This window comes from Aphelocoma coerulescens, chromosome 3, assembly GCF_041296385.1.
Source record: "Aphelocoma coerulescens isolate FSJ_1873_10779 chromosome 3, UR_Acoe_1.0, whole genome shotgun sequence".
Lineage (NCBI taxonomy): Eukaryota > Metazoa > Chordata > Aves > Passeriformes > Corvidae > Aphelocoma > Aphelocoma coerulescens.
The window spans coordinates 117,733,352-117,805,440 of record NC_091016.1 but is presented as its reverse complement, the minus strand read 5'-3'; positions in this window follow the sequence as shown (position 1 = coordinate 117,805,440).

Sequence of the window (72,089 nt, the reverse complement as noted above, 5' to 3'; positions counted from 1 at the left end):
CTAGCCAGTTGATAGGTTCTGTCAGGTCATAGAGGAGCTGTAAGCACCTCTTTGCAAGAACATCACTTCCAGGACTATGCTTGCTAACACATGACAGTCTCTTAAATCCACTAGAAAGAGGATTGGTGTGAGCTGAGGAAACAGAATGAGAGTCCAGAGGCAGTAAATGATTGTGAAGTTAGGAAAGGAGATAAAACAGGGAAGAAACTTGAAAGTAGAGGAGCAAGATGCACAGGAAATTTGTGGTAAATATTTGCTGAATCAGTTAGACAAAAATTTCTCAGGTAATGGACTATTGACAAACTCATCAACTCTTCATTGGTTTTTATTCGCTATTTTTGTGCTATGGTGACAAATATTTCCCTGTTCTTTGGCTGGATGCCTCATGGTTTTTTAAGCATGGATATAAAAAAGAATAAGTTTCAAACATCATCCTGTGCACTGGCAGGTTATAAGTTGCCTCCTGCTTTAGCAGCTAGATCAGTGGGAAAATCTATCTGAAGCTGCTTCTATTCCAGCAGGTGAACATGGGTCTTTTCCCTCACTGGATGGCCAGCTGGCTTGCTTTGGTAGAGTTTGTGTCATTACATCCTCTTAACCTCCAAAACAGGGTGGTGACATCCACCTTATCTGTTGGAAATGACACACTTCCAGTTTACATCTGGGAGTTTATTAGAGCTTGGTTGGTTGTCCATGAGCCACAATGTCCCAGGGACTGTTCTAGCAATTTAACAGTCTGAGAAACTCCAGGAGTGCTCCATGCCACTGATCAATTTACTAGCATAGATTTAGTTCAAGACTATTTTTCCTCTAGAGCAAATGAGGAATTCTCTGCTATGAAAGGCCTGGGAATTAAAACTCTACAGATGCCACATCATGCCATAATCCTGTGTTAATTTTTTCAAAAGAGAGTACTTTATGACTGTTCAGCTAGGACTTGGCATTTTCCAGTTTTCACAAGTAATCATGAAACATGGACATACCTGGAATTCTCAGCTGGGCTATATTAGCTCCTGTTTCATTTCTCAGATGCCAGAATTCTCTGAAAATTAAAAAAATTTGAGAAATTGTCTAACATTTGTATGTACAGCATGAGCTACCTGCAACTGGACTATTTACACTCATTGATTCTATAGAGCTGGAGCAATAATTTTGAGCAGTGAGCTGCTAACATGTCCAAACTGCTTCCCAAATCCCATTCAATGCATGAAATTCTACTGCAGAAATCCCCGCAAGGCACTTGCGTTCTGTCTGGAGCAGGTCACATCTTGAATAAAATTTTCTTTTCTCTACACCAGTTCTTTAGAATTTTTTGGTGTTCCTAATAGCAACAAGTGGAAAGAAAACCACATTTGTAGAACTTATTGGTGGTCATATTCAGAAAAACCCACTCAGATTTACAGCTTGGTCAAGAATGAGCCTAGCAAGTAGTAGAGAAAGAAAGACACCCTTGGAAGTATGGTGGATTTTGCTCCATTGTTTACTAAGATGGATACCTGGGAGTTATCTGTCTCCTATATAGAGCTTATTTTGGAACAGTAGAGCTCAAACCTCAAAATAAAAGGCAACTATGGAACACTTTGTGGTGGAATGGATGGGGTTTAAAATATATTTTTCTGTTCCATTTCAGTCAGTTCTACAGCTAATAACAGAGTGGCTGTCCTAATTTCTTGAACTTCAGCTTTCTTGAAGATTTAGCTGAAAACTGTGACACCTTTCCATATGCAATACAATTTAATTATAAATCATCTACCTATGGCTGGGTCAGCATTACAGTGGCCTCAGCTCTCATTACTGTATGACAGCAGATGTGAGATGCTGACATTAGAAAGAGACAACTATTTTAACCAAAAGTATTTTGTTACCTCCCTTGGATACCCTCCTTTCTCATTGCCAGCTCTATTATTTCTACTCTCTATTTTCCTGTGCTTAAATTTCCCTTTTGTGTGTTTTTAATCTTTCCTGTATTACCTTGTTTTCCATTTGGCGTAGGTATCCTCTGCTTATTTCTTTCACATTCTTTATATACCTCTGGAGAAATTACAATAGTGTAATTAATTAAAATAATTGCATTTTAAGTACATGAGAAACAAACCATATGATCCTTCTCGTTCTTGCCATACGTATTGGAACAACTTCCAGTCATGTGTTAGCAACCAGCCTCCTGCAAAAATTCTGCACAGAAATATGTACAGTGGCCTTTTAGACATTATTTCCTATATGTCTGTGTAGTTTTGAGCAAATTTATGTAAGGTTACACAGATAATTTGGTATGTATGACCTGCTCGTTGGCTTGTTTCTTCAACTCCCCATACAATGCACAGTACTGTGCAACAAAATTATATTTATATTCATTTTAGCCTCTTTTTGTTGAGGACTCCTGTCCAGCCATATGTCAGACTATTGAGACTGCAGCAAGCTGGTGAGAGAGGATTCAGACTCAGATGTTTGTGGATGCCAAAGCATTTAAAAATATTAACAGATGCATAGCCTAGTTTGTATGAGGACTGTGGAAAATGAATGAAGGAGAGAAAATACTTGTTTCTAGGACTCTCAAAAGAAGGTCAGTACAAACAGTTTGAAAGCTGCAGGACTGAGATTTCAGTGGTGTGCCAGTACAAAAAGGACAGAAATTGGAGGGAAGAGCTTACTGCCTTTTTTTTTTTACACTTTTGCCCCTCTTCTGTTTTCTGTTTCATCTTCCATTACCTGTTTCTGTCCCTTTATACCTTTCACTCCTTTGTACTCTCCTCATCCTGAAACACCCCAGTCAGAATATGGCTGATGTCAGCACATCATACTCTGCTCCCAGTTATGCTTTTACCTTCTACAAGGGAACTCATACAAATGAAGAAGAATGTCTGATACCTCAAAGTCTTGGAAGCTCACCTTTATGTAGAGAAAACAAAGAAGAGAGTACTTAGTTACTCTCTTTTGGGATGAGTAGCAGAATCCAGCTGCTGTTGGGCTCTGATGCTTCTGGAAGCAAGCTGTGTGCCAGAATGAAACCTGAGATTTGAGCCTGTAACTCACTTGTCTTATGCACAGTAATTAGTATTGATGGGGTACTTTAACACCCCATGCATCAGTCAATATAGGAACAGAAAAAGACAAAGACTTATTCAAATTTATTGGTGACAACAGTTGATACTAATAGCAGAGAAAGCAGAAGGAGGAAGACTCTTGTAGATTGGATCATGATTGATGAAAAAGAACTACTTGGGGAAAGGAAAGTGGAAGGCAACCTGGGAGACCAAAAGTGTTAAACACTAAATCCTTGATTCACAGAAGTACAAGCTGGGAGAGTGATAAAGTTTCCAAGAAAGAAGTCTTCAGCTGACTGTTCAGAATGGTCTGCTGGAAAACAAGTATAATAAAAGGTCATCTGGATATATTTTAATGAAATAATTATGCCACCACTAACAGCATCGCTGAAGGGTAAGGATAGTGACTTAGAAAAATTATATCCATATCCTTTAAAATATGAACATTTAGTAGTCATGATACACAAGAAAAATATACTCAGTTGTTAAGAACAAATGCAAAAGCAATGTAAGTAGGGACAAAATCAGAAAGATTAATAACAGGCAGGAAAAAATAACTAACTGAGAAAATAGCCAGGAAGAAATATTTATTTGTTGCAAATAAAATGGTCACGTAAAATAATTTGGTGGGGAAAACTTAACTTCCTACAGTAAAGCAACTATTACTCTGAGCACTGTAAATGGGAATATTGTGTCCAAGCTGTAATCTTCTCCTCAGGGCTGATAAGCTTCCGATGGGACACCACTCTTCAGGCAAGATGGGAATCTATTAAAGAATATCCAGAAGAAAGAAATGAAAATTTTAAAATAAGCCTCCAAGCTTGGAAAAATAGGTTTGCCTTATCTTGAAAAGACTGATAGGGGCTAAAGAGATGATCTGAAAACAGCCTTCCCACACATAAATGGTAGCTGTAAAGATGAAATTAAATAAACTGTTCTGTGCGTCCACAGTTCTTAGAATGAGAACTAATGGATGTAAATTGCAGAAACGGTCCTTAGGAGGAAATGTCTTATCTGCAACGGAGAACATTATCCAGGAAACTGGTGGACTGTCCACACCACTGGAGGATTTAGAATGATACATTCCTATTTTCAGACTCATGGTAACCAGTTTTTTTCTTGAGAAGCAAAGAACTGAAGAGTTAAGAAGCGGAAAATTGCAGGTGTTTAGGTAAAGCTTCTCTCAAGTGTGGCTTTCATATTCATGGAAATTCATTCACAGAAATGTTGGAGTAATTTGAAGCAGATGAATTTTGTACTAACTGCTGTAAAGATGCCAAAATTAAGAATCTTTTTTGATATTTACAGGTATTGTTTAGTGCTCTGGCATTCTGGTGCATAGTTATATCAGTACCTACAGTGTCTGTGCTTCCCTCCTTAGAAGGAGACTGTTCTACTGGATAGTTTATTTGTCTCAATGACTGTCATGACGATGCTAAAGAAAACACAATGTAATTGTGACTTGCAGACCTGTTGCCTTGGTATGGCTCATGTTCACACTGAGAAAAACCTCATCAGAAAAAGTAATGTGGCTATGCCCTATCTGTCTGTTAGGAGTCATTCCTGGCCTGTGCTATTCCCCAGACTATGGCTTGGAAAAGTCTGAGAGTGTTCAGTTGTCATGGGCAAAGCCATGGCAAAGTGTGAGATACCTGTCAAGTATCATGGAAGGAGAGGTTTAGAACCACATTGGACTCAAATTCTGAATATCCGTCAATTACTTGTATTGAAGTAGCCAAAAGAATTACTTGAGAAAGCAGTTTAAATTGGTATATCCATCAGGAATCAGGGCTTATCTGCTTCATTCAAATATTAAATTTTGAAGCAGTGAGTGCTGCTTCTCCCCAAAAATGCATGTGAACAGTCTGGGAAATAGAACAGAGCAGGGCTAATCCTGACAGGCAGTAGAAAACGATGATTGTGTTTTTTTGAGGGTAAAATGAGATTTTGCTGATTATTAAAGTGCTTTTCATATAGACTGAGGAACCAGAAGGTTGTATGAGACACTCAGATGTAATTTTAAAATACAATATATTTATAATGCTGCTCCTTGTAAAGGAACTGGTGAGGAAGGGAAGAGAACTATGTTTACTAAGTTGCAAAAGCTAGACAACTTAATTTTAAAGCCAGTCTCAGGGTTTTCATTGCTTGACTCATGATTTTAGAGAGCTTATGGTTGGAAACATTTCAAGATTTGTGAAACCCTTTCAGCTAAATATTATTATATCTTTAATATATAAAGCCAAATCCTTACCCAACAAACACGCTTCTTGCTGAATCTAACAGAAGCTCCTGGCTGCAATCCCCTCAGGAATTTGGCTCTGGCTTCTGATAGAAAATATGGACTTTGTCGTGATTCAGGAATCTTAAAATGTTATTACTTAGTAGGATGTCTGACTGGGACTGAACTACTTAATGTTTCTGTGATGACACTGATCTCATATAAGACACCTCACATGCATATTTTGATCTTACTGCTACATCTAGGGAAGTTAGGCAGAAATCTCTTTCCAAAAATACCAAGGGCTGTATGAAATGCATACACTGACTGAGCTCCCCCAGACCTCAGACTGCAGAATTGTGATAATATACAGATGTTCAGTGGAATTGGGCCCTATTGCCGGGGCTGAATTTTACATCCATATGTGTGTATACATATATATAAAAATACATGCTATCTTACTATATATGTGTAATTTTTATATATATAAACTATCTTAACATTCACCTAAAGAGGTCTTCACCCATTACAAAGTGCACAGCAGACTGCAGCCCACTTGCCACTGGCATTTGGATGCTATTTGGATGGTAGTGATGCTGATTTTCATGGTTATTAATATTCATAAAGTTACTAGTGGTCATATGAATTAATAGTTTCAGTAATCGTGACACTCCAACATCATCTATGCCAACAACTGAGTCAGGACTCTTCAAGTAGTACTGAAATGCTAAAATAAATGTAACTTTTGGAAAAATGAAGGCCTACAGAAATCAAACTGGTGTTTGATAGGTATAGCAAAGTCACATTCTGGATTGAAATTCCCATTTTTACTGATATAATATATTGCTCTAGAGATATGATTCATGTAGTGCCTCAAAAGTTTAATAGTGTCACTTCTGTAACTATAACCAGAGTTCACGTTTGAAAAGCAGAGTTGGCACTTTTACCACATACCTGCAAACATCATTAAACTTAATACAACCTCCACTAGATTTTTGTCCCCTACCTGACTGTTCCTTTCCTCTGGCTTCTAAAGGTACAGTATATAATCAGGTAGCTTGTTAAGGGGCTTAACAAGGTGAAAAATATCACTCCCCTTGTTTACAATGCCTTCACCATCCTGTAAAATAACAACACAGTCCCTGTCCTCATCTGCTGCACTGATTAGATCTATTAGAGCTTAGTTGAGGAAAATTCTGCTAAAAAAATGCTGTTCTGAATTCATTTTTCTGCCCCAAATTATTTTATTTTAATCAGAAGAGTTTGTGTTTCCACTATGGGTCTTTCCTGACTGTGTTTTCTAGTTAGCTGAGTATGATATATAATCACCTTCTCCAATTGGATTATGACCTGCCTTGTTCACGATAATTTACTTAATTGATTCATCCTCCTCGCTCGTTCTAATGATTTTTCACATGCTTCCTCTTCTGCACTGACAAACGATACAATGATAAAAGAGTGTGGTGAGCCCTATTTAAACACATCTCCAGAACCCCATGTCCTTTTTATCTTCAGATGCCCAATACCATTCTGGTGGTTGCACAGCCCTGACACTAAGTAATGTTTTTGAAGCAAATTCAGGCAAGTCTGACAACCACCATCTTATCTGACAAGAGTGGAGCAGACACTACTCAGCATTGTTTATACAGATAAATTAAACATGCTTGGGACTGTTCTTGGGTACAGAGGCCCAATGGGTTGAAATGCTGTTGAGCTTGGTCTCCCTTTGGAACAGAGGGTTTGCATCTGGCCTGCAGATCAGGAGGGGTTCCTCCCGTTTCTATCAGGCTCTGTTCTGGAGGATGTTTGCTGTCCTCAGCCAAAACCACCACGACACTGACCTGCCTGGTGATTTCACTGCCTGGTCTGTTGAATTTCAGTGTCTTGGGAGACTCCCTGGCACTTTCAGAGTATTAGGTCAGGCAGAGCCCAAGGATACTTCTCTCTGAGACCTACTCTAAACATAGCCACAAACGATTCTTGTGAGTCAAAACAATCCAATACAGCGGTTTTTGCTAAAACTCCATAAACATTCACAAATATTTGCCAACCAGGCCTCTGTAACCACAAGTTTTAATTAGGTTGCAGGTCCCTTGGTTGGGCATTATTGAATGATTCTGTCAGCAGTGCTGAACCATTAAGGTGACTTGAAAATAACAGGAAGGCTTTTGTTTATGCTGAAACACAAGCATCACTTTCCTGAGTATATTGTGCCTGAACCTTTTTGTATTTGTTTATTTGTGTTAAAATCACCAAAATGTTGAGCCAGTGTATTATTAGATCAGCAGATGAGAGAGGAGCCCTGATAAGAACACATTTTTGTGACGTGTATTAGAGAACAGTAATAGCAACACAGGTTTAATGACAGTGCGATAAATAAGATCGAGAGGAAAGTTGAGCACATACCGGGTGTTCATGCATAATAGAGTAGGATTGCATTGTCTGCTGTACTTTTTCTATGCCAGTAAATTGCCTTTGGATAAAAATACCATGCTTATCTACTCTAGAGAAATACTGATGGAAAAGTAATGCTAGTGGAAGGATGCTTGCATGTAAACAGCACCAGCTAGGCTTTTCCAAGTCTTTGCTGATCTTTCTGCTCATTATTATTAAAAGTAGCTGAGAAGCAAATGGTTGGGAAATGAAGGAAAAAGGAAACCAGATTTCTTCCTCACAATTCCCATTGGCCTATGAGTGAGGCTGCAGCATTTCAGGGCTGGGACAAGTTGGGAAAAACACTGATTCCTTTTCCATAATTTAAAGCTACTCCCTAATGAGGAAAAACTGGGGGAGGGATGCAGCATTTATCTTTGCTAGGCTGCATCCATTTGTCTAGCATAAAGATGCAGGCTGGAGCAGTGAATCTCGTTCCATGTTCGATGCAAAACTGGATCCAATCTCCCCAGTGTTCAGCTGGTAGATGTTACTGTGAAACACAGGTAACAGGAGATTAGGATTTGTGGACAGTGTGTTTAATATACAAATTGCCATGGAGTAATTTGCTTTCCAATCAGTGTTTATTGAAAAGATAAAGAAAGTTTAATTTGGATGAGAACCTTTACTTTTGTCTTCTATTCACCTCCAAAGTGTGTTGCAGAAAGGAGTTTGCTGGGAATAGAAGAACCTGAAAATTTGAATGGAAATAGAATACATTGGATAATGTCCATCCATGTTTCTTAGATTATGTGGCACTTCATTTCTTCATACACCCTGTCTGGTTTTAGTGTGGCATGGAAATGATACAAACTGGACCATGAATAAATATAAAAAAATGACATAGGGTTCATAACCATGAAAAGGGTAAGAGTCCACACGGTGTCCCAGTAGGACTGCTGGGTTCAAGAACTGTCACATAAAGCTTACTGAAAGGGGCTCATTGGTACAGCTGGCCCACATTCCTAGGTTTTGATTTAATGTACTCATACTTTCATGGGACTTTTATAGGTGCTTTTTCTTCTCTTCCATTTCCTTATCACCACAACTTTTATTAGTGTAACTTCTCAAGCACATTTCCATCAAAAGAAGAGCATTTCTAGGAGCGGGTAAGTTCTTCTGGGTGCAGTACCATCTATTGATCCTGATGGAGCTGTGAAGAAAAGAATGACTGTTCTTTTAGGATGCTGGAGAACTAGGGGAAAATACATCCTGCCTTTGTTTGCTTGGAAATCAAAATGCATTATTTGCTTGGAAAATCATAAATAATGCCATAGAATGGAAATAGCACTTTCTTATCCACATGGGCCTCTATGAGAGATAAATGCACTGAAGTCTTTAAATCACTCAGGCAAAGCATAAGGGTGCACAAGTTGTTTGTGTCTGAATGTTTGTCTACAAGTGAGGGAAGACCAGTGAAGGAAAGAGATGGTGTCAGGGAACGTCAGGGGCTCAGTGGGTGCCTAATTGTTTTGTTGTTGCTGTTGGACTTATGCTGTGGGACAATGCTTCAGCAAGTTGACACTTTTTATTTCTGCCTTCCCCCAGAGCCTTTCTTGTACAAGGTGGCTTACCTTTCCCTCCCTCTCTGACTACCTCTGGTGCTTGTTCCACAGCATGTGAATATCATCTGTATGCACTTAATGACCAGATGTTCTCTGTTGCACTTCTTCCAAAACTAGGCTGGAGAGTGAAAAAAAAAAGGACTCAAACTAAATCATCCAGGGATTACACTAACAGAAAATGATGCTCTTGGTATGGAAACTATTAAGGAAAACTTGATTTTGTCTTTATATACTAGGGTTCATTAACTTTCTCTCTGGTAGGGCTAATGACCTGAACAGAAGCTGTAGTTCATTAGTGATCTTTCTCTCTCTGCCTGGCAGTTGAACAGAAAAAAGAAAGAGCTGGAAGGAGACACAGAAACTTTAAGTGAGACAGAACAGCATCATGTGTTTTCAGGTCAGGAAGCAAATTATTTTTCTCTTCCTGTCCTTGTAACAGGAATGATTTGATACTAACAGATAAAATGATCCTTTATGCCAGAGTTGGTTTAGTCACCTAAAGAGGAGTTAATTTACCCTCTCTTTACCAATCTCTTGTTCTGGAGCTGCCAGGATCTGTTTCCATCTCTGGAGCTTGTATCACCTTAAGGTCTGTCCTGTCTTATGTGTGACAGCTCCAGGGGTCACTGGCAGCAAGGAGGAGATGCAGGGAGGTTCAGGAATACCCTGGCCTGATCTGCTCTGCTGTCATCCAGGCTCCTGCAGTGCCTTGGCACTTTGCACAGGTGCAGGATAAGGAAAGGGTGGACAGTACTTCTGCCTGTGTATCCAGCTCAGGTGTGGTGCTGATGCAAACCAAAGCAAGTTCAGGGAGCCATTAAATGTGTTTCTGTTTCCCTGTATGGAAAAATTTCCACTTTTTCAGTGTTCCTTGTGAAAGCCTTCTTTGTGGAGCTGTGATTGTCAAGGAAATCTGTTCTTCTTCAGCTTGCTGTTCTTACAGCCCAAGAAAAGTTGTTTTAATTGTATTGAATTGTTATTTCATTTGGAGGGGAGAGAGAGAGGAGTGGGATGAAGAAAAGAAAGAAACACTGCACCAACATTGCAATGTTACATAACTTACAAAATAATGTACTGAAATATTCAGCTACTCGTATTTTCAAGGCTGTTTATTTTTTCCTAAACATCATTGTTGTCATTTATTAATGTCACAATATAATTGATTATCTCTCATCACCTCTCATGTTTAAACTCAGCTTTCTGAGGAAAAGATGTGCAGTTTACTGTGACTTTAAAATGAACATTATGAAATGTAGCATGTGAATTCTAGGCAAGTAGCCAGTGAGTTACCTGTCACTGAAGGTAATTTTCTCTCTCCCTACCTTTTTTTTTAATATAGTGCTATACTAAAATATAGATATTAAATATTTTAAGGACATTGTTCTTACTTGTAATCAAATGAAGAGAAGCAGTATGTGAAATAACTAATATTTGCAGATAGTTATTGAAATAGTAGACCTGCAAATGCAAACTGTGTGCTTTGATTTGGGTAGCTAATGCTTTCAGAAAGCTTGAGGTGAACACAAGGAAATGAGTAAGTGGACCAAGAATCAGTGACAGACATTTTTCAACTTGAAAAGGGATCCTGAGTCATACCCAACAAAATTAGACATGGAAAAGACATGTGAGACAAAGAAGTCTGTTCCTTTTTTAGTGCAGGACTGTTCCCTGAATGATATTGCTTTGTCCAATCTAGTTTTAAGTATTGGAAGCAGTAGATCATCCCCGTGGGAGACTGTGACACACTCTAATAGTTCTCACTATCGAATTTTCTGTGATGTTTATCCTAATTTTCCCTTTGTTTAATTTCCTGCTGTTGTTTCTACTTATATCTATATTCTCAAGTCTTTCTTTCTTTATTTTTAATTAATTTTAACCCCACTCTGTCCATGTCCTTCCCCAAATGTGCCAAATAAAAGCTTTGGTATCATTTGTCTTACAAGCCTTTTGGGATTCAGAGTGCCCATGAGGTTGCCCACAAAGGAAGCATTATGGCACCTAAGCATGAGGTGATTTACTTCAGATTTCTAGATGAGTTAGGTCCCTGGCACCCATCTGTACCTGAGGTAGGGATTAGCCCTTGAAGGGCCATGCCCAAGTGATGAGGGATGAGTTATTCCTTATACCTAACCACAAGGAGAAACTATCCCCTAAGAGATGCTCAAGTTTATGCAGCTCATCTTGTCCCTGTTCTTATCCCTGACAATGCTATCATCTGCTGTTTATAATTTAGAGGTTATGCAGACCAGATGGAAAATAGGATTAAGAATCCTGGCAAAAGTCCTTGATGCACTTCAAATTATTTGTTGGTTTCTCATTATATTTCCTATCTAGAACATCAATCCCTGTTGTGGACTGCTCATTTTTTAGGTCACAGATTGAAGGAATGGCTCAAACACCTGCAAAAACTGCTGTTCCATGCACTGGATTTTTTAAAGGCAATGTTTGCAGTCTGGATGGCTGGACAAGGACCTTCCTGGAAATCAAAGACATGAGACACTGCCCTTTCTGTTAGGGTCTCATGGTGGTGGATAAGGGAAATGCAGGAAAATGTTTCCATGATAAACTTTTACAACTGGTCTTTAGTACTGAAGTATGATTTAGGTTGCAAAGGATCGCTATAAATCCTGTGGTGTCACCTACATGCTCAAATCAGGGCCAGCTTAGAGCACTTTTCTCAGGGCTCTGTCCATCTCAGTTTTGACTGCCTACAAAGATGAGGCTCTTGTAGCCTCTCTGGGGAACCAGTTCCAGCATTTGACTATCTCATGGTGAAAGAATTAATGTATAATCAGAATTTACTTTGCTGCAACTTGTGCCTTTGCATATCTTTGTTGTACTTCATGTTCTCCTGTTTATCCAGGTCTCATAAAAATAAAGCCCTTTTATGGTGTCACTTAAGGGGATTTTTATGTTCACTACATTGCTTTCTTAAATAGAATGTTGTCTTAATGTCATAGTTTAGCCCCAGACAGCAAACAAATACCACACAGTTGTTCTCTCACTCCCCCACCAGCGGGAGCAGGGAGAGAACTGAAAGGGTAAAAGCTGGAAAAACTCATGGGCTGATACAAAAACAGCTTAATAGGAAAAGCAAAGGCCATGCAAGCAAGTAAAATAAAACAAGGAATTAATTCCCCACTTCCCATGGGCAAGCAGGTATTCATCCATCCCTGGGAGAGCAGGGTCTCATCACATATAACAGTGACTTGGGAAGACAAATATCACTGCAAATGTCCCCCCATTGCTCCTTCTGTCCCCCACTTTATACACTGAGCATGATGTTATGGTGTGGAATATCCTTTTGGCCAGCTGGGAACAGCTGTCTTGGCTGTGTCTCACCCACAGTCTCCTCACCAGCGTGGCAGCACAAAAAGCAGAAAAGGCCTTAGCTCTGTGTATTCCCTGCTGTGCTGGTTTGGGCAAATTTGGAAATATATCCTCTGAGAGAAGGCAGGTTACAACCATCCCTCCCCCACCAGGTTTGGGATGCTCAGCAATGAGAAAAGAACATCTCTGTATTATCAACGCTGTGCTCAGCACAAATCCAAAACACAGCCCCATACCAGCCACTGTGAAGAAATTTAACTCAATGTCAACCAAAACCAGCACACTTAAGTCAGTGGCAATAGTGTCATAATCTTTTATGCAAGTGGAAATTTGGGAACCCTGGTGTTGAAGTTCTGAAGTCCTTATCACCCTGTTTCCCGTCTGTAGAAGGTGTAATGTGCTCTTCAAGTGCTGACCTGGCATACCCAGGTACGCCCTCCCACCCTCAACTTTGATTGCATTATTATAGAAATGCTTCAGGCACTGGGGCTTCCCCATGTGTGTATTAAAAATAGCAGTACTGGTCTTGTTTGTCACTGACCAAGGACCCACAAATGTACAAGGAGAAAAAAAGTCAGCAATGAGAAGGTGCAGAAATGCTTCTGCTTTGAAGGTGAATCTCGATGTGCAGCTTACTGGCAGCACAGCGATCCTTGCCATTGTCCACAGCTCCTTGAAGACCATCAATCTAAGAACAGGGTGTCCTACTTTCACTGACCTTTCTCCTGTATCGTGTGACCTGCACATACTGCCTATGTCTGAGTTGCTTCAAAGAGCTGTTGGACTGCAGCTCTCCTTCTGGTGCCTCAGAGCATCAAGTTCATTATAAACCTGAGCAGCAATTCCTGGTTCCAGGAGCTAGTTACACAAATGCCTTTCTTATTGGCGAAAGTGACACACATTCATAATTGAAAAGCAGAAATAGTTAGAATATTGTCCTGTGTCTCTGCTACTGCAGAATAATTCATAAATAATAATAATAGGGACTGGGCTGGAAGATGGAAGGTGAGCAGCAGTCTTTTGGAAATAGCTCTAATAAGAAGGATAAAAATGAAACGTTGTGGTGTTGTATGAAGTTATAATTGGCCGGTGCAATTACATTTTGTTTACCTTATGGTAACGGAATTTATTTTCACAGGTACACTTTGAGAATCATAAGTGTCAAATGTACTGCAGAAGAGACCCTGACTGCACTCATGTATTTCCCTTGGACCTCTGTGGGCTCTGGAAGAGTAGGATTACATGCAAATGACTCTTGACAGGTTATGTGGCATTGATTTGCAAAAGGGGCTGCTCTTTGATTTTCTGAGTATAATTACAGAATCTCACTGTTTTCTTTCTCTGTTATTGATGGCTGAAGGGCTTTCATAGCCATGAATTTCATCTCAGGAGAACTGTGATCTCTACCTTTCTAAATTGTGATGACATGCTGCCATTGTCATTTGTACTAACGGCTTATACAGGTGGCAAGGAATCACTGCATGAATAAGAAAAGAAATGCATCTTCATTTTATTAATGAAAGCAGAAAAGGAGTTCATCTGGCTCCAGATTTATAGCTCTGAAGACTTAGGAACTTCAGGGTTTTTTAACTCAAGTGGTGGAAATTAAAGCTACTTTATACCGTCCTAGCAAACATATTCCCCACAGGAAGGCTCATGTTAGTCTGTTGGTCATTAGCACAAACTAATAATAGTACAATGTAGACAATTATCCCTAGCACCTGGAGCTGTATTTGATCTGGAAAGGCTGAGTCCAAACTTGAAGGAAGTTAAGAACTGAGGTGTGAATGTAAATTTTTTATTGCATGCTCTCTGCAGTTTGAAAAGAATGTGTTTTTTTGTGGATGACAGAGAACAAATTTTTAGCTTGGGATTTTCAAAAATTTTCAGATAAGAGCTCTGTTTTCTTTCTAGCAGGATCTGAGCACCAATAACTCAGGTATTCCTGTTTTCCTCGGACTACTTCAGCCCAAAGACCTGCCAGACTTTGGGGAGGCTGAGTGAGTTGACACCTGAACTCCTTTCTCCACCAGGCACTGACAGGAGCTGACATGGAAAAGGTGACATGGGTACTTCAGGTTCTTGTTGCAACATCCTTCTGCAAGGCGAGAGGAAAGGCTCTTTGATAAAAGCTGCATCCCCTTTGGTAGGTGAGCACAGTGAATGTGGTAAGATAAATAAAAATAAATCAATGTACGTCAAGTCAGCACATTGCCACTGCTGGCCAAGCCCTCCTGCAGAGCTGCAGCAGCCCTTCTCCTGCTGGTTTGTCTTGTTTGCACACAGGTCACCTCACACTGTGATGTGGTACAAAGTCATCTGCGTGCCTGGGGTTGCAGTTGGCAAATCCAGCCTGGACCTGGCTGGAGGCCAGCATGGGACAGCTGAAGTCAGACATCTGCTTGGTTACATTTCAGGAGATGCTTGTGTTGATTTTGGGCTGACAAAAATTGCACGATCCCCTCTGCACCTCTTCCATTCTGATCCCTTGTGAGCTGAGCAAGAGGTTCCCAGACAGGCTTCAGAGTGAGAAAAAAATAGCAATGTTTTGAAGATCTCTTAAAGAGTTTTACTTTTTACATTCCTTGCAAGCTACTGCTGTGCTTATTTGCCTATCAATTCATTTTCTCCTTGCTGGTACATTTACTCTATATTTAGCACATTTTTAAGAGGACAACTAGATTGTACAGACAGAAAATCACACAGTAGGGTCTTATTTACTATACTCTAATAACTGTGTTCATAAATCCAACCTCTCTCCAGAAAACTCATATACCTGTCTTTTCTTTCTCCCCTTTGATTCCTGTCCTTGCCTCTCTCTCCTCTGACAGGAGGCAGTAGGAGCTGCACTCAGTACTTCTGAGTATTATGGTCCATTTACTTAAATGTGGATGCTGATGTTAAACTTAAGGCATCTAAGTTTGACTCTTTTGTCTTACTTACATTTTTGTGGTGGTCTGTTGTTTATACATTTATAGTGAAAGACATTTCTGGAATATTAAGATTTATGCCAGGCAGGAAAGCTGAGAGTGGATGTTTATCTGAAATGCAGTTTCCTCGGTATCTGGGTTTTGAAGGGGTCTTTAAATGTTAAAATGCACTTAGACTAGCAGGTGATGATGTATTGAAAGCCTTTGCTGGAAAAATATTTCGTAGGATATTTTTAAGGGCATACACTTAATTTTAACTTTTATAATTTATAGCACTGCAGTTTTATAATAATGGTAATAAAATCTACATTGTATAATTAAATATTAAATGCTACAATATAAAAATATGAAATTTATTATAATATTTATTAGATCTATTTAAAAAAAAGCACTACATGGATCACCTGACATAAAGTAAATTTAAAAATTGTGAAAATCAAACATTTTTGTTGGACTCAAACTTCTTGTAACTAGAGTAAATGGAGAGGCAGAGGGAACTCATAGAATGGTTTGAGTTGGAAGAGGTCTTAAAGTTCATCCAATTCCAACTCCCTGCCATGGACAGTGTCACCTTTCACTAGACCAGGTTGCTCAGAGCCCCATCCAACCTTGAACACTTCCAGGGATGGGGCAGCCAAAACTTCTCTGGGCAATGTGTTCCAGTGTCTCACTACCCTCACCATAAAGAATTTCTTCTAAACTAAATCCAGTCTAAACCTACCTTTATTTATTCAGTTTAAATCAATTTCTGCTATGTCCTGCCACTACAGGCCCTTGCAGAAAGTCCCTCTCCAGCTCCATTATAGCCCCTTTAGGTACAGAAAGGTGTTATAAGGTCTCTTGGAGCCTCGTCTTCTCCAGGTTGATCAAGCCAACTCTCTCAGCATGTCCTCATAGAAGAGGTGCTCCAGCCCTCTGAGCATCTTAGTGGCCTTCTGTAGGCTTGTTCAGCTCCAGATGGGCCAGACTGAAGGAACCTGAAACCAGGATTTCCTAATAAAGTTCTGTCACTGGTCTTGAATGAGAAGTCCTACACTGTTTTGTAAACCATATTGGTAGTCTGTGGGGCTGTAGGCCCACAGCTGCTCTAAAGCTTTCTATAATTTCTCTTGCATATGTAGTAAAAAGCTTGAACAATGACGGGTACCGTTATTCGTGGTAAATGTTGAATATCGCCTTATTTCTCAAGATTTTTGTGAAAATGTTCCTATGTATTGAAGATCAAACAGCCATGGCTCTGCTTTCTGCTTGAGTAGCTTCATCTTTGTGATCCTATTCATTAAAAAAACATGGGAAAAACAGAGTATATCAGCACGATGATGTGGGGAGAAGCTGGAGAAGGAGCTGGGAACTGCTCTGTACCATCCTTTGAGAAAGCCAAAGCCCGTTTGCCTTTGCCATGGAGTGCTAAATGTGTAGCTGCTTTGGGGTAACTATTACACGTGAGATGCAGCTATTCCTGAGATTCAAGAGGGATAAAATAACAAACCCATTAAACTAATTTGAAAATACCAGTCTAAAAAATTGCACATTGCTTCACTATTAACGCTACCAAGAGAGGTATTTCTCCTAGGTTTTTCCTGGAATAGCAATGGTTGTTAAGCAGTTACTGATTTTTGCATGCTGCAGTGAGAGAAAACCGTACCCTTTCAATAGTATTCTGTGTATGTAAATGTGCTCACTGCCATGTGAATGTTTTGATCATTTTATTAACCAAGCAATAAATGCACAAAAAAGAGGTGGGGAACTGAGGTTGCAGTTTTTTCTTATCAACCTCTAAGATAATCTGTTTCATAGGGATGTGTATAAAAAAGTAGGCATAACTTTCAGTATCTTTCAGGTCCATCATCACTATTTTCCTTTGGTGGTCTCACCACACTTAGGGAGATAGATGGGTATATCAGAAAATTATCTACACATAATTTGTCATATTTGTGCTCCAGTGACAACAGACTCTCTGCTTTGGAAGAGCCTGGGGTTAGCATGGTAAGGAAAAGAAATAACTCCTTACCCTGAGGGCTTAGTTCTTCCCATGCAGCACAGAGGGCAGATGAAAGCTGTGTGGGGAAACTAAACTGCTGAAGCATTTTGTGTTTAACGTGGCATGAGAATATGGATGAGATGAGTTGCTCTTCCCCACTGCCAACCCTTGAACTTAAGATTGAAAGAAATCCTGATGGGATTATTTCAAAAAGTTCCCTTGAAGAAAGTGGAGAGGTTACGGAAACAAAATCTATTATCCGTCATCCCATCATTAACAAAGTGGAAGGACTGCCAGAAGAATTGTTGGCCTAAACTTGAGATGTCAAAAAATAGGTAAGAAAAATAGACTGGGGAAATATTTCCTGGGAAGGGGAAGGGATTGGATGGTACTGCTATCCCTCTTCATCTCTCATTTTTAGGAGTCTATCATGTTATTTTGTAGAGTGAAGAGTGGTTGAAATGATTAATGGACCGCAGGGCTTGACGTGCGAGCAAGCAGCCAATGAGTGAATGTGTGCAGCAAGCTCAGTCACAGGAAGGGATTCCGGAGTGCTGCTGGCTGGGCAGGCAGGGGTGCTGCACCCTGCAATTTAAGGAGGTGTAATTAGTTGAAACAAAACAACAATTAGTCAAGAAAATCTTTCAACGCAGTGTTTTATTCTGCCTACCTGCGAGGTCTGCCAGGAGTGACACCTCACTCTGTGCCCCACAGCTGCAGTGCTGGCATCCATGGCTCATTCACTCTCTCCCAACCCATGCCATCCCTCACCAGAGTGTAGGGCATGTGCTCTGCTCCCCAGTCTGGCTCTGCAGCACCCCTTTACCCCAGAGCCATCATGGGCTGTCTCCCAATAACCCCCAGAAAAGCCGGAAGGTGCGCTGCATTCCTGTCCTAGGTTACGATGTAAGATGTAACCAAAAGTATGCATTCTATCACCAGCTGTTAAAACCAGGTGGGGCAGGGTTCTTTATCTCTTCCATGACACATCCCTGGTAACTCCCTCTTCTGCTAATGGGCCACCAACCCTCACTGCATGGCCCATAAAATTACATTATCCCATTGTGAGACGCTCTGCCCAAGGGGCGGAACCAAGCATTCCTACCTGGATATTATCTGAGGTTTGGAACACCACACTCAGCCCTTACCTACCGGTTCCCAGAGGACAAGAGCTACATAACCACCACTGGACCTTCAGAGGAGGACCAGACCCTTCTACAGGATCACTGCTTCAACAGAACCACATTTATCACCTCAAGAGGAGTGCAGCCACCCCTTAATCAGACTGCTGCCACCACCCTGCCCGGCAGGGTGTCAGGTCGTATCCTGACTCTGTCAGTGTTTTTGTACTATTGCATTTATTTTTAATTTTCCTATTAAATTTTAGTTCTGATTTCGAGTCTCTCGCTGGTTTGCTTTCAAACTAGTACAATCCCATACTGTGTTTAAATAACAAGGGACCATAGGTCAAAGGGGAAAAACATCCCAGATGAAAAGAATAGGCTGGATTAGACAGAGAAGGTGGATAATATGCATAATACCAATTTCAGAAAGGTCTCTGCAGGTATGAGGGCTCTGCTGACACCGCCCCTGGAGGAACCAGCTGGGGTAGAAGGACTTCTCGTTCATGACCATCCCCTTCTACCTGCCAAGGCAGACCAGCTGCCAATTCAGCTGCAGACTTGGAGCAGGAATCGAGGGCAGCAGATGTTGCAGCCTGCTGAAAGCTTGCTGGTGGCTGAATGTTTGAACTCCTAGAGAAGAGCTCTTGTGGAGAAGGCCACTGGCTGACTGCAGGATTGCAGCACACCATACTTTTGGATGATTTCAGTTTTACTCTGAAACTTCCTTATGGAGGAAAACATATCAGGATCTTCCTAGCACTCAGTACAACCACTCAATCAAAGTTGGTCCTGTCTCTCCACTGCCTTGCTGGAGTCTTGCTGAAATGCTGCAGTGTTGTTGGTAGTGCATCTGTCCTATGCCATTTTGGAAAAGTGATGGGACTTTTTAAATGTGTAGTTAGATTTGAGCCTATTTGATCCCAAAGCAAAGGAGAGAGGAAATGATATTGTGTGAGCATCTTCTGTCCAGGGAGAGTGGGGGAACACATTTTTTTAAAAAACAAAAGAGAACATTATCTGGCTTTTTCACCTATATCCTGACACAATCATGTTCCATAAACCCTTAGATATGAAATAGAACACGTGCAGTTTACTCTTGCTTTGGGCCCACATTCTGTCCAAATAAATCTCACAGAATGTGAAACCACAAAAGCAGCTCCACTGTGTCAGACCGGAGGCTCGGCTGTTCTGGTACTGCCCTTTAACACTGCCCCACTATGGCTTATGGAAAGGTTTCTTATCCACACAGGGGGTTTCCACAACGGCAGAATGCTGTGCTTCATTTTACCCTTTGCCTTAAGCTGCTAATTTTTAATAGTGTGTTTGTCATTTTGGCCACTGCTGAACATTGAGGTGAAGTTTTCAGAAAACAATCTAGTATGAGGCACTGCTGGTTATGTAGAGTTGTTCCTCACTGTGTTCATTGCTTGGCACTTGTTAACTCCTAATTTTGTGTGTGCTCCCTGTGGCTGGCTTTGGTTGATTGCAGGTTCTGTGAGATGGGCACGAAGCAGGGCACTGGACCTGCCTGTGATGCTGCATGATGGCAACTAAATTGGCTTTTTCTTTTACTGTATTTGCTGATGAGACTAATTAACTTCATAGAAAACATGATAAAATAATATATTAATGTCATTGCAAATCTGTTTTATTCTTCTTTCTAAAAGCTGTGATGTTCATCTCTGAGGTAAATTAATATGGTGTTTTATTCTGCATAGCAAAATATGTGATGGATATTGCAACTGTTGTGTAATATTAATATAAATAGGGTCAGCTGTGCATAGTCTGGTTGATGCTCCTATGTTACTTCTTTGTCTTTTTTATTTTACCTCTTTAGACCTCATAGTTATTCAGTGATTTTTTTTAATTAAATTATTTATTGTAGCCAGATGATTGATGTTGTTTCACTTTGGTTCTTTGCAGCTTCCCGATTCTTTAGCTGTCAAAATGACAAGTACTCAGTGATTAATTAAAACCTTGATTTTGCTCTGTTATTGTTCATCTTCAGTCAAATATAAATTCTTATGTATTCCAGAAAATAATAAATATTCCCCAAATGCAGGTTTCTAAAATTTAGATCAAGGAATACCTTCATTTATTTTTCATTATTAATTTTTTATTATATTTAATTTTTTATATATGCACACATGAATATATAAAAAAAAATATTGTGAAAGATTTTAAATTGAAAACTCTATATAAGAAACCTGCCAGCATGGCCTGATGTTGGATGGTAACCTCTGTAAACTTCCTCACAGAGCTCTCTTTTTCCTGAGAAAGGTGAGACAAATTAAGAGTGGCTCCTTGTCAGAACTGGCAAACCCCCTCTCTCTATCTGGTATTAATTGTAGTGCTTTTTTTTTGGTGTTGTGGATATATAGCATGGTTTCCTCTCAGCTATGTTGAACTGTTTGGTGTTAAAAGATACATCTGAATTATTTACATTAAGATCTCTTTATAGCTGAGAGAAAGAAATAAGCACTCTTGAAGATGCAATTTGTCTCATATTGAAGGAGGCATCTTGTTACAGTGCAGATACTGCAACACGCATATCAAATAATGAGGCCCGAAGAAAAGAAATACATATGGACTGATTCTTGCTAGATGTTTCAGAGATGTTTATTTCTCCAGCCGCATGGCTGGGCTCTGCCGAGGAACTGCTCAATCACGGGACCCGAGGGTCCTTGCCCACGCAGGGGAACACAAAACAACCAGTGGGGAACGAGGCTGACCAGGGGCAGGGAAACCCCGTGCCTCCCCCCAGGGCCCCTCTCCCAGGGACACATGGCAGGGGGAGGGACCCCAACAGCATCTAGCATGGGGTGCTGAAGTGCATCCTATTCCCTGGTATGAATAAGACAAGCCTTGACATTTGGTCAGGTAATTCCCACTCAGAGATACTGGGACTTGGGCTGATCTATTTTGTGTATTTGGACACAGAGAAAGCAGCATCTCCCAGTTCCTGAGCTGGGCCTGGGAAAGGCCTCTCCTGTCCTATACTGTGTAAAAGCTAAGTGGCAGTGAGAGCTGCTGGGAATGGCAGAACAGGTTCCTTTGAATGAAGTCAAACCATTCAAAGTGCAGAAGTGCACCAGCCCAAGCTGGTCCAGCCTTTGCAGTGTTGGTGTGGGACTCTGCACAGAGCTTTCTGTGGGTGTTGGAGGGAAGATATTGCGATGGCAAAGCAACCACAGGCACTGAGTGCTCTCTACGGGTGGGCTACTTGACCAGCATGCCAATCAGCCTTTACCCTTGGAACAGCCACTCCTAATTCCTCTCGGGAAGAGCTGAGGGGTTGGCTGGAAATGCTTTCAGGTATATTTGGCTTTCTGGAATTGCTTTCGCAGACCAATTTCTTTTTCATGGGGTCTCATGTGAGAATAAACTCATTAGCTTTCTGATATGATTCCCTGGACGGCTGACTCATGAATTCTTCTAAACTTTCAAATTTTCATGTACGTAGTACATCAGATTTTGCTGGTAAACTGAATTTAGCCGCCTTTTCAGTCTTTGTTTAGGTTTTTTATCTAATTTATGCTGGTGCTTCTCGTTTCTTGCTTCCTTTGCTTAATGTTCCCAAAGATGTGATTGACTGCACCTGAAGTTACAGCTTCTTGGCCTGTTAGAAAAAGAAATGAATTGGCCCAAGTAAATTACTAAGCTAAAATTCATATGATAATACTTTTGCTGATTGGTTATAGTCTTCCATTATGGAAAACTCAATAAAATCTTAATTAGGAAAAAAAAGAAAAAGATAAGGAAAAAGCAAGTAAAACCATTTTTTAAAATGTCCTGAAGTTCCCTATTCTTTATCAGTTCCTTTGATGGTATTGAATAGATACTAACTCTGCTTTGGAACTCTACAAATATCATTGCTGAGCTACTGATTCTGATGAAAGGATGAGGATCAGATGAGGAAAATTCTAGGTATGAAAGAGTGTGTCCACTGCCAAAGTGAGTACCTGTGCATATTCCATAAAATATTTCTGCATATGTGATTTTTAAATTTTTGCCAGCCACTCTCATCTTCCTGATGTATTGTTATACATGGAATGACCTTTTCATGTAGTTTCAGTTGTAGAGTGTAAAGAAACCTCCCCACCATTCTGCATCGTGAATGTGCACAACAAAAAGGGATGAAGAGATTTCTTCCTGTTATAAAATCTGTTTGACGGTATTGAACCCAAAAGAATGAGAGACAGCAAGAAAGCAAATTCGAAAAGTTCCTCCCACCCCCTTTTTTTGCCGGAAGAATTAATTGCATGTTTCCTATGAAGCAAAGCACAAGAGGGTTTTATGGTACATTTCTTGTGGTTTTGTTACACTGCCACAGAAAATACAGAATTTTCTGCAGGTATGTGTACATGATGTTAAGCATTTCTTCAAAGAAATCTGAACAAATGCTTAGGGCGCAGGTGAAGAAGTGGTTCAGACATCATGACATTCAGAATGGCAATGTCCCCCCAGGCTTTACTAGAGACCAGGTTAGGGGCCATCCTCTGTTCATGATGCCATGGAACAGATTATTTTGCTTAAATAAACACAGTTTAACACCAATGTTACTTTCAAGTCCATATTAGAAGATTTCTACTTTCAAACTACTTATTTGGACCATCTGTGGGCTGAGAGAACTCCTGGGTGATGGCCAGGTATTGTCAGGGGGATAATGAGTTGGTAAAGGCCATATCAAGGACAGCAGTGACACTTGACATGTCTGGATGGTCACATGATGGCGCTTGAACCTGTTCACTCTATTTTATTTCTTTTTTCTTTTATCTCTTCTTTCCCCCTGTAAGGCAGACACTGCATCATATGGACTAAATGGGGGGAACACCTAAGCCAAATAGTGAAATCCAGCAAATGGGGTGGTAGGGTCAATACTATGTCCTGTATTGTTTAACTAATTCCTCAATGACTTGGATGAAGGAGTAGAGTCCCTCCACAAGAAGTTCCCTGATGATAGAAAACTGGGAGGAGTGGCTGCTGTGCTGCCATTCGGAATGATCTCTGAACTCCTCCTTTAATTGTGCAAAACATCTGCCCAGACACGGAATGTAAAGTTGGAAAGAAATGTTGTTTGTAAATACTCTAGGCAACTCAAAGAGTTATAAAATTATAAAGTGTTTTAATTGTTTTCTGAATGTAGGAAGCTGAATTCTATAATTAATATACTTTGATTTAAAATAGTTCAGTATAATTATTTATTTAATGAGGCATCCATGTACATTAATCCCTTAAACTTCTTTGTTCACTTAGAGTTTTACTTTTTTTCCCCAGATGTGTCTCAGGCCATTCTTCACAAAATTTACAGTTTATTTGTCTGCTTTCCACAGGACTTCATTCACACTCATAGAATTTCAATTGGACTTTAGGCTGGCCTGTACAGTGATGTTAGTGAGTCCTTTGTCTCAGTGAGTAGTGATGTAAAGGATTTAAACTCACTCCATTTGCTGTCTTTATGAACATTTGAAGCTGGATATAGATAAAAACCACTTTTGTGCCTTCCCACCTGCTGCTGTGCCTTTTTGCAAAAAATGGGGTTGCCTTGTCTTTTAAAACATTTGTTCTTTACCTTTATTAAAGATAATGGGAATTTTCCCTATATGCCAATGGAGTATATCTGTCAAACTTGAATGCAAAGAACATGTAATTCTTCCCTGTAGGTGGGATCAGAATATTGTCACTGTACTTTCAATAATATGTTACAAAATATTTAGATCAAAATAGTTAAATACTCTAAGATTTAGCATGGTGTTTGGAGGTATTGTTGTGTCTTCCACAATCAATAAGGCTGAGATCTTAAAAAAAAAAGTTACATTCAAAAAATAATCATCTTTATGCACAAACAAAAACTGCATGAAATTCCCTAAGTCTAATAGTCCCAATGTTTGGGACATTTGATTTTTAAAAATATATTTTAGCTTTTAAATTGATCATTTAATATGTAATTTTCGGATATTTTCAAAGATTGAAAAACATTGTTGCATGGAAACTGAACAAGCTTTTTATCAAAAAAGTTTGAGTTACGAGCCTTCAGCACTGCCTAATTTTTACACCCGAGCTAAAAGGTTAGCTCAGCTTGTTTGTTATTTCACATCCTATGGTGGGTGCCCCATCCCTGGAAGTGTTCATGTCCAGGTTGGATGGGGCTCTGAGCAACCTGGTCTAGTGGAAGGTGTCGCTGCCCATGGCAGCAGGGTTGGAACTGGAGGGGCTTTATGGTCCCTTTGAACCCAAACCATTCTTTGGTTCTGTGACTCTGAGAGGAAGCAAAAATGCAGGGAAAACATGATTTCCACATCTTGAAATAACTTTTTTGAGTAGAAGATTATTGTTGGAGTCTGGTTTGGATCAGTCTTGGTACCCTGGAAACTGAAAGAGCTGAGGCAGATTTTCTGTGACTTCAGGAGCTTTGTGGGCAGCTTGGCCATCGCTTGCCTCTCCCAGGAGAAGGCTGCAAGGACTGAATCATGACTCTTCTGTGCTGCATATTATGAAGGAAATGGTGTTCAGACTGTTATCACAATTTACATCAATGACAAAGAGGAAGAAGAAAGAAAAGACTTGCTTTGAGTACACTTAGAAATTTAGATTCTCCAGCCTTCATGAAATCCTGCTCAGGTTTGTGAAAACCCTAGCTAAAGCAACCCCAGCAGTCTCTCAGTATGTTTTGAGAATGTGTGGAGGTGGATCAAGTTTTGGAAGACTGGAAAAGGGCAAACATAAGAAAAATTAAAAAAAAAATAAGTCAAGAGGGAAGGCTATAGAATGATGAGCCAATTCTTTCTGTTGGAACATACTAGATAAAGAAATCCAACAGTACTTTTGTAGGAAGTTTTTACCTAAAAACACCAAATGAGTAAGTAGTAAATTTGTTAGGAGTATACAGTGAATGTTAACTCATTTTTCAGGATTTAATCATATCAGATCAATCCAAAATCTTTTTATCTGAAGTAAGATGTCTTAAGGGTATAGACATGGTATAGCTAGGCTTTATTCAGGGTCTCACATAACAAGAACAAGTTGGGGTTAGTGTAAAGTGGGGACAAAAGTGTCTGGGGATGCTACATTCAGAGCAGTTGCCAGTGCTTCCCTGTCAAACTGCTGTGATGAATTGAGGATCTATCCTAGGCTTAGTATGTTCAATGTTTTCATTATAATCCAATACCAGGTTGTTAAAATATGCTTATTAAACCTGCAAGTGAAATGTATCTGAAAGAGGCAGCAAACAGATTGAAAGATAAGAATTAATGCAAAACTATCACAACAATTTAGAGAAAGAGTGTTGAAAACAACACAGAATTTAATTAAAACAAATGCATGGTTCTGCACTTAGGTGGGAATAAACATCTGAGAAAATACAATAAGAAAAACAGAGATAAGACAGGTAACAGTCTTGCAAAGAAGTATTTGGACATTACAGTGGGTCACAAAATAAATGTAGGTTAATTTTGTATTGTTTTTGCCTTGCAAGGTTTGGGTAGCTGACAACAGGGGGCTACAGGGGTGACTTTTGTGAGAAGCTGCCAGAAGGTAGCACCTCTGGGACAAGGTATTTAAGAAGGGTGAAAAAACCTGTGGAACTGCAGCTGGAGGGAGGATTGAGAATAGGTGAGAGCAACAGCTCTGCAGGCACCCAGGTCAGTAAAGGAGAGGCAGGGGTGCTCCAGGTGCTGCAGCAGGAATTCCCCTGCAGCTCCTGGTGCAGCCCATGGTGAGAAGCTATGCTCCTGCAGCCCATGACGGTCCATGGGGATGCAGAGATCCACCTGCAGCCCAAAGGAGGCTGTGACCCTGTGGGAAGCCCATGCTGGAAGAGGCTCCTGGCAGTACATGTGGCTCCATGGAGAAAGAAGATCATGCTGCAGCTGGCCTGCTGGCAGGACTTGTGATCCTGTGGGATACCCATGCTGGAGCAGCCTGTGCTTGAAGGAACTGCAGCCTGTGGAGGGAGCCATGCCAGAGCAGTTTGTGCAGAACTGTAGCCCTGGAAAGAACTCAGCTGGAGGAGTACATCGAGGACTGACTTCCTTGGGAGGGACCCCACACTGGAGCAGGGGAAGACTGTGAGGAGTCCTCCCCCTGAGGAGAAAGGAGCAGCAGAGACAACATGCGATAAACCAACCACAGCCCCCATTCCCCATCCCACTGTGATGCTGGGAGGAAGAGGTAGAGGAATGGGGAGTGAAGCTGAGCCTGACCTGAAAAGAAGGGAGTGGTGTTTTAAGATTTGGTTTTATTTCTCATTACCTTATTCTGATTTGATCAGTAATAAATTAGGCTGATTTCCCCAAATGGGGTCTGTTTTGCCCATGACAATTACTGGATCTCTCTCTGCCCTTATCTAAACCCATGAGACTTTTGTTGTATTTTCTTTCCCCTGCCCAGCTGAGGAGAGCAGTGACAGAGTGGCTTTGGTGGGCACCTGGCATGCAGGCAGGGTCAGCCCGCTACACTGCTGCACAGAGGTCAAACATCACACTGGGATTTATAAACAGCAGCATAGTCCATAAAATTTGCAATGCAAGTCTTCTTCACAACATTGTTATGGTTTCTTAGAAGTGAACCAGCTGGAGGGAGTACAGAGGGAAGCTATGAGCTAAGCTTGGGAATCTACAAAGAATGGGGTGTTTGGTGTTCTTAGAAGACACAAGATAGAAAGGAGAGGTTATATCAGTGTGTGAATACATAAAAAAAACTACAAAAAGAATGTTTCCTATGGCCATGAAGAGTAAGGCAAGAAATAAATCTCAAGCTGCAGACAGAGAAGTTTGCTTAGAATTTTAGGAATGGTTTTTCTCACAGTAGGAATTGGTAAGCATTGTGGTTCCTTAAGAACCTTTCACAATGTTCATTACTAGAAGTATTAAAGAACAGGCTCAGCAAGGAGGGATAAGATAGTTTGGGAATATGACAGCTAGAGTAGTTACTTTATAGGAAGAAAAATGAACTAGATAATCAGTTCAAGTGCCCTCTAACCAGTCTATGTTTATGCAATTTTGTTGTCTATCTAGACCTGATACAGGGAAAAAAGGTAGAACAGCAAACTGTCTCCCTTTGTTCTTATCTGCACCATCCCCTCTTACCTGAAGGTCTCTGGCAGGTCCAGAGAGCATGAGGTCCAGAGAGTGGCAGGGCCTCTTCTATCATGATGTTGAATAATATTTCTAAGTGATAACAGTAATTATAAATATATGTATAACATATGTATAGAAAGCACCAATCTGGGCTTGAGTGTTGATCTGCTGGAAGGTCAGAAGGCTAAACAGAGGGATCTGGATAGGCTGGATTGACGGGTCAAGGCTGATGGTGTGAGGTTCAACCAGGCCAAGTGCTGGGTCCTTCTCTTGGGTCACAACAACCCCTGCACTGCCTCAGGCTGGGGGCAGAGTGGATGGAAAACTGCCTGGTGGAAAAGGAGCTGGGGGTGCTGGTGACAGCGGCTGAACATGAACCAGGTGTGCCCAGGTGGGCAAGAAGGCCAATTGCACCTGGGCTGTGTCAGCAACAGTGTGGCAGTGACTGTCCCCCTGTGCTGGGCGCTGCTGAGGTTGCAGCTCGAATCCTGCAGTCAGTTTTGGAGCCCTCTCTGCAATAAAGATACTGAGCTGCTGGAGCATGTCCAGAGAAGGGAAACAGAGCTGGTGAAGGTTCTGGAGCACAAGTCTGATGAGGGAATTGGAGGTGTTTAGCCTGGAGAAAAGGAGGCTCAGGGGAGACCGTGTTGCTCTCTACAACTCTGTGAAAGGAGGTTGTAACCAGGCTGGTGTTGGTCTCTTCTCTCAGGTGACAAGGTATAGGATGAGAGAAAATAGCCTCAAGTTGTGTCAGGGGAGGTTTAAACTAGATATTAAGAAACATTTCTTTACTGAAAGTGTTGTCAAGTGCTGGAACAGGCTGCTCAGGGAAGTGTTAGAGTCACCATCCCTGGAGGTGTTAAAGGATGTGTTGATGTGGCACTTACAGACATGGTTCAGTGATGGGCTTGTCAGTGCTGGGTTAATGGTTGAACTTCATGATCTTAAAGGCCTTTTCTAACCTAAACAATTCTAAGATTCTATATTTTGCTGTTGGTCAATGGTCAATGAAGCAAACTGTTTATTCAGACACCTATATAAATGTTCTGACTCTCAAAGGTTTAACAACTGTGACTTCTACTGAACTTACTGTGAACTTCAAACTCTTGAGAATCTGCAGTTTAGATTCTTCTGCAGAAATATTTGATGGCCTTTAAAAGGACAAATTATTTTTATTTAAGCTGTTGCTTACGTTCAAATCAGAGCTGATATTTTGAAAAGTCAATGTACAATGAAATGCCAGAAAAATATTTGTTAGACTTGTTGTTTGTGGTCATGCTACCCCTCCTGTTTTTGTAAAAACAGGAAGATATTAACCTCATGTATGTCTGCAGTCAATGTAAGAACTCCTGTTCCCTAGTGATCTTCAAAGAAAAAATACCTGGAATAAACATGAGGGCTGTGCTATATTATAAAGAGTCATGATTCTTCCTTTAGCACTGACTTTAAGGAAAACAAGCAAACTGCAAACAAAAACCATGACAGCCTTTCTTCCTGATGTCTGTACAGGCTATTGGTGGATCTTTCTTTTGATGCTGCAATAGTAAATAACAGATTTTTCTGTATGCTTGGAAGACTTCAAAGCTTCCTGATGCTTTCAATTTTATTAAAATGTTCCACAGCCAGGTTTGTTCAATATGTTTTTTGAATATCATTGGCAATATCACTCACTATCTGTGCTTTGAAATGTTAGTGGGTTTTTTGTTTGTTTGCTTGCTTCTTTGTTTTTGTTGTTGATTGCTTGTTTTCATTTGGTTATTTGACCACAGCACTAACATTAACAGCCAAATAAACTATGAGAGAGAAAACACTAAACCCTGCAAGGTGTTGCTATTGATCTGAAATAATTACTGCAGGTCCAGTGCAGGAACACTGGTGGCCACAAGGATCCTTCAAAGGTGAGTGGTTGGCAGCTGGATAATAAACTCTGTTCTGAATTAGTCCCTGTTTAGATCTCTGATGGAGAGGGTGAAATGGGCTTGTTATTTCCCTTTGATGGTGTATATTAGGGCCAGATATAGCTGAATTCTTTGCACATAGCAGATTGCAGAGACTGCTGCCTAGCTATGGGTGGCATCTGCAGTTATGATTTGGCATTTCTTTTCCCCAGTGGATAGTGGAGTACAGTGAATATAAATGTCTATTTCACCATGTGGAGCCACGAAGTGTTCCCAGCAGTGGCTGGGGAATGAATGCAGAGACGGGAGGCTCCATCGTGGGACTGCGGCTAAAGAAGGACTATTAGGTTCCTCAGAAATCTGCTGCTGCTGTCTGCCCTTTCCTTCACTGTGGATGCCTCAGTTTTCTGGGTAGACGTCATGTGACATAATTCTGAAGTAATTTCATATAATGGTTCCCATAGGTTGGTAAGCAAGAGTGAATTCTCAGAACTGTTTTAGGTACTACACTTTTTTTTTTTTTTTTTTTTTTTTTTGCAATTACTGCTTACTAATTCAAGCAGGCTGAGGGGTCAGAGACAGTTTTACAAGTGCTTATGCTTTACATGGAATGTCTTTCCTTTTCCAGCTGTTTCTGAAAGCTTAAAATTATGGGAATATTTGTTTAGGGCAGGCCTAAACTACAAAGGTTTTATGAGGGTTTGGACTAGCAGTTTGTCGTTTTGGAAATTCTTTTAAGGATGAGCCTGAATTCCCAGGTTTATAATTATTCTTTTGATTCAGACTCATCCGTAAATTTCATTCCTCCTTCTGTTTTTATTCTCTCATGAAAGGACAGAATATCTGAAAAAAATGGCATGTTCAGGAAAAAATCATGAAAAAACTAGGCTGATCTTCTCTTCTTCCACACTTCCTTTTTTGAGGGAGGTATGTCTCTGAAAGTCTGCACAGGTTTTTGTGAACAAAAGAGCTATTAGGACTCTAGCTCCAGTGTTCAACTCTTTCTACAAAACTCTTGTTATGGCGATGTCCAGGCTGTCCTTCTGCTGTGTATATCATACATAAGTTCTTCAAACAAAAGCATCTCATACAATCCACAGATGTGTTACTGGTACGTGCTTTGATGTGATTCTTCAACCCGCTTGTTGTTCCTTATATCTCAGGAATGAAGATATTCGTTGAAATGTAAAGGTGATTATTTCAAAATGGGTAAAAAAAGGGAACAGACAAGCAACCCAGCATTTGAGGGTGGAACTCCTAGGATTTTAAGAGATAGATAACAAGGACCTCTAGAATACAAGCTCTTACCAACATTTCTGGAAGGAAAAATAAAAGCTCCTGCTTAAAGATTTAAGGCTGACTTTAACTCCAAGGCATCAGGCTGAAATCTTTATGGAAGCAGATTATTTTTATCTTTTCTTAAAGCTTTCTCTGAAGCATCTTGTGATGGTCATGAATAGGGATAGGATGTTGTAATAGATCAGCATGAGCTGAGGTGACTTTTACTGGGTAATGCAGTCCTTCCTAAGTAAGGAACAAAATGTTCTGGTTTTCTCTCTCTTTTTTCTGACAATTGCATCTTCTATCTATAAATTATCTCTGAAATACCCCAAATTGTTGATATTCAACATGAAGACGATGAGTAGGCACTGTTTTACAACTGCAGAAGAAAACTTATTTGGAGTGAAATGCACTTTTTCAGACACCATCTTTTATATTTAAGAGGTGATGTGAGCACTGATTATTGCTGCTGACTGTGATGTGAAAGCATGGAAGATGTAGAGTTGTCCCCTGTCTGCTGCTGAAAAAGTACTGGGAGCAGAACCTGGTCCTTAGGGAGCTCCAAGGGCAAAGAGACAAGGAAGTTCTGATACCCAAATTCCTCGGCTATCTTGTAAGTTTTTAAAAAGTCCACAGTGAGGAGTGTAAGGGAGAGGAGCCTGTGGACTCACAGGGGCAAAAGCACCAACCAGAGTGGGCATAGAAAACTAGCAGGGCAAGTCCCTGTTTTGTGCAAGCCCTTGCCCCACCTCCATAGAGGTTTCTCTGTCTACTACCATCAGTACCTTGTTATCAGCAAAAGCATTGCTTTGTCCTCCTCACAAGCTGCTTATCATCAGAGGTGGGAGCTGCACATACATATTCCAGTCCTTCCCCCACAGATACTTGTCATTAAATATGACAGGCTTCTGAAGAAGTATTGTTACTTGTAAATAAAATATGGTTGCTAAGAAACACTATGATTAACATGCTGACAATACAACCTTCTTTGATTGTTTGGGCACCAATTGTCTGCTTCTGTAATCAGCGAGGAAATAATATTTTAGAGGAGAGTTGTCAGGCTGAATAAACTAGGGTTTTTTTAGTTTCTTTTTAAATTAAATTAGAGTCTAGTGTTTCCATACAAAGAAAGGGTCTCCAAGCCATAACTCTTCTATTTTTTTTTTTTTTTTTGGCACATCGTAAGTTTTGTGTTTCTGTTTATGTTAATTTTTCAGCTAGGAAAATAAGGTTACTATTAATAATGTATCTGTCAAAATATTCAAATAAAGAAAACTGGAAGCTCGGGCTCATTAAAATTTTATTTTTAATTCTATATATTATTTTTTTTTTTTTTTTGCTGGTTCCCGTCTCATTTTGAATTTCCCCTGCTCTCAAATTCTTCCAATTATTTGTTACTTTTGAAATTTACCTTTTTGATCTACATCTAGAAACCACCTGCTCCATTATTCCTGCACAGAGCAAGGGATTTGAGTCTTCTTTTCCATTAGGGGGAGACAGAAAATGGTGGTGATTCTTCTTTATATGGTAGATCAACTCTGGTGCTAATGGGTGAGGCGTGGTGAAAGGAGATGAGCATGCAGAACTCATCCTTCTCAGGCTGAAAATTACCCTTCTCACCTCCTGTAACTGGATGTGTAACTGCACTTGCATATGTTGTAACAGATGGTGTCTCACTGAAGAATGGCTGAAAACGGCACCTTCCTACCCAATGTTTCTGCCTGCTGTGTGTATTTAGATCATGTCTTCTTACTACAGTGTTTAAAAAGAAGTTGTATTGCCTATTAGTCTTGCAGAGCCAACTGAGAGATGATGGGTGGCATCTCTTTTCTGCTAATGTTAATGGTATTCCAAACACAAAGCACCTGTGCTAGCACATGGAAAACAATGGTACCTGTGTAGACACAGCCTGCAGGCAGTGAAGATGCCTGCTGGAGCTCAGTTCAGCCTGGATGTCCTCTGTAGTGATGACAGATACAAAGATAAAAATCCCTCTTCTGAGACCTAAAAGTAAATGTTCATTTCCAGAATTCCAGAAAAATAAACTGACTATACTTTTATTTCTACTTGGGGATGGACTAAACCATAAGTTTTGCAACACAACACCTGTGTGTTCACTGTTCTTGTGTAATAAACACAGATGATTATGCCACATGTGAGAGAAGGATGCCTTGGAGAAACTATACTGGTTAAAAATAAACTTAAATGCATAGATGTTTACCTACTGATTGAAAAGCACTATGACTTTCAGAAAGAGCTGAATGCCCTAAAGGATAAGTAGAAGAGTAAAGACAATAGGTGATTTGTAGTCTGTCGAGCCATACAAAGAAAGGTAACGGTTTTGCTGTTAAACACACAGACACAAAATCAAATTTCCCCTTCCACCAAGTGCAAACAGATTACATCTAACCATTGTAGTGTTATTTAAATAAACATTCCTGGGTTCCATTGGACAGTTGACTGAAACCCTGAGGTATGATATTTGAATACAGTCATTGGTGATGTGCATATCTACCCATGTAGTGATTATGCTGAGTAACATAGGTAATCCTGGTTATCCTACGGCACATAAATATCAGGGCTAGAGAAGATGGTATTCTTGGTTTGACAGATTTCAAGGCCAGAAGGGTGGCCTTTGGCTGTCTAATCTAAATCCTTCCTCATGCCAGAGATGTAACTTCTCTGAAAAGCTGAATGATACCACCCATATCAGAAAGCTAGTTAAACTGTTCTTAACAGCTCAGATTAATTGTGAGTTGGCACCTCTCCTCATAAAATTTCATTTTCTATTGTGTCTTATTTCAAGGTTAAATTTTCTAACTCCAGCTTCCAGTCATTATGTCGAATTATGATTTTGTCAGCAAGTTTGAAAACCATACTACTGGATGGTGTTTTCGTGTGCAAGGATCTGTACAAACACCTAAGTCAGATTTTAGGCTTCTCTGTTAAATTAAGTTGAGCTCTTTAAGACTCACATCCTTATATTTGTTTTCCAGTCTCTGGTCTAAGTTTTTTTCTTTTTAAATTCTCTATGATTTCACATTTTATATAACCAAGGATCATATTAACCATTTTGTCAAAGCATTACTTTGAGAGCCTATTTTGAGATGATTATCTACAATGACTCACAAGTCCTTTTCTGAGGTACTACTTTCCAAAAGAGAGTCTCACTGTATCTATAATTTGTATTCCGGTTCCCCAGATGCATTGTTCTACATTTGAGTGTCCTTAAATTAATTTTGTTGAATTTAACTGTTTTAACAGACATTTCAGGTAGTTCTGCACCAGAGCCTCATCTTTGCTACCTACTACCCTGCTCTGTTTTGTTCATATACTCTTTGTAGTCCATTGCTCCTTCTATGAATGGAGCAATGGCTATTTGGGGGGAACCTTGTAGAAGCACCTGTGCTCACTGGTTTCTTTATTGCCACTTTTGGAACACTGTGAGATATTTTAATTTTATCTAATATACAGCCTGTTAATTCTGCACAATTCAAGTTTGTTTTCAAACCAAAGAGTTTTGTGGCACTAAGTCAAATGCCTTAAAAATGAAGAGCGCTGTGCCAACACATTCACCTTTATCAACACGGCCTATAATCCTGTCATAAAAGACAATATGTTTGACAAGATTTAATTTCTACAAAACCATGTTGAGTGGCATAAATTATATGTTTAGCCACTGTTTGTTGATAAAATCCTCATTTAACTATTCCATGCACATCAAAGAAATTTTTCAATGGTCGCTAGGTTATCTCTTTTACCCCTTATTAAACACTGGAATTATTTTGGTAGACATGTCAGTATCCCAGCTTTCTAAGATCTGTTAAAATTTAAAATTAAACTAAAAGTATTCTTCAGCTCTTTAAAAAAAATGTTTGGATCTAAGTTATGTGTTAAAATTTTTTATTTTTATAAGATGCAATCTTATGCTAATACTTTGATAGAGATGAAGTTGACATAGAACAGGTATATAGCACTTCTTTGTTTTAGATATCAAGGTGTATTTATGACAAAAGTTTCCTTTCCTATATCGCTCTTGAGAATTCTTCCATCTACAGTTCCCAAAACAAAACTTTCAGCTGACCTAATATCACCCTTCCTCCTAATACCTGTGAACACTAATCCTCATTTCCTGAAGTTCTAGCTATTCCTAACATTTAAGTCATTCAACTAACTTTCTGAGAAGTCATCTATATTTTAAGTTGTTGACCATTCATTTATTTCCTATTTACCTATGTTAGATATTATTTATTGATATTTCAAATCTCATTTTAAAACACTGGCTTTCTTGTTGTAAGAAAGAAACTTGTCAAATCATCTTAAAGAACCAGGAATGGGGGTCCTCCTTCCTTTTAGATTTATCAGATTTAAACACCTAAATTTCACCAAACCACTCTGAAATTTTTAACTGAGAGAAATAAGCACTTCTAGGGGGCGACTTAATTGATTTATCTTAGAGATCTCATTTAGGTTGGGATGAACTGCCTAATGGAACTGCTGGTTTCTCTCCCTAGGTGCCTAGGTTAGACTTAATGCTTCTGAGTTTTAGATATCTGTGTTATGGTACACAACTCCCACTTTTTGTTTTTAGTAACAAACTGAACCAGTTGTCCAGAAAACATCCCTGAAAATAAGGTCACCCATCATAAGTCAGGCTTTCTTTCTACATCCTCCAGAGAGGAGTTTAGGGATGCTGAGTGAAAATGCATGGCCATCAGTAATTTTTCTCTGCTAATCCATAATCATTCAAGGTTCTGTGACTCGGAATCATAACAATGAATGACAGCCACCTCCATTGCTTCCCTGGCTGTTACTGACCCTCTCAAAACTGGCATAGAAACAGTTTTTTGTCTATGAAACATTGATCCTTTATAAACACAGTTCTGTGACACTAGTTGGAATACATCAGTGTTTTTACCATGTTTGCAGATGCAACCTGTCTGTGCTGTCCATCTAGTTTAAGCAGAGCAGCAAATGATGCTGGGATGTATCACTGGATGGACATTTGCGAGGGATATGAAGTGTCCAGTTCTGGCACTGTCCTATAGGGAATGGTAGCCCTATCATTCCTCTCTGCCTCTCTGTCAAACCCACACAAGCACTTTTTGGCCAGCTAGAAATCATTTATAGGTCTTAGTGCTATTCCAGCTGGCCAAACTTCTTCCTCCAGCAATGCCACATTTAGTTTCCTACTGATTCTTATATTCTGGCACAAAGGTCTCAGTACATGCATCCATGAGAATGTTTCAGGAGGACATGGATGGTCTCCACTTGTGCTTGGATGCAGTGGTGCAGCCATGGTAGAGGCCGGGGTGTGCTCAAGCTGATAAGGCCTGCAGGGAGGCAGAATTCATTCTCTTGGGCTCAATTCAGTGGTAAATATGACTTCTGGCTCCCAAATCAGAGCTGGCTCAGGGGGTGAGTACACTGAGATGGCTTCTGCCAGGAAAACACTGTGTAGACACAGCCCATGCCTGACTAATGAAGGAAGTGATGAATCTTTGGTATTTGATTCCCTCATAGAAAGTGGCAATTTGCTGTTATTTCTGCTCAATCCAACAAACAGGCAGTAAAGGCAACAATAGTCATGACCATGGGAGAGGATGTAGAACACCTCTGTTTAACAAGTGTTTCTTTTGAAAGCTGCTCAATTTTGATTTCTTTTTGATCACTTAACCCAGGATCCTGCCAGCTCTACACCAGTTAGAAGTTAGACAACTTTGGTGCTGATAGTTCAACAGGCTGCTGTGTTTATCTCCCAGTGCAATTCTGACTTTCTTAGATTTTCCTTCCCTGTTGTTTCTGTAGCCAGCCCTCCTGGGAAACGTTGTTCTTCTACATATTTTATCAGTTCTACTTCCTGAGGCCTCTGGGATGACTTTTGAATCCCTGAATGCAGTCATTCAAGCATAACCATTTTCAGATCCATGATTCTCAGAAACCTTGGTCAATTTAAGGGCAAATGGTCTTGGAAGAAAAGAGACACATGGATTTAATAAGGCTTAATAATGAAGTGTAATTTTTGAAATCACTGTTTATTTTGAATAATGTCCATTAGTTTGTTGAAGTTGTTTTCCCCACACTCTACTTCTCAGGCATGTGGTGGGATTCTTGGAACTGTCCCGTGAAGGGCCAGGAGCTGGACTTTGATGATCCTCTCCTCATGTGTCCCTTCCAGCTTAGGATATTTATTATACTATGATACCTTTCTTATCATAGAACTCTTTTGAAGGTGGACCCAGGCATTGTTCAGAATCTGACAGGTGTGTATTTGTTCCATTAGAAAAGGTGTTTCTGCTCTATTGCATTTTTCTGTGTCCTGATGGTTCCTTAAACTCTGTTTGCCTTGTTCTTTTCTTGTTTCATGTATGATTTTTCTTTGGCTAAACTCTGGAAAGCGTATCAGTCCTGTGGTTTATTAGTGCATCCAATTAAAATTTATAGCAATGGACATGCTCTTTCCCAAATAAGCTGATATTTAATAGTCAGGTAATAATTGCTACTCAGATCTGATGGCCAAAACAAACATAACTGGTCAATGTGTTGCCTTTCCTGGAAAAATAACAGGATGCTTTTCTCTGCCTCTGCATTTCATTGATGCTGACCTGTTGCATGTCTTAAAAACACATCCATCACATGTCAGGTTTGCTTTTTTGTTCTTTTCTTGGCCATCCAAGGACATTGCCTAGGCATTTCACATTCCAACCTGGAACTCCACAGTCTCGCCAACTATAGTTTCCTAACTGTAGGACAGAAAGTATCCTGCCCTCTGTGTGCAGGAAAGTAAGACTTAACACTGAAAAATATTAACCGAAGTCCAATGTGTTTCAGTCCTATTCTTACCCATCTGATTCTTCAGAGTGACTTTCATATAATCTCCAATACACTCTATAGTTGCATTTTGGCATGGAAGTCCTGTCATATGCATTCAACAGCACCCTCTAATTTTTAGTAGCCTAGAAGATTTTCCTTTTCTTCAGTTAGAAAGTTGAAATCTGTAATTCTTCCAAATACAGTAAGTAATCCCTCAAAACCTGTTCTCACAATCAAAAGTAGAGGCTAGGCAATATGCAGAATAAACACAGAAGTCCTCTCCCCCCAAATCTGGAGGGATTTGTTTTCTGTGAATCATGACCTACCAAATATCAAATAATTATTTGCTAAATAATGAAAGAGAAGATTAAGATATCTCTTAAGATCTGATCAGTCTTGGAGCACAGTGCCTGACTATTAAATACCAGTGTTGGTGTGATGATACTTAAGTCACTTTGTGAATCTGTCCCCAGTGATGGCGCTGTTGCTGAGGTCCCTCTGAACACTTATTTGTACTGTGTCCCTCCTATGGATAGAGAAATAGAAGCTGCAGAATGGTGGAATTGTGTAGACCTAGTAGAAGACAGGAAGGTCCACAGAAGAGTGAACTGCAGTTTGTGGCTCCCTTAGCAAATCTGGGCTGCTTGCATCAGATGGGAAAGGTAAAGGTGAGGGTGTGAGAGCTCAGAAAGGTGATGTTGGAGTCCTGATATAGACTATGAATAAATGGCATGATTTACTCTCAGGACTGAGAGAAAATGCTAATGTGAGCCCTCTGAGGGAAAAGGAGTTCTTACATCATTGGAGTATGCCACTAAAAAGAAAGTTTTACTGCTTTCCTCTGTCTCTGTCATTGGGGCTGGATCGAAGGATGCTGTCACACTTGTAATCCCCCAGGACCCAGACTGCTTACAGACATATTGGAAAACTATTACCATGTGGTATGAGCTTTCCTGCTCTGACTGAAGACTCTGTAGGGATAAGAATTTGAGTCCTGCAGGGAATAATCAGGTCTCATTCTCTTTTTTCTTGCCACTTTAGCTGGAAGGCCCTGAAATTTCTCTCATCTTTAACAGGAGGCTTCCCCCCACAATTGCTAAATTTGTCCCCATAGGCAAACATTTACATAGCAGTTCTCCAGTCACCCTTCGATCCTGTGGCTCAGGAATAGTCTGTCCCACCCCTTACTCCACACTCCCATGAGACATGGAGCTTGGGTCAGATGAGGACTGAGTAATTTGCACACTGAAAATTAACCCTTCCAGTTAAGAGCTTAGTTTAATGTCTTTGATATTGTATTTCCTTGTTCTGCCTATTGTTTCCTCTGCCACTGGAGGTCAATGCCATGCACTGTTTTGGATAGCTTATCACCTAATAGGGTTTGTGCTCACCTACACAGAATCATCTCTTCTTCTGCTGCAAGTGTGCCTACAGTGTGATTGGCACTGTGTTGTAAATAATTAGCGAAAGTAATGATATAACTCCCAGTGGTAATCTCATCCTATTTAGGATACAACTACAATCTGAACTTCAATAACACCTTTGACATAATCAAACATCCCAGAGCCCTTTACAAAGCCATAAATTACTCACCTGTAAAGTAATGACTGCAGGGAATTACAGCAGGCAATGAGTCCATTGATCGGTGCTGGTACAAAATGAAGGAGAGGACGTACAACAGAGGCCACTCCAGAACTCTTTTCCTCTGGAAATTTCCATAGCGCCTTTAATTTCTGCATGTATCTCTTCTCTTTCCCACAGAGACACAACAGGAGGAAGACCACCTTGTTCTGACAGTCAAGGACACCTTCATCCATGCTGATCTGTAAATCCCATCTGAAAGTGATGGGATTTTAGGCAGGACACAAATGTATGGGTTTATAGCCTGCAGGGAAAACTGCTCTTTAGCCAGTGATGCAAATAAACAAGTAAGTCACTTCCTTAAATTTGCATGGGCCATTTCTGAAAGCAGGGTTTTACTGCTGCTTTTAAACAAAGAATAGCAGTGATTGCTTTGGACACCTCAGATGATATGCTGCACGCAAAATCAGGGCTGCCTCACCTCTTACCTCCTCCTAAGATACCCTCTCTATGGCTCATAGTTGTCCTCACATTATTAGGTTAGTAGCAATTTTCTCTTTTATCAATTTCATTTAAAATGGGCCCCAGTTCTGGAAACCTTAATTTAAGAAGTCCGTATATCCATAAGTATTCTGACTGGAAAAACTGGAATTATTTTGGTAGACAACTCCTTAGCTTGAGAAAGAATTGCTAAATCAAGAACTCTGGTATTTATAGGATAATAATAAAACATAAGGATTAAATAATTTTTGCAGTTAAGAATACTACTCTGATTATGAAATGTTTTGCATTACATGAAAAGTCTGAGAGATTTTTTTTTAACCTGAAGGAAGACAATGGGATCAGGACTTATATTTGTAACATAAATACATATTTCTTAGCACCACCTGGAGCTCTTGGTTTTGTTCTGTTCTGGGGCTACGTGTTTATTATAGTCCTATTCTGGATTCCCAGAGTATTACTGCACTTTTATGGTGCCAGCTTGACACCAGTGGGAATACCTTATGGATGCCATTGAGTGTGGATTTGAAAAGTGCTGCCTCTGAGATAACAAATATTTTGGCAAGATGGGAAAGTTACAATAGCAAATATTTTGCCTGGTTCTCCAAGGTATACTGCAGTTTTATAACTTGTGCCTTAGTTTTAAACTGTTTCGTGTTCTTAATTGCTTGTCTTGGGTATTGGACATGTTGATGGACTGAAAGCCATGGGGACTTCTCATAGAGAAAGACAGCAATGTTTGGTCCCAAAGGCTTAATTTTGAAATCCAGCAGAGTTTTTGTCCTTGCTCTTTGGATATGACAAGTTAAAAAGGGATTCATGCTGAATTTAGAAGTCATATTTGATGGGATAGGGCTGCTTTGGAGTAACACACAAATACAATAATTTAAACTATCATAGTTTAAAAAATAGGTTGAATTTGATTATTTCTTGTGGTCTGATCCAAGGAATATTGAAGCCTGCAAGACCACTTCTATTGGATTCTGTGGTCTGTGTAGCGAACCCTTAAATGTTTTTAGAGGATAAGGAACCTTTCAGGAGCTCCCTGCTGAGCTGGGTACAGTGTCTCAAAGCAGGTGCAGAAGGGACAATTAAGCTTCCACAGGACACGATGTCACCTGTATCCTCCCTGCTTGGGCTGTCCTCAGCATTGCAGCTTGTTTGAAGCAAAGGTGATCTGGGGAAAAAGCAAGGGAAAAAATGACACAGCCGTCTGCCCACCAACTGATGTGCGTTTTTCCTCCTCATTTCCAGATTTTTCGTCTGTTATCTTACACTCAGTGTCAGATACATTACAAACATTGACAGGAGAAGATATTGCAATTCCATGGCAGTTCGAGAATTTTTGCAGTGTTTTGCTAGCTATGAATTAGTCCCAGCACTTACAAATTTCCTCATTCAACAGATTTGCCTTTAATTTTTTTAAAATTTATTTATTTTTTTAAATATTGGTAACTTTCTTTTTCTCTGCAGTCTAACATCAACAGAACAGATGAAAAGGTAACTCTCTGAATATCAACTGATAAGCTTTATGAGTCCTTGTCTCCTGAAATCATCCCAATGAGAGCTTTAAGTTCCAGCTACTGAAATGTGGTAATTTTCTTTGCAAACTGCTAGGTTACATGTTGATGCTGGTTTTGCATTCTGCAAGGAACCATGATGTTGCATTTATTAGCATCTTTTTAATTTATAATAATAATTTCTAATAATACTAACATACTGAGTTAGTATGCATTTGGTATCCTCCATGGGGACATCTAGCTAATTAGAATAGCACCAAAGAGTGATTATTACTATGTTTCATATTTAAACAAAGAAGCTCAACACCTTTTTATATTTCAGTGAGAGTGATTTAGAAATTATTAAATCCAATGAAATAAGATTGATATGAACATTTTTATCTAACAGAAAAAGAGGTAGTTATTGAAACTAGAAAAAAAGACTACTTTTGGTACATGGGAAAACAGATTTAAATTGCTGTGTAGTATAACAGTTCAAATTTTGTAAGATGAAAAATGATTGTTTCACTATTGCCTTGTCTACTTTTGTTTTTTTCCACCTGTTCTATCCAACTCTATCTTTAGAAAGTAGTCTCTCTGGGGCAGGGAATTACACTTTTTTATTAAGTATATGGCAGGCATCCAGCACAGAAGGGCCCTGATTCCAGACCCTGCAGCTTTGCATTAGTGCAACATAAATGATAAATATAGGCCTATACCATATCAATTGGCAATACGGTAAAAGTTATGATTTATTATCAAGTCTTATGTTTATTTTGTATTTAAGGTGGGGGATAATCAAATGTAAAATTATGATTTGGAGAACAGCTGTTTAGGCAAAATGATGTATTAAAAATAAGCAAATTAGTATACAAGGCTGTGAAAATGCTGTATTGGAGCAATGAATACTTGTATCTGTTTGTAAACTCAAGGCAACTCTTTCACCACTTACCTAAATTAGTTGTGAGACAGGTGGGTGCCATGGTCATTTCCAAAGAACAAGCATTTCTGAGCATAGGTGGGTGAGAAAAGTTCACTACCCAGGGCCTTTCAAGCCACTCAGGGAGATCTCTGGTGATATTAGTTGCCCATGAATTGAAGTTCAGGAAATGAGTTGTACTTCATAGCTACCATGTTCTTGTATGACTTTTAGATAACTTGGATCTCATTCTTAGGGTATTGACCATAAATAACTCATGTGTCAGGAAAAAAAAAAGGATCCTGTAAAGACAACAGGGAAGCAAAGTAGTCAACACAAGCACTGAACAGCATTCTGTTGTCAAAAAGAGTGGTATGACCCTTTGAGCATAAATAATGAAACACTGATTGGAGAGGTGAGGGAGACTTGAACTGGAAAGAGCACCACATGCAGCAGAAATATCTGTTTTTAATGAATGTTGAAAAACTAAGACAACATAGAATAGATCCAGAAAAATGAGGTGAAAAAGCAGCTGGTCTACTTCATCAAGTGGACTGTACAGCACAAGTCCAGCAATGTAAAGAGATTGCCTGATATTACAGGTCCAATGGCTCTTAAAAAAAGGAAAAATAGAAAAGGTTGTACTTGTTCTTGACTGAAATAATTTTTTTTTCTGTGATCCATTCAATATTTTTGTACATATTGAGGCATACAATTTGACCAAACAAAGGTATTCATAGTGAAGGGATAAAGAGGTATTTTTTACGTAAGTTCAGAACATTTGATCAAAAGGTTTTTTTTTTGGTCTTGAAAGCTGTGGTTCTGATAAACCTTTCAGATTCCACTAACAAACTGGGTTTGAATTCACAAACTGTGGATACAAGGTTCTGTATCCTACTAAACATTGCCTTAGCTAATCAGCTCTTCCCACCCCTATTTTCAGTCTTTAAAAATGTTTATTGATCACCATTCTGATAATTTCCAAGCTAAAGATTTTTTTTTTTTTCCAGTGGACACATAGTGATTAAATGCTCAGGAGGAACAAAATGCAATCATGCAGGTTTTCATTCCTCCACACATGCTAATTAGAACAGATAAACCTTTTGCTACAGCATTTATAGTATTTGTGGGGATAATGTATCTGGGAGATAAGAAGGGACAATATTTCACAATAATTTAAACATGAAGAATTTTCCATAATGTATCCATGGGGAATGGTTCAGTTATCAGATGCTGAGGCAGCAGTGTACTTATAAAGCATTATTGTAAAAACATATACAGCAATGGCAGACTGCAAATCACAGCAGGTCACCTGAATTATGGTATAGCTCTTGGTGGAAAGCTATCAGTACATGGTGGGTCCGAACTGTGACACTACCTGGAGCTGCACAACCAGCACCTGCTAGGTCATTACAAAACTTGTCGGGAAATTTTATGCTAGGTCGAAGAGGAAGGAATAGCAGAGAACTGACAGAAATTATGATCGTCTTTCAGAGTTTTGTCATCTGTGATAAATCTCTTTCCATACTTAGAGGATCTCCTTTATTGTAAGGATTAAAAAAGGAGAAGAAGGAGAAAGAAAAAAAACCCTGAGAGCTGATGAAGCTTTATGAAACTTAACTTATGCTGTATTTTCTTTTCACTTCAAATCTACTTAAGTTCCTGGGATTACTGTAGTATCTTTTAATTTAGTCTGGCTGTGGAGAGATTGTATTTTAGACTGACAGTTTAACTCTTGAATAAAATGAGAGATGTTTCTTTTGGACATTTATCTCTAAATCAATGAGGCTAATTGAGCACTTGTTAGAAAAATGTGAGGGAAATCACTTTGCAGTATTTTGCTTTTATCCACGAAAACACTGAATGCATACATCGTCTTGTTACTCATAAATCCTGAATTGGAGACATTCCATTGAATGGTTAATTTCTATTTTGAAGTATAACTCCTCTTTTTGTAATCCAAGATTGTGCTACTGGTTAAAAGAGAGAGAAAAATGCAATGAAGAATGACAATGGAACAGTAGAAATGTGACTTGGGAATACAGTGGGGAAAACGACTAAATGACAACATGGGAGATTCTGCTTAATACTCTTGAATTAAATTCATGATGTGTGGTAATGACATGAAGAAAAAAAAGCATACTCCCCTTCAACATCTGTAAAAAAAAAAAGAAAAAGTAGATTTTTGTTCTTTGTATTTATGTCAAACAGAAATTAGGACATTGAGTATACTGTTAGGCTGCCCTTGTTTGCCAGGTTCTGGTACACTGGTACACTTCATAACTAACAGTCTATTGCAATGCTTTGAACATTCAGTTTGGGCACTCTGCACCATACAGAGCCTTTCAACTCTGTCCCCACAGCCTTTGTGTGTGGAAACAACCCAAACTGGAGACCTAATAGAGCCTAATTACTAGAACAGTACCTAAAGGGGTCCCACAAAAAAGCTGGAGAGGAACTTTTGATAAAGGCATGGGGTGACAGGATAAGGGGGATTGAGTTTAAACTGACAGAGGTTGGACTCAGATTAGATATTAGTGAGAAATTCTTTGCTTTGAGGGTGAGGCCCTGGCACAGGTTGCCCAGAGAACCTGTGGCTGCCCCATTCCTGAAAGTGTTCAAGGCCAGGCTGGATGGGGCTGTGATAAACCTGGTCTAGTGGAAGGTGTCCCTGCCCATGGCAGGGGGTTGGAATGAGATGATCTTTATGGTCCCTTCCAACCCAAACAATTCTGTGACTCCATGATGCTATGCAAATGCTTCTGTGCTGCATCACAGGCCACAAAAACACTGCTCTGTTCAGCTGCAGAGACTGCATATCATTCCACACACTTTGAACTGAAAAAACCCAACAAACGCACAAAATAATTCTTATACTTTTGAACTGCTGTGTCCTAATTCTTGGCACCACTGAGAAGAGCCTGCCTTCATTCTCTGGACACCCTCCCTTCAGATACTTGCACATATTGATGAGCTCCATTCTCAGTCATTTCTTCTTGAGGCTGAACAGGCCCAACTCTCTCAGCCTTTCTTTGTAAGGCAGACGTTCCAGTCCCTTAATCATCTTTATGGCCCTTTGCTGGACTTGCTCCTCCTTGTACTGCAGAGCCCAGAACAGGACAGAGCACTCCAGATGTGGCCTCACTAGGGCTGAGTAGAGGGGCAGGATATCCTCCCTCAACCTTCTGGAACTGCAGTTCCAATGTATCTTCAAATAATCAAGAGGAATGGATCTGGATTCCTGCTTTCTTTCCACCTCCTCAACCTGCACTCCACTATCATAAATTAATGTGCTTAGAGATGTTAGAGGTGTCAAGAAATAATTGCATTTCTTTCAGACTGTCTTTCTCACTAAGCATGATGGAAAAATATGTTTCCTGAAATAACTTTTGGAGTTGATAAAAGGAAGTGGTAGCAGTGGTTAAAGTTCTTGAAAGGTGCTGGGTGGTGACAAAATATCAAGACTGGATGACATGCTGAAGGAATTTAAAGAAAATGCTGTCAAAATAGACATAATCCCTCATTAAATTAATCAACTCCAGCTGAGGAGTTTAATGGAGAAGTATAATCACCTTTTTAAAAAGTGTTAGAAATTGTAGATTTCAGTTTTGCTTCAGTATTAAAAGAAAATTTGAATTATAAATGAAGATTTGTTTTGTTTACAGATCCCCTTGATTGGTATAAAAAGTTAAAGCAGAAGAAATATGGCTGCCATAAAAGAAAATCACGCATCTCTGACAAATATTTGAACTGAATTGAAGGCAGAAGAAGGCAGTTATTATAACTAATTTTGGATTTCAACAAGCCATTTATGAAACCCCTTGAAGAAGGCTTTCAAGGAAATGAAGTAGCCCTAATACACTAGAGGTGAATGGCACTTACGTGCCAGAAACGGCATAAGTGACAGAAAACAAGGGGCAAATCATCTTATCCTAGATGAGATGACTCACCTTGTGGAAGTGCTTCATGGAGATCCACTCTCTCAAGGGCGCCTCGGTGACTAGTTTGGATTGCATATTCCACTTTTAGGCAGGCAAAACATTTGCTGAGTTAAACTTCACCCCTACCTTTGAATACAGAAACCCAAATGTTTTGCATAGTTTGATATATCAGTTATTAATGAGCTAGTGAAGAGATTAACTGTGTAAAATGATAACACTTGAATGTGATGCAATTATTTCACTGGAGAGAAATGAAGAATTCAACCTTCAGGAGTGTTTGTTTAGGTATTACAAATGTAAATTAAATTTCAAATCCAATTGAAAAAAAGAGAATAATTTGAAGTAATTATGAGTGAAAAATAAACTCTAACTCCCCAAACAAATAAACCTTCTGTCATTTCTGTAGCTCTGTGATTCACATCCTGTCCTGGAACAAAAGTTACTGTGGTTTCCCCATGTGCTCATAACAAGACCCCCAGTGTGCTCTCCCAACACCTCTCACTGCTTCCTATTTCGAAGCCAGATGCTTTTTTCTGCCTCTCCCTGCTCAACACGCGGTTTTGCACTTCCTCACTGGTCACTGGAGCTGAGCTGCTGCAGGCAGTTCTGGGACAAACCCAGGGTGAGGTGAGTGGGTTGGTCAAGCCCCACGTAGGGCAGGGACAGCTGTATCTGAAGGCTGCTGCTTTTTTTTCCTCCATCCTCGTTCTTCTCTCACTGTTCACTGAAGCTAAGGGGGACATAAGAGCAGCAAATGGCTGAGACTGCTGAAATGAGAGCAGGAGGGGAAATCTCTGCTAGGAAACTCCTGCAGAAAATGTGGGGAGATCTCCTGTTGAGAGGAGGGGTGTCCAAAGCCAAATATCACATCTTGTGCTATGGTGAGGACTTGGATGTAAAACAATCCTGAAGATAATTTCATGACATAGAATAAATCTTGATTTCCCTCATCTTGGGTACTGTCATCTCCTGGTCATATTAATGAAAAATAAAATAGAGCAGTCAGAAAACAGAACTGAGAAAAGCCATGATAGAAGTATATAAATCAATGTATGTTTTAAGAAAAATAGGTTAAGTCCCTCTGTTCTTTTGCCTTTCTGCATAATAGAACTAGAATGATCACTTTGCATATGATGGACATTTCTAAAGGCTCGTGGGTTTCTGCATATATGAAAACCCTTGTGATATCCTTCTGGAGTATTCAATATTTATTAATTTTATTAACACTATTGCTGTATTGTAAAACTTTGCATTGTAAATCAATAGAAAGAAGCAGCAAATTTAAATTACCACATCTCAGGTTAAATATTAGGAGTGGGCTGTACTGGTGTTAACATGCTTATATAATAGCTTGAAATACTTTGTGCTGATCTTCTCTGTTTATTAATTCTCCAACCAAACATGAAGAGAAGTAGATAAGTCATTTATGCCAGTTTGTATATTTTCAAAGGGAAGATTTTTCCTGTTCTCTAACAAATTTTTCATATTTGTTAATTTGGTTTTCTGCCTTTCATTCTTCTTTCAGGAAAGAGGTCATTTTATGACATTTTATCCTCAGATATGGCCCTGGAAATGGAAACATGGGCCAATCATTGGTGAGTATTTGCAATGGTTTCACTATGTATTCATTTCTATTGGTAGAATATTTAGATTAAATTATACTGCCTTTGAAGGCTAAAATCCTTTAATACTAGTATTTTAATCTGAAGTCAGGGATGAGTAGCTATTCTAAAAACATAAAAAATTAAGCTTTGTGATTGTGATGTAAGCTTCTACACACATGCCATTTCTCCCCCAATTAATGTTGAAGATTCTAATATTTCAGTGAAGACACAGTAAGAAGTAAGACACAGAGCAGCTCATTAGGTAATGCTGGGATGAAAAGCCTTTAGCTACTCATGTTAAAAGCAATATAAACAGCTAGAAATTTCTCAGGTCTAGTAAAGCAGTGGCATTTTTATGAATAAAGGCATCTTTGCTAACAACATACCTGAAATATAAACTACATCTGAATGAACTCTTTGAAAAACAGAGACTCCTAGAAGGACGTTTAAGTGATTTAAGTTTTCCACAGTCTACATGAAGGCATTAAAACAAAAAAGGAAAGTAAAAGAAGAAGAACCTTTAACCTTCCTGCAATATGCCAAACTAGCACAAAGAAAGATTTTTGCATAGCTTGCTTAAAATATTCCTGAAATAGATGAGAAGCCAAAACCCAGACATTTTAACAGACATAGGCAAATACTGAAAAAATGATTGGCAAACATGTTGGTGAATCTCAAACATTGGTGGATTTCCTTTTGTTGGTAACTTTTGTAGCTGAACTTTTTATTCTGTAACAATTGTATGAATTGAAGCTCACAGATGTTTACAAAAAGCAAATTTTAGATCAAGAATCAAGATTTACTTAGGCTCTGGGACAGCAGACCATTTAAATATATGCTTAACTTGGAGTCTGTGGAAACATTTGCATACTTACAGTTAAATCTGTTCTTATGTATTTCTCTGTATTGGGTTTAGAATTGGAAAATCAAACTGGTTTATGAATAAATGAATCACATGGTGGGAAAAAGCAGGTTGTAAAGTTTAAGTCAGCAATCTTTCTGATAGATAACCAGTTATAGTCCAAATGCTGTATAGCACTATTAATTATTTCTATCTTAAGCAATTCAAATAATTAAAATCATTGACACATGTCACTTGTGTGGTGAGTGAAATTTTTGAATATAAAATTGCTGCAAACCATGCATTCCTCATTTCCAGGTGTTTACCCAAGCTTACATACTGTTAGGTAGAAAATTCTAGGACAGATATAAGACATTGCACCCAATTATAGACACACAATAGAGCTAAAATGATCAAGAATTAGGTTTGTTTTGATCAAGTCTGATGAAACACCCATAAGCCATAAATTATTTAATAAAGCCTTTAAAGTTCCAGTGACTGCAGTGAAGAAGCCAAAATTGTCCTAAGGGTTGAATGAGCAATGGCAAGTTTCCTCATCAAATCAAACTGTGTTTTCCATGATGTACCTCATAGGCACAGAAGGAAATGCTTTCTGCATTCAGAACTAATAATCTTGGATATGACATTTATCTATTTTTGTAATGAACTTAAAGTCTAGTCTGCCTGAAGACAAACAAAATATTCAGATTTTTTTTTTTAAATATTTTATGTATACAGAAAATATCCATTGTTGTCACAATATTCAAATGCCTTGTACTAAAACTTTCTAAACTATTGTAATATAATGGTTTTTGTAGGTTTTTGCTTTGCCTTTTTTTCTATGTAGGTCTCAATAAAATAGTGAGAAAAAGTCCCAAGCATATAGCTTTATTTTTCCTAAAGGCCAGTGTAATACATTCACAGGCAGTGCAGAGTAAAGAAAAAGAAGTCAGTGTTTTTCTCACCAACTTGTCAATGAAAAATGTTCCAGTGCTAGTGAAATGACACCTCTTCAAACTTTAATATAAAATCTTGAGTAACTTCTTATCCCTTGGTGCTTTCTGTTGGAAGTATGTTTGGCATCTCTCAGAGCTTAATATCAAGGACTCAAATTTCTGTATTTCAGTCTTATCTTGGGAACTCACCTTGGTCGTTGGCTTTGCTATATTTATCCTATTCCTTCCCTGAATGCTTTCAATTAGATCATGAAGTACTGCTAGACAAGTCCTGTTTTTCTCACTTTGCTTCTCCTTTTGGAATATTACAGAGCAAATAAGAGAGCAACAAACCATAGTCACTGAATGTTTCTCTTTTCTTAGAATAAATCAACTGTAGGATCTTGTATCTGCATAAATCCTTTAGAGGATGAGGTTAAATTTTTCAGAGACTTTAGATAAGACATTCACCACCCTAGCTTTACACATGGAAAAAGAATTGTCCCCCTAGACTCCCTCTATAGTCAATTTGTTGACTATACAATAGTTGCTTTCAGTAGCCACCATGAGCTTCATTTAATATATATTTAGGAAGTCCAAAAGGAATCTCTTAGAGTAATGTGTATCTGCACCTCTTTGATAATGCAGGCAGTGGTGGTTCAATGTGGACCTCTGCACTGCAGTTACCTCTCTTGGGTCACACAGATTGCACCCAGCTGTTAAACTTGTGGGTGAATACTCAAACCCCCAGAGTATTATGCAGTCACACATAGCAAGACATAAAATGTGTTTTGGGAACTATTGTATTGCATCGCTGCAATTTATTTTGTTTCCAGTGTTCTCTTCTACTTTCAGCAGTGAACTTGCATCATTTAAAGAACCATCCTAAAAAGCACGCTCAAAGCTTAGCTTGGTTCCCAAATGTGTGTGTCTAGTGCCATTTGCAATATTCTAGATTTAATGAGGTGTCTGCACAACATCAAGTACATCCAAGACCAACAGAAACAAAACTAGCAGCTGGAGACCAGTCAGGATACCCTAGAAAACCTCAAATTATCTTAAATTTCAATGAATGGGCAATTGGAATTAATAAATGAGAAAAGTCAGGCTCAGAACATAAGTGTGTCAGGAGGTACTACCTCTGAGGGCTAAAAGCAAATGGGAGATATAATAGGTGAATTTCAATTATTTAAAGTAAAAAACAGAGATGGCAATTTAAAACTGAGTTCTTCTGTTTGCCTTATGAGATCTGTCCAAACAACCCACAAAAGGGATTTTCTTTTCAGTGAATAAACTTTGGCTTCATCAGGATGTGCAAATGCAGCCATGAGTTGTTCACACTGTTGAGTGATGATAAGACCTCAGGCATTAAGATGGCTCTGCCAACAGCAAGCATCCCAAAAAGGCTAAGAAGGTGTTAAGTCATGCTGCCTCCTCTGAAATTTTACACATCTGGTGGGCTGGACTTGACTTGCAGCCCAGAATCACCATTGCTCTGGGCAACCTCTTCCTGAGTTCTACAACCCTCATTGTAAAAAACTCCTTCCTTGTATCTAATATAAACCTACCCTCTGTTGGTTTTAAACCCCTTTTCCTGTCACAGCAGATCCTGCTAAAAATTTATCTATTTTACCTTATAGTCCCCCTCTAAGTACTGAAAAGCTGCAATAAAATCTTCCTTAGTGAGATTTTGATGTACCTCAGTTACTTTTGTTGTCCCTCTGCTCCCTCAAATATTCTGCTAGCCTTCAGACTTTTCCAGTTTCAACTTTTCTCATCTTGGAAGGCTGGACTCTGTGAGAAGAGACCAGGGACTGCCCCATATTGAACAGAGCCAGTTCTGGACAACTCCAGAACAGACCCACTGCAGGCCAAAGCAGAGCTTCCTAAAATGTCACCCTGTAATTTTTAATTCCTGTTCCTAGCCATAATATACCCATAAAATAGGTGAAGCTTCAGTAGTGTCAAAGTAGAATCAAACACATTTTTTCTGGTTAAAATTGTATTTCAAAATAAATAAGATCAGCAAGTACACAGCTATAAAAAGTTAATTTAAATTTCTTTCCTTAGGAAATTGCCATATCAGCTGAAAACTGGCAGAAGGCCCATTAAATGAGATAATTATAGACGGCATCATATATTCAGTTGGAAGGTGGAAGGTATTGGGATCCTCCTGAGCTATGAGTTTTAGGATGATAGTTCAGGCAGAGCTGATACTGCCAGTGTCATGGAGGATACAGAACAAACTTCATAGAAATACAGAAAAAACAGAAATGTGGTAAGAAATTTCATAAGGAGATTCAAACAGAGACACAGCTGTGAATCCTGTTGGAGAAAACAATGCAAAATACAAAATCAAGGAAAAAGAAATGAGGCTGGGTTGCAGGCAATCTATGTGACAATGAAAACTATAAAAAATGGAATAGTTCCCTACAGGGAGACATGGAAGCTCCTATGCAAGAAACTAGAACACACTGGTAATTAATCTGAATTTGGCAGATAACTAGGCTGGATGAATTGATTTCTTTGCAATAGGCATGTTCAAACTTACATACCCCCTACTAGGTAAAGGAACCTCCAAGTTAACAGGTTTTGGTCCCACGAAGATGCTTGCTGGACTAGAATTAAAAAAGAAATAACATTATGGAACCCTTAAGGGAAAATAAATCTGGGAAAAATTCCAAACACAGATTTACACCATTCTTTTAGTCTTCTGATTTTGGCATACTTTCTGTACAAAACAAGGTTATAAATAAATAAAAGAATAAGCTGATATATTAAGTCAGTGAAGTACAAGTATATCTAAAATCTATTACAGGTAAACCAAGGACACCCATATCAGGTTCCTCACCCAAGTAATAATATCAAGCCTATCTGAGTCCCTTTTGGGATTTCACACTTAGAAAATCAAATGTGCCGTTTATTCCTGATGAAGACAGTTTCCCTCATTATGAGCTCTCAAAATGCTGTGTTAATCAAAATACTAGAGTTATCATAGGCTGAACTCTGAAGCTGAATTACCCATTCAGTTTATTCTTTCAAATTTGTTCATTCCACATGTGACCAGAGCATCTGAATCCCAGGCTCTCTTCCCCAAATCACCATCTAAGAATTTCTTTACAGCCTCACACTGTCACAAAGCTTTCTTTCCCTCTGGGGCTGGTGTTGACTGCCTTGTTGGCAGCATTGCTATCTTCTAATATTGCAAGATAATACAGCAATAATGTTTGTTTACCTTGCATCAGCTCTGAAGTTGTTTCAATGTATACAGGAGTATCTATGTCAGAGAAATCCTTCCAATACAATGCCTTTTCTGCAAAATTGCCTGAGCCATGCAACTCTGTCTTGCACAAAAGTAGCAGGAGACATGTTGATTGAGAAGTCCAGAACATCCCCTCTAGGTTTTCAAGAATGCCCTTTGGGTTTTGTTGTCCATATTAAGGACACTATTCCTTTCAAATGCCCATATAAAATAAAATTTGCAAATCAAAACTGGAATTGAAGTAATGAACTTGCAGTGATCCTCCAGAGAATGTGAGGTTATTGCAGTTATTGAGGTTATTGAGGTTATTGTCTTCCTACCACCCATGTACACACTGCCTCCATCCAGCTGCCTGCATACACTGTCAGTGTGCAGTATAAGTGTGCTCCATTTGCAGCACAGTATTTGAATTTTTGGCCTGCTTAACATTTGCTATCAATATGCTTTGCCACAGCTGTCAGATTAGTCAGGGCTGGGTTTTTTTTTCTGTTTTATCCGAGTTGGCTTTATTCCCAGATTCCAGATAAAAGTGATAGTATTTTGCTTGACCATCCCATTCCAAGCGTTAAACACTGTGACTTCAGGCTTGGATGCTTTAATGGTGTGTTAAAACTGTCCAATTTTTAGTGCCTGCCCTCCCCTCTGCCCACACATGCACACACATAGCAAGCCACAGGAATACATTGCTGAGGTAAAACCAATTTGTGGAGCTTCTGACTGGGAGTGTGTTTAGCTGTGGTTGGAAGTTACAGAGTAATCACTAGGGTTAAAATAACTAAAATCAAGAGTCCACGAAATGTGGCTACTGATATAAATTGAAAGCTAGTTTTTTTTTTAGGATTTTCCCTTAAGAAATGGTGGGGCACTGACCTTGCACATTTTTGTGATGAGAAATTACTGAACAAATTACTGACACTCAGATGAAAAAGAAACTCCATCTTCTGGGAAGTTTATCAGCAGGATGATTTTTGATAGACTGTTTGCATTATTTGGTATTTTATTTACCCCATTTAGGTCTCTGTTTGTTTAGCGCAGCAAACCTGGTGTGCAGGACTCTGTTAGAAACAAGAGCTATCTATAGATCACTTCACAGAACAGTGGAATTCTGTACCTCACATGCTGAACTGCAAAACTGTACCTCTGCGTCTGGATTGTTTTAACTTTCATTCTGTTGATGCCACCTATGGTCAGATATATAAATGGTCCAGTTTAGGCAATCTTTAATTCCTTTACATATAAATGGTCCAGTTTAGGCAATATTTAACTCCTTTACTCAATTTAGCTTCTAAAACTTAAATTACAGTGCTGTTCTACTCTCCTGGCTCAAAAATTACAGAATTTTTCACCATGCATAGCTTTGTTATGAACAGCTAAAACTGTGATGCTGGAGAGCTGCTTCCTCTCACCTCAATAACAAGAACATATCTGAATTTGCAATTTTAGCTTTAGCTTTTCCTTGAATCAGGAGCTCTACATTTCTATACATCTGTTCCTGAGACAGAAGTCAAGGTGCCCAGTACAGGCACCATTATTTGGAAGATATTTCTTACGTTTCTGTCACCTTGCCACATGAAACATGGAAAGATTATGATAATTTTGGGCCCCCACTCAAAGAGATAACGATAAATGGTAAAGTATTTAGTGAAGGGTGATTAGGATGGTTAGGAAACTGTGGAATATGATGGGTGAACTGACGCTGATTAGGTTGGTTTGCTTAACCTGGGGAAGAGAAATCTGAAGGGGATCATGGGGATCTAATTGCTGTCTTCCACAATCTGCAGAGAAGATGGAGTCAGGCTCCTTTCAGGGGAGTGCAGTGAAAGGACAAGTAGCACAGGATGGAAGATGCAACCACAGATAATTTTATTTATGGAGAATAACATTTACCTAAGTGCAGGCAAATATTGGTGTAGGATACCCAGAGATGCTGTGAAATCTTGGCCCTCAGAGATGTTCAATACTCAGCTGGTGGAAGCTCTCTTCTACCTATTTTATACTTATATATATATATATATATATATATATATATGTACACTTTATATATATATTTCACCCTGCTTTATACTGGAGGTTGGATCAGAAGATTGCCAGACATCCTCTCTAACTTAAATTATTCTTTAAGTTTCTTTTAATTCTATCAAAATTATCTACAGTGCAATAGCAGTCAAAATATCTGTGGCAGATCCTCTAATCCGGAAAGGCAATGTAGAAGCACATTAGCATTTCTTGCTTGTTCTCCTTTTCTTTGGAATTCCCCAGAGCACTGTCATTTGCTACTTGTCGCATTAGAACAAAACAGTGCATCTTTTGGCACATGTAACATTTTATAAACAAAGGAACTAAGTTGTTTGGATTCAGTGGAAAGCCAGAGGGACACTAACATAACCATGCAAAACAGTTACAGAGTCAAACTTCTGAAAGAGCATCTTAATTTCAGCTTAATCAGGTATTTCAGTGAATATTATGAAAACAAGTGTTGATTATAGAAAATTCAAAATGTAACTGGGGGATTTTTTTGTCTGTTTGTTTACAGATTCTGGCCACTGCTAATGTCGAAATGTTCTTCTCTGAAGATACTGGCCTCCATTACAGCCTCAGTATCTGTCAATTTGATTTCTTTACATTTCAGATATAATCTGAAAACACTTTCTTGTCTCCCTCAAGCCAGTATCTCATTCTTTACCCCCATGCAGTTACTAGGAATGAAAGATATGCGTGAAGAGTGAAAAAGGATCACATGATGAAAGCAAATTAAAATCCCCTTAGAACATATCATACTCAAATGCATAAATCCAGGGCTTCTTCAAAGATGGATTCTGGGCTGCAAGGCTTCAGTACAAGGTTATGTTCTTGTATCAGTGCTTTTATTCGACTTTAAAAGAAGAATGATTTACAGAAAATGATGAAAGACAAATAAAGAGACCATATGCTAGTATATAAAAAGAGAGAGAGAGAAAATTGGTTTTTTATGAACTAGGAGCAACCTATTACTCTATATTTGAACCATGTCACTCTTAATAGATCATAAACTGTAACATCTCACTTAATTTTTTCCTTACTTTTCAAAATTGATGACCAAGGTTGCAGTTCGGCTCTCCGGTCCCGATCCCCCAGTAAGTAGCGTTTAGGCAGTGTGAATTCTGGTTTCTGTGCATGCATCTCTTTTGTCATAGTAAAGGTGCAGCAAAGCTGTGTCACAGTTGACATGGCACAAAGTTTCTCCTGGCACCAGCAGACCACAAATGCCTCACTCTCAACCATCTTTCTGAGTTCAGTACATTTTCTGTCTCTCTGGACCTGAGGCTGTTTTGTCCATTGTTTTGGGGGGGAAGGTTTTTACCTTGTCCTCAGGCTTAGCTTCAGCCTCTCTTGCTGGAAGACCTTTCTTTTCTTTTTCACTTGTCTTCTGGCTATGAGAGCCACCATTGTGCTTTCCCTTCTGTAACGTTTAAAATACCACAATTTTTTCCTTCTAACACTACCTGTGTCGTCCTTCCCCAGTTTTGCCAGGCCAGTTAAGCAGGAGAGATGGGATAGGATATGGAGGATTGAACAATTTATGCCTTTTCTTCACTGACTGGCTTAAACTAACAGGGTTAGAATTTGAGGTTTTACAAATATGAGGTGTTAAAAATTCCCCCAGGAAATTTAAGAAAGCCCATAGCTGTTTAGCTGAATCTGAAGATTAATGCCCTACATATTTTTTTAACTAAGATGTTTATTGTCTGGAACTTGACTTATTTTACTGAAAATACAGAGGGAAAAAGAGGAAAAAGGCAGGGGAAGAAAAGGATTTTTTGGTAGGTGAAAGTACTTTATATGTTTGTATGATTCTAAGCATACAAACATATTAGACCTCTGCCTTTCCAACACAAAGTTGGTCTGTATTTTAATATTTTAACACAGTATATAATGCTGATGTCACTGTATGGCTACCATAGCAGGAAGGACACTTAAGAGCATTAAAATGCTCTTCTCTGGAAGTTCATATTGTATAATATTAGACGTCACACGTGGAATGTTCAGCACAAACCCCTATTTTTTTGTGTGTTGGGCAAAAATCAATTTTAATGCTAAATTTGCTTTTGATATGGTCCAATAACAATGCAAAATGAATGATGACTAATAAAATAACATAAAGTTAAATGCAAGTCTGAATTCTTGCCTTCACTATCATTTTACCTGGATTTGATAAATGACATTGCCTGCATTCTAGACAGTATGAGTTGTCATATTTTTCTAAGATCTTGTCTAGTGGAAAAGTTAATGCATTTTTTTTCTCTCTCTCTCTGAATTTCTCAGTGTGGTAATTGCTATGTATTTTTTAAATTTAATTTAATTTTTATTCTTTGAGATGAGAACTTTAAGTTGTTCTGTCAGGATGTCCTTTGATGCCAGGTGCAAATTTGTGGACACACACATGGCTTAGAGACTATTCATACTTTGCACATTAACAAATGAATCATGTAGGAACCATATTATCAAATTTTCTTTGACAGCACCAAATTCATTTACTTGACATTAGCAGGTTTTTTTTTTTCTAAAAGGCTTACATGAAATTTTCCTTTAATCTACCCATTTGCTATGAAAGAAGAATGTGAAGAATGTAAAGAATTCAGACTTGCTGACTTTTCATTAATTCTTCTTTCTTGTCTCTCACCTCTTTGTACCAGTTTTGCAAAAGGTGTTTTAACTCTATATTAACATTCAGAGTCTAAGATTTCTTTTTTTTAAATACTCCTAAAGATTAAATATACAAATTAAAATATATTTTTATATATATTCTATAAATATATTAATATATAATTTTATATAAATATAATATATATTTTTATATAAAAATATTAATATATAATTAAAATCTTGTGTTATTTTTTTTCTTTTTCTACTATTTTGTAATTTTTTCTAAATAAAATTTCATTGAGGAAATAAATTTATCTATGTTTTCATTTTGAGGAAAAAATGTTGACTAACCTTGTAAAGAAAATGAGGAAGAGGAGCTAAGAGAAGTGTGGGTCACAGAAAGTGAAAGTATGAACAGGTTTTGGATGGGATATTAATTTTCTTCATTGTAGCTCTTATGGTGCTATGTTTTGCATTTTTGACTAAAACTGTGCTAACAATGCAACAATGTTTTAGTGATTGCTGAATTGTGCTTACACAACATCAGGATCTTTGTGTCTAATGCTGCCCTGCTAAGGAGTTGTCAGGGGATGGACAAGAAGCTGGGAGAGGACACAGCCAGGACAGCTGACCCCAACTGACCCAAGGGATATCCCAGACCATGTGGCGCCATGCCCAGGGGATAAAGCTGAGGGGAAGAAGAGGGACATTCAAAGGGGTGTTTGTCTTCCCAAGTCACTCTTATGTGTGATGGAGCCCTGCTGGGGATGGCTGAACACCTGCCTGCCCATGGGAACTGGTGAATTAATTCCCTGTTTTGTTTTGCTTTGCTTGCATGTGCTGCTTTCACTTTTCCTATCAAACTGTCTTTATCTCAGGCCACAAGTCGGGTTGCATTGTCTTCTTGGTGGAGGTTCATGTTCTCAGAGTCAAATTGATTACTAGACTTTTAAGAATTTTACATGAGAATTTTATGTCACATAAAACTGAAAACAGTAATTTCAAGATTTTTTTTGGCCTTCTTCTCTAATGAATCACGACATACTTCTTCAAACTTGCTGGAAGCACCTAATCTTGAGGATTTGGACACTGCCCTCATCTCCCCTACCTGTAGGTTTTCCAGTTCTTTGGGCTTGTGGTCTCTTGTGCTCAAGGTTCTCAATATGACTTCGAGTGCTTGGAACCATTTATTGCAAGTAACCTGATACGTTAAGACTCCATTTCCGCCAATGCCCTGCAGAAGTACAAATAGCTAGGATAAGAGTAATTGTAACCTGCTGAGGGAAAACTGAGTTTGAGATATATGACTGTCCCTTGGTAGCTGCAATTACATCTACACAATGCTTCTGCTGTGGGCAGAGCCACCTGACACCACTATTTCTCCAGGGTATAAATTCTTTAATTGCATATATGACTAGAAATGGGAATTAACCCATGTAAGTGTGAGACAGTTGGAGAGTGCAACAGGAAAACTTGCACAAATCACACATTTTTTACTCAGAAACTGGATCCTGTTTCTTCATCAAACCAAGCCACCACACTCATCTCATGGAGGAATTCTCTTCTGAGTATGCTTGGGCTTAATTGCTCTTCTTTTTATGTTTCCATTTTGGGTGTTGGGTTTAATTGCTGTTTCTTTGGACGTGTTTCTTTTGCACCAACACCTCTGCAAAGAAGTATTGTCTGCATTTGTGAAAGCTACTTCCCTTACACATGTTTAACAAAAACTTTAGTATTATAAAGAAATTAATTACTATTCTAATCAGTTTGCTGCTGTCTATCTGATCTCTTCGGAGTCATATATACTTCTAAGATAGCCTCTTTTTTTCTCCTATAAGCCAATCTTCCTTCATAACTTATGCACTCAGACCCTTAATCATTTTGCATGGCCTCTGCTGTGTGTTTTCATTATCAGCAATGTCCTTCCTATAATAGGTAGAGTTGATTCAGCTGATACTCATTAGATATGCTGTCTCCTCCAAATACCAAATGTTCCTGCAATATTCAGAGGGATTTCAGTGAACGTGGTGTGGGGAGATGAAAGTGAGGGAGACAGCCATCTAATCTTCCAAACTTAAGTGTCATTTGGTTTGAGATGACTTTGAATATCAATTTACGTAACTGTGAATCAACTGTCATACTGAGCTGACTCCATGTATGCTCATGTCCCTTTCTAACACTTTCCCCTCAACATAATCATACAGAGGGAAGAAAATTCTGCATTTACTTGATACAGTGATGTGAACTGATGGAGCCTCTTTAGTCCCTCCAAACAGATCCCAGTTCACTGTGTTAGGAGATAAAAGGGGCACTGATATCAGCTTTTGCAGATGCTGACTTGTTTCGCTGCCCATGGGCTTGATCTATAACTACATGACATCTCAATTTGGCCCGAATTTCTTTAGCAGTAAGACCAATACTAACAATATCAGGTCAAATTATGGCCTCTGTAATTCTGATGGCTTTAATTGAGCTGCGTTGACAGGTAAATTAATAGGAAATTTGGCTTAAGGAGACCAGAAATGCACAATATTCCTAATGTAGTCTCATTACTGCCCTATTTAACAGAAAAAGACAGTGATTATATATACAATGTAAATCCCAAGGCCTTTTCTGCTTCTGCCAAACACTGTAGAGAGGGATTTACTGTATTATCCATTATCATGTCCAAGTCTATTCTTGGTTTGTATTGTGCTTCATTTTAGGCTATAGTCTCTGTGGATAGTTTTGATCCTCCCTTCTCTCATTACTTTATGCTTCTCTATGCTGAACTGCATAAGCCAATTATCAGACCATAAACCTCATCTATCCAAAACACTTTGAATGCGTATGCTTTGTGCCTTTGTGGCTGCTGCCCTCCTACTATTTTGTGCCATTATCAAACAAAGGCATATTTTAAATATTGTCATACACGCCCCCCGGCCCCTTTCAAAGTAATTCTTAATTAGATAATGATTAATTAGATGCTTGTAAAGTACTCTGAAAAAACAAAGTGCTATAGAAGTGCAAACTATTATTATTAATATGCACCATCATCAGTGTTATTAATACAGACCTTTGCTGCGGCAGCCCTGTCACTACGTTTGTCCTCCTGAATTGTCCGCTCTTTTCCAGAACAAACCATTTCCTTTTTACAAGGCAGCTTTTAATCCAATTCAGTGCATTTACCCTTTGTAATGTGCTCTCTGACTTAGTAAAGAAATCACTCTGTAGTGTCATGTGGCACCAGGAGCAGTTGTGAAATGCAGACAGATTCTATGACCATCCTTTTCCCATGCATTAACAATCCAGCAACATGTTCAAAGAATTCAAGCCAAATTGGCACGCATGCTTTTCTTTTCAAGAATCCATGTAGTATCACCCTTACTGGGGGTGTTGCACTATATTGTGAGTGCCCCTGTTGTGCAAAAAAAAATGCAGAGAACAAGACTGCTGACCTCGTCAGATGAAGCTCGGCAGGAATGCAGAAGATTGGCTTGGTTAGTTTCAGATGCTGAATTAAAAGAGAGAAAAGAGGGAAGGCACATTTAAAAGGGACAAGGCATTTTTCCATGATAATGCTCTGTTCCACCCCAAGACATCTCCCACCTAAAAGTTTACAGAGGTGCTTGCTCACATTTACCAAAAAATCTTCTAAAAGGCAATAAAATAGTTCTAAACCTAAAGCCATCTAAACTGTAAATAGCCTTTCCTGCTGAAAATTATTCTTTCAGTTAACACAATAGAAGCAAATACTCACTTGGCAGTCTCTGCTCATCTACATCTGTTAGAACAGTGTGAGATCTGCTTGCCTGTTGGTCAGAGCCTTGCTCCAACATACAGGTTCCAGGCAATTAAAAGTTTACATACGCAGACTTGAAAACACTATGGAAAAATTCACTTTTCTTCAGGAAGTCCCTTCACTGTGCCAACTGAACAACATTGGAAACATATGCCAGCTAGAGTTAATTACACTAGCTTATACTAATATGACATGCAGAAGGAAAGGCAGGCAGAGAGTCCATAGTTCCTACTAGCTGCCAAAAAGAAAAGCTGTATTGCCCTAGGTGCTGCAAAGCCCATAAAGACCACATTGGGGTGTAAGCATTAGAGCCAGGTGGAAGGAAGAAATATTGAAATGGCTAATAAAAGACATTTAAATTTGGAACTTGTCCCAAGAAATAGCCAACAATCTACCAGCCCAGCACTCTGTGGTAGTCAGCAGCAGCCTTACAGCACAGGGGAGTAGAAAACAAGATCTATATTCAATAACCTTTATCTCTAGGAAAAGATGCTGAATGGGACTGTGAATAGTGCAGTTATAGCTTTGCCTAGCAGGTCAGCCATCTGACTCCTAGTCCACAGTCTAAACTGAGACAAAAATCAATAGCAAAAAAACCCTATAGCTAAATGATCCAAAGCCAATAATGCTGGAAACATTTTCTGGAATGAAAGTTGTTTTGCTTTTATGCTGCTGACCTTCCCAAGGCTAAATATGTAATCAGTGATTCTATTGTTTTCTATGTTCCCTTTGTTTGTTCTAGTACGTCAGTCTCTGCAGAACTGAGTCTTTGTTCCCTGTATTAATAGTCATATTAACACTAGATGGCCTTTTAAAAGACATTTTGAAAGACACCCATATGTTTTCAAAAATAGCCTAAAACCTCCTAGAGAAATTATATATATATATCAACGTGTGATGATCAAAAAAAAGCTTCTAATACAGATGTTCCAAGAGAATGAAAATCTGTGTTAGGTAAAGTCAGCACATAGGATGCAGACCCAAAATGTGGTCATAATTTCAATGGCTTCATATCATAACATCTACAGGAAGTCTAGGCTTGGTTGCTGATTTTCTTTTTTGTTTTATTCTCATTACAAATTTTAAAGAAAGTGACAATCCTGGACTTTGCCAATAAAAAGAAAACATGTTTATTACAGAATAACTGGTTGTGCAGTGTTTCAAAAGGATGCACATCTCATACTTTATGGCAGATGACAAAGTTAGCTGTGCTTTCAACCAGTGAAAGCTTTCTGTTCTCTGCTCTACACACACATCTTCCATATTTGCTTAAAAAAGTGCCACAGGAACGTAACACCTTGCTGCTGCTGATTGCAGTAGATTATATTACTTTCTTGTAGGAGCTCTACAGGAGTAAATATCACAGAAGGAGAAGTGCTGAACTCAGCTGTTGTGTCGAGGATAGTCACAGGGACATAATTTGACTCTCTGCCTGGGATTTCCACTATAAAAAAAATGTAAAGAAAAAAACGGTGTTTAATAAAAAAAATTTCAAGCTGTAGAGACCTTCAGTAAAAAATGGTTTTAGTTGAACTTCTCTATGACACTAAAAGACAATGGATAAAATTTGCGCAAGTCCAGGTGTGTGCATTGGCTTGAGTGGTATAGCCTAGTCAACTTGCATATATGTGTACTGGAGCCCTAGATAAAAAAATACTCAACTGTTAGAAATATCTAGTTGTTTATAAAGAACATTGGTCTTGTAAAATGAAGAGTGAGGATGAGTCTTGCACTGCACTGCCAAGACAGTTGTGGGTGAGCTTTTCCTGGAGCGGTGTGAAGGGTCACACACGTAAATTTATCATGGGGTCTTTATAAATCAGACTTCTTATATCTCCACCTTTATTTCTTTCAATTTACAGGTTCTATTCTGCTCTTTATCTACACATGTAAAACTTCCTACTACCCCCTTCTGGCATTTTATTGTACCCTTTCCATTTGCTCAACCAATGATTTTCCAGTTTACTTGAACATGCCCAAATTAAAAATCCACATTTATCTGCTTGCATAATGAAAGCTTATGTGCCTAGATATGTACTTGTTTTTCTGGGCAAATCTTAAGGTCAGTGTAAATTAATTTAACTCATTTTTTAAAAAACAAAGTTTTTCCTTTATTTGAATAAAGTGAATTTCAGGTTGTGATTAATTTTATTTTGTGTGCATCATATTCAACAGCTGCTATTCAATTATTTCTTTCAGACATTAAAAAAAAAATCCTTCAAAAAACAAGAATACATGAAAAAAATTAAACTCTGGGATCACAGCTGGTGGTTTTGACTTAGATAATATAACTGGGTTCATTAGATACGGAGTGTGTAGTACAGATACGATGCAGTGTCTCTTGAAGGAAAAAGGTTTCCTGCTGCTTTTGTGCACTTTTGGGCTCAGCAGAGTGAAAAAAATTTCCTTTACCAGTGACTAAGTTCATGCAAATGGATAGATCTTGTGGCATAGGCAATGCATATCTTGGTTCTCACAGTGAATTGATTGTCAAAACTTTTAAATGGCCGTAATATGCAAACTATTTTTACTTGGTGCAATTTTAGTGTCTCTAATTTTCTAATTTCTAGTGTTTCTGTAGTGTCTACAGTGCATATTTTCGTCTAGGCTCTCTTTTGAAAGGTATGAGATCCCTTTCTCTGTGGCAAAAAAGAGAGATGTTTGTAAAGATATAGATTGAATGACAAAAATCTCAAAATAAATGTTAGTTGTTTGGTTTAAAACAAAGTATTAAAAACAATTTGTCTGACACTTTTGAACCATACTGGTTGTTACCCAAATGATAAAAAAATAAAACAAACAATAACACATGAACTTTGTCCATAAAACAGTAGTTTTGGTAATGGTTTCAAGCAAAGAAAGCATTTCCCCATATTTTTCAAAAAAAAAAAATTTGTACTAGATATAATGGAAAAAATATGAGTAAATTTAAAATAACTTTAATAAAACACATTACAGTTTCCTAAATTTTAGTTGCCTATCCTAATATTATGAATATTTCCTCTGTTGAGATACCAATGGCTGGGATTTTACATGGTACTGATTAAGCAGGTTTACTATTTCTCATTCTATAGCAAAATCACTTTCATAAACCAGTCTTATTGTACAGATAAGAACAACACATACTTTCATAGACAACAAGGACACAATCTGACTGCTCTGTCTGAATGGGATAAAAGAATTTCAGATAATAGGATTATCTCCATCTCACTTAACTTCATCCATCCAGAAATTAGATGTCTATCCAGAGGTAATTGTGTAGCCTCTCTCTGTTACCATTGTAGCCAGGGAGGAAGCAGAAGTAACCTGCAGGCAGTTAAAATTTTTTTCGATAAAAGCACTGCTTGAAAATTATTAGTTAAACTGAACAATAGAGATCAGAGTAATTTCTGAGGCATTCAAATAAAATGGCATTAGGTTGTGTTGAAGGAGAACATAGTAGTCTCAGGACAAACTGCTGTTGACATTTATTGTGGGCTGGTTTTCGATTCACTTTATTTAATATTTTAACTAATGTTGACTGTGAAAAGATGCAGAGATTGTTAAAAATGGGCTGATGACCTGTTCTGGCTATCCTTCCTTCCCTGGGCATACATTTTAGAGGTTCCTTCAAGGGGATTGGACATGTCATCTTCTCTTCCATCATACCTGGAAGTTTGGCTACAGGCAACTGGAGCTGCTTCCTTTCTGGTGGAACTTCCTCTCTGAGTCTTGCGCTCCTTCCATTCATGCACTTGTTGCACCAGACAACCAGTGGTGGGTTGTCCATCCCACCTCCTCATGTTTTCCCCACCATCACACAGGAAGAACCACAGCTCAGCTTGTGGGGCATACCCTCTCTCTCTATCTGGGGAACATCTGCATCTGGAAACAGAACCCCTGGTCTGTACTGACATGATTTGGAGAAAGTTCTCTTTAACCTTCTTCTTGAGTTCCTGGTGATTCTCCTCCATCCTACTTCCATTTTCTGCATGTGCTGTGACAGACGTGTTTCCAGAGCTGCGATTCTTGCATGTGTTGGGCCATGCACGGCATCTGCATATGCCCGGAGCTTTTTCACCATATCATGCACGGTCTCATCCCTGTCATCCTGCTTCATTATTGCTAAAGCAGAAGCATATTCTTGTGGCCCAAGTCATACAAGTTTTTGCCACATCACTGGTATGCATCTTACACTGTCTGGATTCCTAATTGTTGGGTCATCTGGGAAGACAATCTCTACCATCACCAGTTTTCTCAGCTGTTGAATCCCTTGTTCCATGGTCTTCTATGGGGTTTGCTGCATATAGAGATCATCTTGGCACAGGTATCTTTCCCCCACACTTCTCAAGAGCCACATCCAGAGACTGAGAGGTTCAGGCCCCCTTACCATCCCTTGGTCGATAGCTGGATCATGTGACAGGGATCCCAAATGCCTCGCTTCAGTACCATCCAGAATTGTGGTATCACCTGCAGCGTTGCAAATACGGACCATCCAACTTAATATAGATTCATCAGACCGTCGGGTGTAATCCTTTCTTAGGCTATGAAGGTCTTTCATGGACAGGGACTCAATAACAAATTCTGGTTCTGAGTCAGTTGCTGGCTTTGAGGGTCCTTCCCCCCCATTGTCATCATCTTTCACTGAGAGATCGGCTTTGGTTTTGTGTTTTCTTCCTGTGACACCAGCAACTGTCAATGACTTAGGCTCTCCATCTGGTTTGGCTGCAGCCTGAGTGACTGGGGTGTCTGCTGATTTATCTTCCTGCCCCTCTGCCTTTGTCTGCTGCCCTACAGTACCTAGCAGTGTGCGACAGGCATATGCCAAGGCCCAGCATATTGCAATGAGTTTTTCTCATTAGAGTTGTCCTTGCACTTCTCTTTTAAATATTTCCCCACCTCAGCTGGGTTCTGAATTTGTTCAGGGGGGAAATTCCAAGCTATTGGGTCAGGGAATTTCTTCAGGGTTTGTCCCATATCCTCCCATTCCCTACACCACTCAGGATTTTCCACACCTGGGTCACGTGTCTCATCAGCCCCTCTGTACATCTCAGCCCTGATTCTAGACAAGCTGCAAACCATATAGAGTAAACCTACAAGATAAAGCACCAGGAAAATGGTCTCTAGCATCCAGGGGAAACAGAACTTTCTCAACAGGTGACATACCAGATTTAAAGGGGAAGAAGGCAATGAAAGGATGGGAAACTTCATGCCCTGCTTCTCTTCTAACAGACTGAGTGTAATTACTAATAAACCCCCAAAGCAGGCTACCAAAACTAGGACGGAGAAACAACAGGCCATACACATTTTCAACAACTCCCAGTACCTGTGTTAACCTTCTATAAATCATTATCACCAAGCACATCAGTATAGCAAGCCTGATTCGTAGCCCTGCTCTGTAAAAGTTACATGCCAGGGACAAAATTGGTGCTATTTGTGGATAGGCAAACAGGCCTAGGGACCAGAGAGACATTATTACCTCAAATCACATGGTGTCTACTGACTGCTTTACCCCAATACAAAGTAATTAAAAGCACAATGTAATTATCACAGTTTTTTTTCACTTTCCTCAGCCATGTGCTGGGCACCAAAAATTATTTGTCCCAGTTTGAGACAAATTAGGAGGAAATGTCCTCTGATAGAAGGCAGATTTCAGTAGTCCCTCCCCCACGAGATTTGGAAAGAAATTCCTTGGAGGAAAGTGAAAAAAAACCCCTATTTATTCAACAAGCAGGGTGCATGCATGCACCGAAAAAATAATCAATTATGTTAAATAATAAAACCTCTCGCTGTGGAGAAAAACCTGGTAGATTCAGAGTCCTTTCTGTAGGTGATGGCTCTGCTCTCTGTGGAGCCACGGTGCGGGGTGGGCCCCTCCAGGCTGCAGTGTGAGGCCTCCTGGTGATGTTCTGGTGGTGCTGAACAGCTCCAGAAGAAAAGAAGAAGCCAAAGTCCCAGGAAAACTCCGTGCTTCAGCTAGCAAACAAGAAGCTACCTAAAAAGCAAGAGAATGCAACTCTCTTCCCTGCTGCAGAGAGCCGAGAGCTGGGGGAGAAGGGGGAGCGAGTTATCTGTGGTTTTGAACACGGCCGCCAAAGGAATTCCACCGCTTTCTCCCGGACCTAGCTTTAAAGGCACAGAACTCATAGGGGAGGTGATAGGGAATACGGCATCATACAGTCACCCCAGGACATGACCAACGAGAGACGTTGTAGCACTGAGGAAGATAAAAATCTCTCAGAAACAACCATCTGATCTTGAGACAATTTGGCCTGATGATAAATGTACAATGTATGTTAAAGTTATAAGTCTACTGGAAATTGTATCAAGAATGTTTTTTTTTTGGCAAAATGAGGGGCCCATCAGCAAGAACCAGGAAACGACAGGAAGATCCTGAGAGCACAAAATTATTTTAGAATAACTGAATGACCATGAATGTATGATAAATAGATTAAAACATTAAATTTATTAATTCTATGGATAAGGAAAAACATTTCAAAATATTTCAGAGAAGTGTATTGACATCAGAAATTGTTATAAGGACTCTCCATCTGCAATTTTACTCAGTTCTATAGTTGATCAAAATAAAGGTTACATCTACACTTAAAAGAAACTGAAATTGAAGCCCAAAGTTTCTTAAAAGACAAATAAGTTCTCATAGGGCCTAGATAAATTTAATCTGGATATTAACAGATAGATTTTAACCACCAGAGATGTGAAGTTCTGAAGTAGCCTTCCCACAGGAGCAATGAGAAGAAAAATGCAAAATAATTTCTTAATGGAATTTATTACATTCTTAATGAGATTCTATGACATGGTCACCTGAACAGGAAGATGTTTCAAAAATTGAGAGTTGTCTTCCACTTCTGTATATTTGTGTCCCTAGACACTTGTTGTAGGCTGAGTTGTTTCTTTACATTAAGTGGCAATATTTTAAACATTGTAGTTTACTTTTCGCGTGCAGGAAGGATACATCGGCGATTTCTCTCCTGGGTCTGTTTGATAAACATACTGAGCTCAGTTAAAATGGTTAAAAATAGGTGTTTGTCAGATAGGTCACCTATGACTTCTGTGGAAAGAAGCACTCTAAGGAAAAAGAAGTGATTGGGAAGAAACATTTTGGTTTAGGAAAAAGACCCGAGAGGTCTGAGTTACATAGTGGATTAAGTTGAATTTCTCCTTTTTCCGCTCAAATTACATTCAATTTTTTGCATGTTTGGTATGATTTTTTTTTTAACTAAATTGTAAAAACCTGGAGTTTGAAAGAGGAGAGATTTTCCTCCACCTACTGTCTCCTCTTGGAAGGTGTGGCAGGAAGGTCAAAGGGAGTTAATCCATCTGCTGAAAGATCGGGAATTTATTCTCATACAAATCTTGGCTAGATTTTGTATAAAATACAGATAAAAATTAATTGCTTGTAATCAAACATAAGAGACCAAGCCCTTATCCTCAGGTAACATCATTGTTGAGGGTTTTCTACATGTGGAAAGAAAGAGGAGGAAAACAGTATTTCTTGCAAATATTTTCATCTATGAGAGTTTCAACTAGTCAGACGTTCCACAAGGCAATTGCATAAATAAACAATTGCCTTTTAAAATAAGGTTTAAGTAATTCAATTGAGCCATGGGAAATCCAGTCCAAGTTTTGTACTAATGAGGAAGTATCATAAATATTCACATTTTCTTGCCACTAGTCTCATAATTTACTACCTACAGGTATAGAGATAGATGAAGAATCTTACACTTAAATCTTCACTGCAGAATAATGAAGAAGGAAAGAAAGAAAATTAGCTTATCCAGCTACATTTTTAGTGAGCAGCCACTAGCAACAATTGTGCAGGAACATCATTGATCTTGGGCAGACAGACCAAGAAAGTCAGAAATAGAGTGATGTAAAAAGTAGAGCAGTGGAAATATAGAGTGAATGGCTATGCTGGCAGGATATGGTGTTACTGTGAGAGGAACTCTGGGGGTGTCTATTTATTATTTGTATATGATATCATGGGGACAGAGTTCACAGAAATTAAATTTACCAAGACCAGAAAAATATTCTATTTCTGTGTCTGCACTGCTGAGGCCAGCAACTGAAATAATAATTTTGTCTTGACCCTGTGCAGTCTGCAAATGGTTTATGAATGGGAATTATACAGACTCACTGTTTTGCATGAGCATCCACTCCCTTTGTTTGTACACACAAAAAATGGTGATGGACTATCATTATCCAAATTGATAGCAGCTGTGCTTACTAAAAAAAATGTTTTCCCCAAATCTGTTGACATGTCAGTAGTAATAAAAAAAATAAAATATGTCATATGGTACACTGAAACTCCTGGATTACTTGTCACAGCCCATTTAAATGTGTGTTGCACTCAATCCAAGAAATCTTCTGTTAAATTAATATATTTGCTAGGCCCTTTAGTACAGATTCTACCATTCTCTGGGGAAGTATTTTGAAGATATCCTTAAAAACCTAAATATTTAACTTCGTTTCACATTTGCATAATTTAATTGGAAGTTTTCTTTTAGCTTGTTTTTTTTTCTTTCCCAAATTCCAAGTTGTCCACCATTTTGTTTCTTGAAACTAATGTACTCTCCTATTAACTCGCCAGGGACCAGCCCATGAACTCCCTCTGTATTACCAGGGACTGGAAATTTATTAACACTGTGTTTTGCAGGAGGAAGCACACAGGCCCTGCTTGCAGCCAGAACTGACTGGAACCCATGTGAATAAAAGTCCTGGCTAACAACCTGGCTGTATGAAGTGCTACAAGTTCCTGTGTCCTGCCAGGGTAATCACAGTTGTGGCTTTTATAGCTGCTATTAGCTCTCTCTCAGAGGCCACCTGCAAAATATCACACCCCCAAAAAAGCACTCAATACTGCTTGTAGGTTTTGCAATGAGGAGTGCTTTTATTTCAGGTTAATATGAATTTTTGAGCTTATGCTTTTGAAGGTTGCATTCATGGTCTATTAGACTGGGTTCCTATCTGAGTTTCTCCATAAGCACAACCCTAAGTTTCTGGTGAGATGCAGACATGGTCAAAGGAAAAAAGCAAATAGAGAAGAAGGTTTTTAGGGGCCATGTTGCAACCTTACAGAAAGTACAATATTCTTTGAAGTTCAAAAAGTGTGCTTTTTCTGAAGAAATAATTAGCTAACACATAGGAAAAGCCCTGTCTTGTTTGGGTGTCATTTAATGGTATGTCGGATTTGATTGCATGGTGCCTACAGTCAGTAAGTGCAATTGAGACCTTTTTCCTACTGATGCTACAGACACAGGCAGCAGATGTGCGTCCCTGCACTGTGCAGCTGACAGTCCCAGCTGAACAGACAAGGAGACCTCAGGGAGATGAAATAACTTACTGTTGTTCAGGACCTGAGCCAGAGTTAATGATAGTCTTTCAAACCTCAGTGCAGTGATTTGTCTAGTACATTGCCTTACCTCCTGTTCTCACCAAAAAGGCAAAATAAAATGTAGAAAACCAAGTGTTGTAGATAAGATAGACTCTAAAACGAGGAGATCAGAGAGAGGCAAAAAGCCATTGGAAATCTAAGTTCAAAACAGGGAGCACGGTGGAAATACAGAAGGTCACAAGCAGCAACAGAAAGAAAAGGGAAAGATATTGTAAGACAGCAAATACGTGCGTGTTTCCCATCCTGAGAACAAAATACCTGTCTGCTCGCTGTGCCCTCTCAGAGGTTTAAAACTTCAAGTAACAGAAGGCACCATTAAGCCGGTTTTACTGGCTGCATTGTGATGGACTGGCCAAGTCCTCCCTTCACAGGCCTGAAAACTGTGGCTCCCTGCTCTGGGAGCAAAATCAGGAGATGAGGTCACTCGTTACCTGATTTCTATGGCAACAAGAGGCACTTCACTCTCTCATCTGCTCCTTCTGCTTCTCCCATATTTTCTGGGAACTGAAACTTCTGGCTGTGGATTTATTCTCCAGCTGATGCTGACATCACTTCCAATGTGTTCTGGTATTGGATGGGATAGAGTTAATTTTATTCATAGTAGCTCATATGGGGCTGTATTTTGGATTTGCATGAAAAAAATCAGAAGTGATTCCCTTAGAAAGAGTGATATGAAAAATTCAGGAGAATGACATTTTCTTTCACTAAGTAATTGACAAAAAAAAGGAGATGGTTTTGAAGGAAAGAGGCTGAGGACAGAAGCTACCTATTTTTGTCAAGATAACGTAGAGTGCAAAGATATATGGAGAAAGTATAATTGTCAGTCACTTTCCCATGAAGGATATTTTATGCGGTAATAAATGAGATAAACAGGCACTGAATAGGGCTTTATGGGAAGCAGTTTTGGCTGCTGTACCTCTGCCTCTCAGGGTGTCTCCCATTAGTCACTCAGCTGATGAATTCGCTCAGCAGTGGTGGCAGTTTCAGGAAAAGAAGAAACAGCTCTCAGAAGATTCAGCAGTTTAGTTTAAATACATTTCCCCTCCCATGCCTGCTCCATGCTGAGCTCGTGTCTCTGCAGCTGTTGCCTGTTTTGTGGGTACCCTCTCCTTCATGTTAATCACCCCCATCCATCGCTGGAGGCAGTGGAGCCAACCAGCATCATCTTTTCACAGCCATGTCATGAGAAGAAACCAAGGTTTTAGAGCCAACAGAGTTTATTCTGAAACCAGAAGAAACTCAGGTTTTTGTTCAGAATTCAGAAGTATTCAGTAATTTCTTGGGATTCAGAAGTTTTGGGTTCAGGTGTGATATCTCCCTTGAGGTTGTGGTTGCCCTCTGGTGCAGCTGGCATGGTTACCTGGTAGATGGAGCCATACCTGTGTGAGCTGGTTGTGCATAAGCCAACCAGAGTCTGCTACTGCTAAGGAAAAAAGAGTAGAAAAACTCAAGCTATCTTTGCTCAGAGCTTGCACCTGAAATCTGCATAGCTGCAGTGCATGGTGCTTCAAGTA